Genomic DNA, 72,089 nt, shown 5'->3' on the forward strand with positions numbered 1-72,089 from the left:
AAAAGTAGTGAATAAACAGTGCTACCAGTGCTGTTGAGTGATCAGGGCGCGGACAGGAACCAAAGCAAATAAACAAATATAAGACAAAAGATCGCTTTCCTAAACACTGAAATGACCCCCAACTCTGACTTCCTAACTTAGTAATAAACAAGTATAAAAGAAAACCTAACTATCTGGCTACTCTACTCTTACCTAATCAAACATAAATACATAGTGAATGGAACCTGCCCTCTACCTGGTGCTAAACAGTGGAATAGAAATAAATACCTACTTATACTACCTGCCCTAGATCACATTTCACAAGATGCACTTACTTAAGTAGCAATTGACACAATGAGGTTTAGACTGGATACAATGCTCTGTATGTTAAGACTGTAGCTGAACTACTCCGTTGGGCACGCTGTCACTAGACTGTCGTACATAGAGTGTTGGCTGGACTGACAGCGGCCTAGAATGGAGACATTGAATGGCTTTTGAAGAGTGGAGGGATGATGACGCGGAGCCGTGGAGTGGTATGCGCCAATAGGGGAGCGTTGGTGTAGAGTGCAGAGCTTGAGCCTGAAGCGCTCCCCACCAATCCTGGAGAAGGAGTCGCATCCCGAATCAGCATAGGATCAAACGAAGGACGAGGACGAGGACAAGACAGGCGCGCGCACACCTATAACAAACACATAACACAGATCCCTACACTAACACTCCTAGCACTCTTATCCGTAACAGGATGTTAAAATACATTGTTGTTTATTGTGCAGGTACTGGTTCATTGGAAGTGAACCTCAGATGAAGGAGCCTAAGGACGATAAAGACAAGAACTGTGCATGGTACAGTCACTGGTCTCTCGCTGGAAAATGGGGTAATTGGGAATGTTCAGAAACAAATGCCCCAATCTCAATCTGTGAGAAATTTTTGAGTTTGTTTTTACTCATTGATGAAACTGAAGCTCAGTGGTGGTAAAATAAATCAACCATTTTATTGTACAAGTACATAGCCTACTGTTGTAGCCATAACCACTTGAATACAAACCACCAACTATGATGGTTTAGTATGTTATTCATTTTGCTTTAACAACTTGAACCCTAGTGACCCTATTCTGGGGTAAATAGTAGATCTACAAGCTAACAACACGTCACAACACAATGCATTGTGAGCTTGTAGATCAGTTATTTACAGCAAGGACATTTGGTGAAGAGGTAAATACTAGAGCAGAGGTTCTCAAAGTGGGGTCCGGGGTCATTGGGGGGTTCCAGCAAAAGTAGCTAATATATCATCAAAACAACTATTTTGTAATTTGGCTATTTATTGTAAATTTAAAAAAAATCTATACAATTATAATTGTGTAATTTTTAATTCACAACATCTTTTTAGATGGGGTTTGCGGCCAAATATATAACAATTTGGGGTTCTTGACCCGCCAAAATAAACATATTTAAACTGGGGACCCCCACCCTGACAATCAATTGAAATTGTAGGAGTTGAGGCATTACATTTAGTTTGACTCTGTTCCACAGATAAACATTGTGAAAATAGCCGATCTACAAGCTCACAACGCCTCGCAATGCTTGAGCTTGTAGATTGGCTATTTTCAAACATTTTGCCTCTTTCATGTAATATTTTACAATTTGGCCAATGTTTGATAATTCTTTATAGTATAGTGTGTTATTTGGGCAAATCTTTGAATTTATACATAAAGCTAATTTTATTTACTCAAATCTTTGCTTCTGGAGGTCCCTGCATGGAACAAAAATATTTTGAGATGGGGTGGTCCGCAGCCAAATACATATAATTGTGGGGGCCCTTGACATGAAAAGGTTTTGAGCACCACTGATATAGCAACATAGGTTTTTCAAGCAACGCACGGTGAGATTGTAGATCTGCTATTTACACAATTTTGTATAAGTTGAAAATATATTACGTACATTCTTTTAAAAAAAACGTTTGGATTTGTTTGGAAATCCCCCCCCCCACCCCCCCCCCCCCCCCAAGTATTTTGAAAACATTTTGAAATGTATCTCTTTTTAATTCTAGGAAATGCAAAATAAATGTATGAACTAATGAATTTACATCAGCAGCTCATTTGCATCAACTTAATGTACTGAACTGTGGACAGACAGACAGACAGACAGACAGACAGACAGACAGACAGACAGACAGACAGACAGACAGACAGACAGACAGACAGACAGACAGACAGACAGACAGACAGACAGATAGATAGATAGATAGATAGATAGATATGTAGATAGATTTTCATGTGTAAATGAGTGTGAATTGTGAACTCACATGCGTGTGCACAGTGTGTGTGCACAGTGTGTGCACAGTGTGTGTGTGTGTGTGTGTGTGTGTGTGTGTGTGTGTGTGTGTGTGTGTGTGTGTGTGTGTGTGTAATCAATTCTACTGATCTGTGAAAAATACTATGTATGTGTGTGTGTGTGTGTGTGTGTGTGTGTGTGTGTGCGCGCGCGCACACACACACACACACACACACACACACACACACACACACACACACACACACACACACACACAATTTGACTTTCTATTTTGCAATATATTCTATTTCAATTTAGCTATATATTCTATTTCTGCAGTTTTTTGCTTTATTGCTTTTATTATGGCTTTTTGATCTTATCATGTGTATTGTTACACTGTAGAGGAAGTGTAATACAATAATATCACTGTGTGTAATGTTGTCACAGCTGTACTTTATGTTTATGTGATAAAACACCTTGACTGTTACAGTGATTCATTCATAACTTACTGTATTGTAACCCTTCTTTGTATGACGTTGTAAACTGAGCAGTGGAAGCATTTAATAAAACTTTACTTGACAATATTTATTGTTCTAGTCTATCAATAATCAATTCTACTGATCTGTGAAAAATACTATGTATGTGTGAACCAGATAATAATAAGTAATATTTAAAGTATGTTTAAATCCTTGCTCTTTGGTCCAGACTAAACCATGTCCTATTTGAAAATAGCCCATCTGCAAGCTCAAAGTTGTGAGCTTGTAGATCTGCTATTTTCAAAAGGGAATATTGTAAAAGATTAGGAATCTTTTGAATATTTTTGCAATATTCTAACAACACATGTATGGGTGTCCGTGGCCAAACCCATATTAATTTAGGGGTACAGTATACAATTTCCAGCAGGCTGTACACACTCAGCCTGCTGAGAGAAACATTGTTTATTGTTTATTTGGATCCCCATTAGCTACTACCTTAGCCACAGCTACTCTTCCTGGGTCAACACACAAAGAGACATAACATTACATAATATAAACAAACATATATTATTACTATTCATCAGTAATATATTACCATACAACACAAGATGCTGTGTCAACAATATATGAGTATGACCAGACAAACAGACGGACAGACGGACAGACGGACAGCTGTGGTGGAAAGTAACTAAGTACATTTACTCATAGTCAGGGGATATTTCAAAAATCTGGGAATAAATTCCTTACCAAGAAATGTCTTCACCAATGTGTTTGTAAAGGTGTCTAGTAACACATCTCATAAAGACTGAAATGCAGTTTCCCTAGGGGAATTTTTGACAGCTGCTGAAAGTTGGGGTACCCACCATAACCTTATGCGGGGGGGGGGGGGGGGATTTTAATTCTGAAGTAGCATGTGAGGGGTCAAACTAGGGTGTTTTTATGATTCTGAATCCATTGCAAGCATTTGTTTTGCACCAAAACCACTCCTTGGGCTAAAAACGGCCATAGCCAACTTTTATTTATTTATTTTTAATCCCGCATAAGGTTATGGTGGGTACCCCAACTTTCAGCAGCTGTCAAAAATTCCCCTAGGGAAACTGCATTTCAGTCTTTGTGAGATGTGTTAATAGACACCTTTACAAACACATTGGTGAAGAAATTTCTTGGTAAGGAATGTATTCCTAGATATGACATTATTCTGATAATATTCCCTGACTATCAAGTACAGTTTTGAGGTGTTTATACTTTACTGGAGTATTTCCAATTTTCAATACTTTTACTTCTACTACTTTTACTTCATTACATATCAGAGGCAAATATTGTACTTTTTACTCCACTACAATTATTTGAAAACTTTAGTTAGTTACTTTGTAGATTTTAAATATTATTACAAAACATACATTTACCACTTCAGCCCTATTTAAACTGTGACTATGGTTCTTTTAACTGCATATTGATACCAATACTTTTGTACTTTTACTCAAGTGAATTTTGAATTCCGGACTTTTACTTGTATTAGAGTGTTTCTACATTGCAGTATTGATACTTTTAAGTGAGTAAAAAAATTTAGTACTTTTGCCACCCCTGGAACTAATACAGTGATAAATGTAACAGCTGTGTTCATGTTTACAACGTGTAGTTGGTCTGTGTTTATTGACTATGTCGCCCTCGTGTGGACACAATGAATAAATGCAGCGTTATCACTCGGTTAATAAAATATTAGAAACGACAAAATGACGCAACAAAATGGCACTAGTTATATAGTATATCAGCTGTTTAAATCTACAAGCTCACAATGAGGTGCTTTGTGAGCTTTGATCTGCTAGACTGGTGCTACCTTCGGCCGTAGAGACCAGCTGGGCATGAAATAAGCTTTAAAGTGATTTTATTTTGAAAAGAAAACGGAAACGCTTTCGTTGCGTTTGGCATGAGGCTTGACGCAAAACCGGAAGTTCTCGCGTGGCGTTCGATACGTAAAATGACACGCAACATTTGGGTTTTATTTTGACTTTAGCTAGGATCGTCATGCTGTGGTTCTACAATGGCGCAGAGAATAGCAGATGTGAGCATGTATATTTTAACAGCTTATATGATAGAAACTAGCGCCATATTGCGTCATCTCGTTATTAATATTTGGGTTAACTCGTTGAAAACTGGATTTATTGACGACTTCCACTTGTAGTTATTCATTTTGTCCACATGAGGACGACAAAGACCGCTGAATAAAAGCAGATCAACTGAGTCAGATCTTTGCAACAAGCAGTGCTGTAAAAAGTACCACATTTCTTTTTTTACTCAAGTAAAAGTATCAATACTAGGCGCTCGGATGGTACAGTGGTAAAGTGTCTTCCCACCCACCACCACCACCACAGAGGTTGTGGGTTCGAATCCACCGTGGTGCATCCGGCTTTGTCGAGCGTAAATACGAATACAATTGGCCCGTGTTCAGGGGAGGGAAGCCGGGCGGGGAGGGTGATAATTGTAACTGTACGTCAAGGGTTCCTACATTTTTCAGGCCACGACCCCCAAATAATCATATTTGAACTTGGGACCCACACCCTGACAAGCACTTGGAATTGTAGGAGTTGAGGCATTACATTTTGTTTGACTCAGTTCCACAGATAATTGTTGTGAAAATAGTCGAACTGCAAGCTTGTAGATTGTGTACTTGTGTATTTTCACAATGTTTGCCTATTTCTTACATAATATTTGCCAATTTGTTTTTTAAAAAGGTCTTAAAAGTAATTACATTCTAACTTTATAAATGTGCAGATACCCAGTGTGTGTGTGTGTGTGTGTGTGTGTGTGTGTGTGTGTGTGTGTGTGTGTGTGTGTGTGTGTGTGTGTGTGTGTGTGCGTGCGCGTGCGCGTGTGTCTGGGTGCCTCATTAACTTTGTGATGACATAAAAATGTAAACTATTACATTTTTAATAGTATTGCATTTGGTCAGAATCTTATAACTCTGATACGAAACCATGATGCCAGTCACAAAGATGTTGTACCAACAGCATCATAATGCAAGTCGTAAGATAATTGCAAAGGAGATTGTTTACAAAACCCCCAAGCATTGTCCAAGTTAATAAAAAAAAATTCCCCAGTTTTATTAACTTAGGTTTTCTCGTTGAATTAAAATAATAATAATAATACAACGTGATTTTGTATTTCAAATGAAAAAAATAATCGATTTATTCTTAATGAAAAATGCAAGACGCGAGTGAAATGACCCAATTTTTTTTGGTTTCAAAGGTATGAAAGAACACTGACCGATAAGCACCAACTGTTTTATTTGCTAAATTGATCACCAGAGGTAAAACACAAACAGACCTATAGCCTACTCTCTTTAATTTCTCCAAATGACAGGGATATTTCACTTTCAAACATGTTTGGGGTCATTTTAACTAAATTAATTTCATCAGACACGCCCCCTTCCCATACCAAACCCATTGTAACTTCAAACTCCATTTTAACCACATGATAGATTCTATTCATTGAAAACAGCCGTCCTTGGTTCTGGTGACTGATCTCCCCCAGAGAGGTAAGCAGTGCTTTGCAACGGCACACTGACCTACTTCATTCTACTCCTCTGTGTCGCTGTGTCACAGTCATGCGTGCTGCAGGTCTCTACATGCACTCTGTGTCACTGTGTGTGTGTGTGTGTGTGTGTGTGCGTGCGTGCGTGCGTGCGTGCGTGCGTGTGTGCGTGCGTGAGTGTGAGTGTTTGTAAATCCCCCTGTACTCTAGTCTTGACTTCTTGTCAGCCAGCATTTCACTTCCCTTATGTCTCCCTATAGATCCCACGCAGTCCAATAACAACTCTCGATCGACCCCCCCACCCAACACACACACACACGCACGCACGCACGCACGCACGCACGCACGCACGCACGCACGCACGCACACACACACACACACACACACACACACACACACACACACACACACACACACACACGATATGCTAATGATTTCTGGTTATCAAACTGTGTGGTTGCACTGCGACCAACAGAGAAATAAACAACACACGCATACAGCACAGATACACACGCACGCACGCACACACATGCATACATACATACATACATACAAATTACTTAAATTAAATTGTCCTAAGGCAGAGCCGAACTGTAGACGTGAGGGCCGCATAGGGGGCCCAACCTCTAGTAATAATAAAAGCCAGATGTTGGTGGGTGTTTTTTCTTTGTCCAAAGGTGAAGTGTCTATGTTATAGATAAATACCCGTGACTCCTGCAGACTCTGCAGCAGTGCAGAGCCAACATATGGCAGAGACATACATATGACTAATTCTACAGTACATAGTTACATTGTGTACAGTATGTAGGTCTATAGGGTTTTGTTGGTATGGGAACCCTTCCCTCTAAAAGCCAGATGTTAGTGGGTGTTTAGTTTTTGTCCAATGGGGAAAATCTAATCTTTTCTGAGACATGATCACAGTACAATACAGCACAAAGAGAACATACATGTAGCGTGAACATAAACGTGACAGATCTATTAGACCACTCCCTTTCTACAGGCCTGGTCTCTCATCATTTTACTGTACACTTTTCTTGCATCCTACAATGGCACAGGAAGAATCTGTTGGTAAGTAAAGACAAAAATATGAACTGAACAAAATACCTTTTTAATAGAATACATGTCTGATCAATAATAGTAATAATCAAGGAAAAACATTGGGAATGTATTTTATTTAATCAAATTAATCTTGTATTGATATATATATTTTTTAAGTATTTGTCTCAACAGTAAAGTTATTTATCTTCTTCCTATAATTTAGAAAGACATTTGTACCTCCATTTCAGATTTTTGTCTGTTATAGCTTTCTGATACATTTGGACTTAGAATGTATTTTAAGGTTTTATGATGAAATGTATAAAATGTGTGTGATAGAGAGAAAGAGAGAGAGAGAGAGCGAAAGAGAGAGAGAGAGAGAGAGAGAGAGAGAGAGAGAGAGAGAGAGAGAGGGAGAGGGAGAGGGAGAGAGAGGGAGAGGGAGAGAGAGAGAGAGGGAGACAGAAAGAGAGAGAGTGAGGGAGACAGAGAGCCTATGTATTCATTTAAGGGCTCTCATCCAGTAGGAATGGACCTGAGCCCATTGCATCCTGTCTGTCTTTATCCGTCTCTGCTGAATGGACAGCAGTTAACAGTTGTCAATATCCATAGAGCTACGACACAAGAATGCACAGGATGCACAGACTGCATCGTCTTTGTCACGCTTTACATTTTAAACTTAATTGAGAATGGTCCCACATATTCACTTTTCCATATCAAAAGTGGTTTGTGCCTCATCTAAATACCAATGAGCCTACAGTATATTACTCAAGCTGTATTTTCCATTGCAGGGCAGAGCTCTAACACAGTGAGAAGGCCTCTCAGAGATGTTGCTGTGTTTCTGGGGATGATGGGTCTTATACTGCTGGTGGTGTTCATAGGTCTGATTGTGCACTGTAAGTATTCCATATCACAAAACAACCATACAAAGCTTGCTGAGGGATTTTGTCGCCTGACATTTCATAGCTTTGGCAATTACAGGAATATACCACAGTATGAACCTAAACCTTGATGATGTAACTTCTCTTTTTGACCTATTTCTCCTTTTTTAGATGCTTTTTTATGTGTAGTATTGCTTGCATTTGCAGATTGAGGTGAATAAAGTGTTGTTAGAAGGTTATTCACGTAAATAATAACAATATCATTGTGTTAGCAACAGCAGCAACATCAGTGTTTATAATCACGATGTTTGGTTCTTTGCAGATAAATTAGCCTATGAACACCAGACCATGGAAAATTGGAAAAGGAAATCATTTACAGGTGAGTGAGGTTACAAACCATTTTGAAGCAATATTAATGAGTGTATTTACACATTATTGATTAATCATTATTAACATTTGAATTATTGTCCGGCCCGGGATCAGAATGGGAAAATGTTGCACCTCACAACTCCTTCATACTTTCGCACGCATGTATATTCAAAAATAGCAGATCTACAAGCCATACACTCTGTGTCTCACATTCATAGACAATAGTCACATGCTACCAGTGGTGGAAAGTAGTGCATTTACTCAAGTACTGGTATTTTTGCTTTACTTGAGTACGTCCATTTTTCAATACTTTATACTTCTACTCCCCCTACACCTCAGAGGCAAATACTGTACTTTTTACTCAACAGAATTTGACATCTTTAGTTAAAAAGCTGATCCACAATGTGCTTTTAGATCTTCTATTTTTTGACAATAAAAAAAAAAGTACCTTGTACTTTTGTACCTTAAATATATATTTGACGCCAATACACACACACACACACACACACACACACACACACACACACACACACACACACACACACACACACACACACACACACACACACACACACATACACACACACACACACACACACACACACACACACACACACACACACTATAATTAATATCCAGTCAGGGTGCAGTGTTGATCATTTATTAGGAAGCAGATGCAACAGCAGTACAGATCAGTATAAACACGCCTAATGGCGTGTTTATACTGACACGCCTAATGGCCTGGCCAACAGAAGCCCTCTGAGCACCAGTCTACCAGAGATGCTGTCCTTGAATGGTCATATTCTATGTACAGGCATGTTACACTCATAGACAACATCAATGGTGTTGCTGAACCAGCTAGAAAGAGAATAGTGTGTAAATAGACAGTGGAACAGTTGTTGCTTAATGACAGAAACAGGAGCTGTGAAAAGACCCCTGCTGCGAGTTTAAACCTCTCTGGTTCAAATACAGTTTGATAGAGCAGAAATGATTTGGAACAGGTTGGCATTCTAAAATATATATTTATACTTGCTATCCCACTTCAAAGCACATGTGAATCTCAGTCTTTTCAGCTTTTCCAACACTAATTAGTCCAGCAGATTAAGTCAATATTTCACCTTCAAATCCAAGATGGCAGCCTTTTTTTTCAAGATGGCTGTCGCATCAAATGTAAAACAAGGTTTTTCGGTGTAGAACTTGAATGTATAACATATTTTAATGTTCCAGTTATCAAAATGTATGTATTTTGATAAATTCAATGGTGCCAATAGAAATTCAATATGGCTTATAGTTTTCAAGTTGTAATTCCATCAGAAATGAAGTTTCAACCGGATGTAGAGTAGTCCAAGGTCTAAGCAGTCTGTTGATCTATACATTACAATGTCAATGTCAATCAGCTGAAATTAGTTTTATAAGAGAGTGATGTCAAAGCACAACCAGGGCACACTGGTGACATCATTGCTGTGAGACTCAGCATGGGGTTCAGTGTCGGCTAAGTCTCTCTTATATCTTCACCATTTGGTCCTCTGTTTGCAGATGACCAATTGTTGGATTCATACAAAAACAAACAGGGTGAAGTAAACCACCTGACCCTGGAGAATACCCAGCTGAGGACTGACTACGATACCCTGATGCAGGAGAAGAATCTGTTACAACGTGAAGTAAACCAGCTGAAGAGACAGACAGAGGGTGAGAGATGTTGCAAACCTTGATGAAGAAATATTAAATTGTTATCAGGGATATAGAGGTAGAAAATCTGAGTAAACTCATCACTGCTGGTGTATGACAACTATCATAGAACAGTAATGTAAAACAAACAAATCATATAGGATTTAGAACAGTGGTTTAGAACAGTGGTTCTCAAAAATAGCAGATATACAAGCTCACAGCGCGTCACTTTGTGTTTTTTTGGGGGGGGGAGACGAATCTCCGGTGGAGGAGACCATCCCCCACCCCCCAGACACTCTTTGTTCTCTGACTACTATTATTATTACAACTACATGTTAGAATTGATTATCAGTACATTGAAAATCCATCAGTAAATCTCCTGTTTGATGTTTTTAGACAAGTCGTGTCCCAATGGGTGGGAGAAGTTTGGATGCAGATGTTACTACAGATCTACTGAGAAGAAAACATGGCAGCAAAGTAGAGAAGAATGTCTGAATCAAGGAGCTGATCTTGTGATCATTAACAGTACAGAAAAACAGGTCAGTGCGTGCGTGAGTGAGTGAGTGAGTGCGTGACTTTTTTTGCGTGTGCGCGTGTGCGTTGGTGCGCAATTGCGTAACTTCCTCACAGAGAGAGTGAGAGAGAGAGAGAGAGAGAGAGAGAGAGAGAGAGAGCGAGAGAGAAAGGCAGAGCGAGGGAGGGAGAGAGAAAGATGAAAGACAGAGAGAGAGAGAGAGAGAGAGAGAGAGAGAGAGAGAGAGAGAGACGTCATACAGCACTGTGTGTGTGTGTGTGTGTGTGTGTGTGTGTGTGTGTGTGTGTGTGTGTGTGTGTGTGTGTGTGTGTGTGTGTGTGTGTGTGTGTGTGTGTGTGCGCGTGTGCGTGCGTGCGTGCGTGTGTGTGTGAGAGTGTGTGTGTGTGTGAGAGAGAGAGTGTGTGTGTGTGAGAAGGAGTGACTGTATTGGATAGAATAATAATATTAATAATGATGTTTCAATCATGTGCAAATAATCAGGATTTCATCCATGGATTGAACCATCCATGGATTGATGGATCATGGATTGGTCTGAAAAGGACAGGAGGAAACTGGACATGGGTGGATACAACGCCACTGACAACACAGTGAGACATTTTACATGTTTTTATATTGTAATTCTATCAAAGTCACTGTATGTGAGTGACTGAGTGGATGTTAAAATACATTGTTGTTCATTTTTCAGGTACTGGGGCAGTGGATGGCCTATCAATAAAGACAATTGTGCAGTCTACCAGCACTTTAATCGCAAAGGCTTTTGGGCTAGTGAGTTATGTTCAGCTACAAGTTCCACAATCTGCGAGAAATTGTTGTTTTCACTTCATTGATGAAACTGAAGCTCAGTGTTCTGTTACAGTAGTAATTAGTAGTGAAAATCTGATAAAAACTCAACATTTTATTGTACAGAAGTTCAAACTGTTGTAGCCATGACCACTTTAATACAAAACACCAACTATGATGGTTTAGCATGTTATGCATTTTAATTAGTGTGGTTGCCCTAACAGGGCAACCAGACTATAGTAATCCTTACACTTTATAATTTTTCTAGATAAACAATACTTTGAACCGCATCTCCTCCCACAGTTTTTATTCCCCAATTTAGTGCCATACCTCAAAATGACCGTCTTGACCTGGAATCGTGCGCTTGTATTTTGCTAAGAGATTGGTTAAATAGTTTAATTGATATTGATTTATTAGTGCATTAAATTTCCCCATCCGCTTTAATGAAAAAGTGAAAAAACTCAAATTCAAGTATTTTTTTTCTCTGAAACCGTAAGAGCTAGAGTTACCAGATTTGGAGGGGAGGTTCATAATTTAGTCCGAAATTATTGAAAATAATTACACTAATCGGCCACATGGTGGCGCTATAACAGCCCCCTTTACGTTTTGGCCTATAACTCTTGAACCTTCGTTTCCCCTGGATTTCTTGGGTCACGACGCATCTCCCCATATAGGCCACACCCATTTGCGTCAGGATAGATTTTCCGCCATTTTGAATTTTCTTCAAAACACACTTTTAGCTCCTCCTCCCATATATTTTGTCCAAATTTAACAAAAATCGGTACACATGATCTCTGGACCCTTGTGATAATCTGGACCGAAACAGAATTTTGATAGTCCATACCGTTCGTCCGTAATCTTGGGACCCCCCAAAATCATTTGGGGACCCCCTTGGGGTACCCGACCCCAAGTTTGGGAACCACTGTTCTAGAGGATCTAGTATAGAGCCCTGGGGGACCCCAGTCAACTATTATAGGGTTTAACCCATTAAAACATCTGCCACTTTAGATTTCTTTTTAACTACTTTAACCATTATTTTATACTTTGGCTATTTAAAAAGAGCAGATATACAAGCCCATAGCGCATCACCTCTATGAGCTTGTAGATCTGTTATTTTTGACAAATCTTGAAAATGTTTGTAAATCTTTGAATAATACCATATATATTTTTTTAAGCTAACTTTTTTAACTGAAATCTTTGCTTCTGGAAATATTTTGAGATGGGGGTCCGCGGCCAAATACATATCATTTTGGGGGTCCTTGACATGAAAAGGTTTTCAGCACCACTGATATAGCAACATTAGGTTTTTCAGAAAACAGTTTTAGAAGACATTTATAGGCCTCAGGTCTTAAAGAGCTGGTGCCATGTTTTTGCACTTTTTCTGTTTTTCATGTGTCTATGAGGTTGATAGAACTTCATTAAGCCCCCCGGTGGTGTTTTTATGGTGTTTTATGTCTTCTCTGACTATTTGGAGTTTCTTCCTGGAGGCTGAAACCTTGAGGGTCAAACGTGCCAATAGAGAAACAGCGCTTTAGTGACATCACAAAGCCATACCCTCCCCCTCATTATCATAACACAACAGGTGTGGGCATGAGGAGGAGGAGGGACTATGACAGGTGGGTGGTGCTAAGGTGGTGGAGGAGGTGCTAAGGTGAGAACCAGGTATACTTAATGAACTGGAGGCGTGTCCACATAAAAACAACATTTTAACACTTACTGTACACTTTTTTTTTTTTTTTTAATCCTTACGTAATAATAATACCTTATGATCAGGTTTTAGGGTTGAAAAATATCATGGCACCCCATCTTTAATGGGATTCTGGATCAGTCAGCATGTTGAAGCAAACAGAGTTGGGCACACTTTGGATTTTTAAGATAACAACTTTATCCTTTGAAGCCCCTATAAAATAGCTGATCTACAAGCTCACAACGCGACGTGTTGTGAGCTTGTACATATATGATATTTTTGAACATTTTGATATTTCTGTAATAATATGTTTGAAATGTCTTGAAAATGCATGAATATTCATGAATATGTTTGAAGATGTTCAGCTATAACCACATGGCCATTTTGCCATTTTTATTAGAAAGAAAACCCGGACTGGATCGGCGGATCCGGATCTTCAAATAGTAAAATCATCAGGAAGTTGACATTTTTATTAAATAAATAAACAGTACTGGGTTTGGTGATGTTCTATATTGTCTGAATCGGCTTCCTTTGTGTTCGTTTACGGGCTGTTCGTTTACAGTGTACAATGTAAGTCAATGAGGAGCATATTTTGAATAATCCATTTCTAATTACTGGAGCAATTCTTTTTCATTTCTTGTCCACCTTTGGAGTTACATCATGTTTAACACATTGGGTGCCAGAGGTTTATTAAAATATTATACGTTGAGTGCCTGCATTTCTTCCATCCACTTGCGTTATAAGTTTCGTGCTGTGAGAAGCCCCGACGAGGAAGTGCATGTAAACAAAGCGTGCGTGCGAGACGGCGGAGGGTCCCGACTAACGCCTGGAACAATAATATTTCCAACGCGACCCTCCATTGCAGCGTGATCGCCGATCGAAAACGGCTCGTTTCCACCACATTAAAAAGAAATGGAGATATTAAGCTTTTAGTCAAGGAGATAACATTGAAAACGCAGACCGGAAGGATTTTTGACATGGAGCCAGATCCAGCTTCTTCTTCTCAGAAACTCCTTGGGTGATGTCAAAGTTTCGTTTTAGCGCCCCACGTGGCCCACATGTATAAAAATAGAATTGGGTCAAAAACGGTCCGGACCGTTTTCGGCACTTCTCGTTTGGACCCTCAAAAACGGTCCGGACCGTTTTTGGCATTCAATGTGTTAACAGTGAAAATAGCAGATGTACAGTACAAGCTCACAAGGCCATGCGATGCACGCCGAGATTGTAGATTTGCTATTGTCACAATTTTATAAAAGTTGAAAATGTATTAAGTACATTATTTAAAAAAAAAATTGAATTTGTCTTTATCTACCCTATTTCGAATGCTTTTTGATATGTTGCTTGATACAATAATATCACTGTGTGTGATGTTGTCACACTGTAGAGGAGGTTTAGTACAGTAATATGACTGTGTGTAATGTGACAAAACACCTCGACTGTTACAGTGATTCATTCATAACTGTATTGTACAGCTTTTTATGATCTCGTAAACTGTGCAGTGGAAGCATTTATTAAAACTTTACCTGACAATATTATTATTATTATTGGGCCGTGTGTAACTAATACAAAATCTGTTGGTAAAAAATAAATCAAAAAACAAACAAAAGAGACAGACAACCTCCTTTTTGAAATCTTAACATTGTTGCTGTTTAATACTTTCAGGCGTAGGCCTACTACTCGACACCGGCAACGTTTTTTTCCCACACCAATGATGTTTTTTTATTCCTATCGTACACTTAAACCACAGCCGTGTGAAAGGTGGTGGTTCTCAAACTTCTTAAGTTCAAGAACCACCATAACTCCTGAGAACGAACAAATGGAACCAAATGGACTTGTAAGGGTTCATTTGATTCCATTGTGTACGTTCTCAGAGTTACATACTTGTAATAGACCCTTATGGGTCCATTTGGTTCCATTTGTACGCTCTCAGAGTTACATATTGTAACGGTCCATTTATAGAACCCTCTCAAAGAACCTTTGAGGGTCCCTGGCTGGACCCCACTTTGAGAACCATTGGTTCAAGGAACTCTTGAGCCTCTCCATTCTGAGGGAGGGGTTTAATAACCCAAGTCAGCCATTGGAAGGTTTGCTCCACTTCAACACAATGGGGCGCATGTTTAGTTAAAACATCAGTTTCACAGATAATATTTTTTTTTTGCAACATTGTTTTCTCTCTCTCTCTCTCTCTCTCTCTCTCTCTCTCTCTCTCTCTCTCTCTCTCTCTCTCTCTCTCTCTCTCTCTCTCTCTCTCTCTCTCTCGTGTGTCACTCACTGGCTTTACGTCGTAGAAAGGTGACGCAGCGAATCAAACCCACGTTAACAGTGCTTAATTTTCTCCTCCGCGTCATCAGCACCCATACCCTAGGTGGGGTTGGCGAAAGGGCCTACTCTGTGTGGAGTTTGCATGTTCTCCCCATGTCTCCTAGGGTAGTTAATACCCTCACAAAAACATGTAGTAATCCTGGTCGCTATACCGCCTCCCCCATGACAGCCGGGGCGCCTGATGGAGGGGAAGGGAACTGGTTGGAATAACGTGTTCCTTCCACGCGCTACGCCCTACCAGGGAAACTCCCCCCTGTCAGGTGACAAGAAGGTCAGTTGGCTCTCATGCATTGAAGGAAGCATGAGCTCGGCCCTGGCCTCCCTAGGCTGTGGGGGACTGGTGTAGCGCTGGTGTAGGGCTGGTGTAGCGCCCAGGATCACTTAGGAAATTGGCACCGGGTGAAAAAAATTGGTTACAAAAATCGTGGGATAAAAATTTTGAAAAAAAAAAGGGCTTAATTTCTGCAAAAAGAAAAAATACCATATTTGGTTGAAATCTAAGGGGATCGTCATATCACGCGACCTGAAAATAAACGATTTCATTCAGAGTCGATTAAACATGACAGTGTTTAATTTGGGTGGTAGTGTTTATTCTTATTCATTGTTGTCCCTCTTATTATAACATGAGACTTGTGAGTATTTTTTAAGGTTGTGTTTTAGAACCATTTTAGATCGGGTTTCTTTCAGACAAAGTTTCTGTTCCATTCTTTTCTCTCTTTCTTTACAGTTGTAGCACATTCCAGTTCATAATAACTTCATTGTCCGAAGAAAAAAAGAAAGATCTTATTATATAAATAAAACCGGATATAGGCCTACCACAAGTTATACTTTTATAGGAGGTCTTTTTTAGGCACTATGCATCAAAATGTTTTTTTGTTGAAGCAATTAAAATGTGTTTTATGTTTACAGGAGTAGTTCACCCAAACAATGACTTATTTTCTATCAAATACACACAAATTATTGGCTCAGGAATGCGACATGAATTCTCCATGAATTCAAGGCAGTCGCAGATGTATAATTTTTGGTTCAGTATACTGTTATATAAACAGTGGCTAATACTGACTATAGTACTATAGTCATTTAAGTGCAGGTGTGTGTGTGACGTGTAATGAATTAATTCGTTTAAAGGTCATCCTTATGCTGATCTAAGCCATCCTAATGGCAGGGGAGCGAATAATGGAGGGGATTGAGATGAGATCCAACTGGCTGTACGTTAAACACACTCGTGCTAATAGCGGGACCTGTTTTTAGAGGTTTGGGCCAGGGTCTGTCCTCCATCAAGAAGACCCTCCAAAACAGTGTTTGTAAAAGAGCAAGAGGAGAGGTGAAAGGATGGGAGGACAGTAGCCTATACAGGATAGAGGCTTCAGCGATAGCAACTAGATAATGGCTGCATAAAACCAGTGGTGGGAAAAGTACTCAAATGTTTTACTTTAAGTAAAAATATCAATACTGCAATGTAGAAGTAGCCTCCTCTGTTACAAGTAAAAGTCAGAAAAAAAAAACTTGAGTAAAATTACAAAAGTATTGGTATCAGAATGTACTTAAAGTACCAAAAGTAAATTACTAAAATGTTTGAAAATAGCAGATTTACAAGCTTGTAGATCGGCTATTTTCAAATAGCCTAGGTATAAAATAGGGCTAAAAGTGGATAATGTAGGCCTATGTTTTATAATATAATAATGTATATCTGCAAAGTAACAAGTAACTAAAGTTTTCAAATAATTGTAGTGGAGTAAAAGTACAATATTTGCCTCTGAGATGTAGTGGAGTAGAACTAAGTAAAAGTACTGAACTTTGGAATTACCTCAAAATTGTACTTAAGTACTTTTACTTTTAAGTTTATTGTATTTCTTTTTTTTCTTCTTTTTTTCCCCCCCAAAAAAAATATAAAATGAATAAATAAAATAGGTAATTGAAAAACCTCAGCCCCTCACACATTAGAAGGCCAACATCAGTCACCAGAACCAAGGACGGGTGTTTTCAATGAATCTAACATGGTTAAAATGGAGTTTGAAGTTGGGCAGGGGCGTGTCTGATCAAATGGATATCAAATATCTAAATACTGAATCAAGGAACAAAAAAAACAAAAACTTAAACTAAAAAATAAATAAAAATAATATAAAATAAAATAATAATACCGACAGCAACTGAAGTCCTTGTCATGTCTGTCTGTCTGTCTGTCTGTCTGTCTGTCTGTCTGTCTGTCTGTCTGTCTGTCTGTCTGTCTGTCTGTCTGTCTGTCTGTCTGTCTGTCTGTCTGTCTGTCTGTCTGTCTGTCTGTCTGTCTGACCGACCACTTTCTTAACATGCTGAGGAAGGCTTGACGCCGAAACGAAAATTATACTACATGCTGATCTTCCATATAATGACCACATGAGGGGGCCATTGTAACTTGAAACTGGACAATACGTTCACTCATGTAACTGTTCCCCACTCTGGCTTAGTTGTAGCCCTGAAACATGACTGTCATATCATGACTGTCATACCATGACAAATACAAAGTGCTTACCCCTTGGCCTAAGATGTTACAATTCATTTCGGGTCTGTATAAGTACCCGTATATCTTCCGTATTGTTCAATAAAATGCATTTTAATCCGATTGGTGGCCATTTTCTCATAGAGTTATAATGTATCAGCGTGCAATACACCTCCTAACCGATAGGTTCGCGTAGTTGAACGCATGAGAAAATGCGAAGAAAATGGCCACCAATCCGCTTAAAATACTTTTTATTGAACAATACGGAAAATACGGGTACTTCTGAGGGCCCGTATTGAATATTAACAATTGTGGCCATGAAGTAATTACTTTATATTTGAAATATTAACGTTTATGTAGATGAACGGACTAAAATGGAAGAAAGTGCAAAACAAAAAACAAGTAGAAGTTCAGCCATGACGGTCGTGATGGACGAGCGTCATGTAATCCATGGCTAGCTTAGTTGAAGAAGGACTTCTTTGGGATACACAACAACAACACATTATTATAATTGTGTTATTTGTAATAAATTCGATGATACATATAGTGTATTTGTAATCAATTGGATGATACATATAGTCTATATGTAATACATTGGATGATACATAGTGTATTTGTAATAAATTAGATGATACATAGTGTATTTGTAATAAATTCGATGATACATATAGTGTATTTGTAATAAATTTGATGATATATATAGTGTATTTGTAATAAATTCGATGATACCTATAGTGTATTTGTAATAAATTAGATGATATATAGTGTATTTGTAATAAATTAGATGATACATAGCAGCAACAAAAAATAACACACTCTGAAAACCTTTTGCTGCTGCCGTCCATTAAGTTATTTTATTCTATTTTTTTTTATGTGTAAGTTTTCTTTTTACTTGGTTTATTGTGAATCAAACCAGTGTGATCCGGTCTACAGCCCGCCTACGGTATCCGGTCATTTACACGCACACATACATCCAAGAAACGTTTCCGTATCCGCTCTAGACGCAGACCGGATCAGCAACGGTCTGTCGGTAACGATGCAGAAACCCGGAGCCGCCACCAGGGCAGTGGTGGAAAAAGTACTCAAATGTTTTACTTAAGTAAAAGTATCAATACCACAATGTAGAAGTACTCCGTTACAAGTAAAAGTCCAGAATTCAAAATTTACTTGAGTAAAAGTACGAAAGTATTGGTATCAAAATGTACTCAAGGCACCAAAAGTAAAAGTACTAAAATGTTTGAAAATAGCAGATCTACAAGCTCACAACGCGCCGCATCGCGACGCGTTGTGAGCTTGTAGATCGGCTATTTTCAAATAACCTATGTATAAAATAGGGTTAAAGTGGTTAATGTATGTTTTATAATATCATCATTTATAATTGCAAAGTAACTAGTAACTTAAGTTTTCAAATAATTGTAGTGGAGTAAAAGTATAATATTTGCCTCTGAGATGTAGTGGAGTAGAAGTAAGAGTATTGGAAATTGGAAATACTCAAGTAAAGTACAAATATCTCAAAATTGTACTTAAGTACAGTACTTAAGTAAATATACTTAGTTACTTTACACCACTGGGGGGCGCTGTGAGGACTTCAGCTTCTGCTCCCAGTGGCACCGGAACAAGTATATATAACCCGGAAGTGTTCACGGTGATCTGGAAAAAAAACAAAAACAACAGCGACAACATGGAGGCGTTTGTTTGTGTTCCGTTTATCAAGTCGTTAAAGTCGAAAGCCGTTACTTTATCATCTGACGCTACAGTGTGTGAGCTGCTGCACACTGTGACCGAGACACATGTAAGAATATTTACTTTAATACAACTTATGCTAACAACACACAGTTTACACTAATACAACTTATCATGCTGTTAGCAGCGAGCTATTGGCTAAACATGCTAACAACGTAGCCTCGGGTCGAGACTCTCGTAGATGTCAGCACCAGTAAAGCCTGTATTTCTCCAAACGTGTACAAACGCAACATTTAAGGCACTCATCCGCTTGCCCCAAATGTTAACTAGCGGTCCGGCGTATTTGTTTAATGTAGTAGTCCATATTGTTCAATAAATAAGTGTTTTAATCCCGTCTGTGGCCGATTCAGTAGGAAGTTCCAAATGTAGCGGTAGTGACGGGGCGCATCTGGTGAAAGACGGAATTACACCCAATGTAAACAGGAAGTAAACGAGGAGGGGGGAAATGGCGTTCGGCCACAGACGGGATTAAAACACTTCTTTATTGAAAAATATGGACTAATACATTACACAAATACTCCAGACGCCTAGTTAACATTTGGGGCAAGCGGGTAAGCACCTTATATTTAATATTTGTACATGTTTGGAGAAATACAGGCTTTACTGGTGACATTCCAGGGCAAACTGGGGGGGGGGTCGCTAAGACTCTCGCAGAGATACAAATAATTAAATGTCAAAATTGATCCAATACATCTATGATAGTCTTGATCTAAGGCTATTAACAACACATGGTTTACATTAATACACCGTATCATGCTGTTAGCAGTGAGCTAGCAGCTAAACATGCTAACAACACATAGTTAACATTAATACACAGTATCATGCTGTTAGCAGCGAGCTAGCAGCTAAACATGCTAACAACATAGGCCCGTTTGTAACCTCTGCTCATAGATGAGGTTCCACGACGTAGGCAGTGGTGGAAAGTAACTAAGTACATTTACTCAAGTACTGTACTTAAGTACAATTTTTAGTTTTTTTTTTACTTTACTGGAGTATTTCCAATTTTCAGTATTTACTCCACTACATCTCAGAGGCAAATATTGTACTTTTACTCCACTACAATTCTATGAAAACTTAGTTACTAGTTACTTTGTAGATTTAGATTTTTTGTAAACATAAATTAAACATGCACTATACATACTATTTATATTTTGGCTATTTGAAAATAGCAGATCTACAAGCTCAAAACGTGTCGGAGGTGACTTCCTGTTCCTCTGATCATAGGTCATGGATCTGTTATTTTTGAAAAATCAAATCTTTGCTTCTGGGGGTCCCTGGAACAAAATATTATTAGACGGGGGTCCGCGGCCAAATGCATATCGATTTGGGGGTCCTTGACATGAAAAGGTTAGAGAACCACTGATCGATGGAAATAGTTAGATCCTCCGTGGGGCAGGACTTAACCTGGCATGATTATGTCATCATGGTTGTATTGATGATGTCATGGCTGTATATATGATGTCATGGTTGTATTGATGATGATGTCATAATTGTGTTTCAGGGACTTCCTCATCTCGACTTCTACGTGAAGAACAACGGCCGTCTGTCCAGCCTAGATGACATCGTCCAACATGGAGGCGTTTATCACCTGGAGCCCCGCCTATCTGGAGGGAAAGGAGGTGACTTCCTGTTCCTCTGATCATGCTGTATATTATTAGGGTTATGTTGTAGTATTATATGGTATATTATTAATGCTATATTAACTCTTTAGGGTTAGCTTATAATATTATATGGTATATTAATGGTATATTAACTCTATAATAATATATGAACTCTTAAGGTTTTGCTCCATGCTCAGAGCTCTGGGGTTATGTTATAGTATTATATGGTATATTAATAATATATTAACCCCTTAGGGTTCGGCTCCATGCTCAGAGCTCTGGGGTTATGTTATAGTATTATATGGTATATTAATAATATATTAACTCTTAAGGGTTTTGCTCCATGCTCAGAGCTCTGGGGTTATGTTATAGTATTATATGGTATATTAATAATATATTAACCCCTTAGGTTTCGGCTCCATGCTCAGAGCTCTGGGGGCTCAGATTGAGAAGACCACCAACAGGGAGGCGTGTCGAGACCTGAGTGGGCGTCGCCTGAGAGACGTCAATCATGAGAAAGAGTAAGACACGGCCACACATGAAGACACGCCCACACTAGTTCAGAACAGTGGGTTGCGCACATCATCCAGTTTGTTGCTGGTGCTGGATACAGTGTAACAGTTCAAAAGAAGTGTATAGTTTACTTTGAAACACAGAAAATATCACATGGTACAACGTTTGGGCCACAGTTGTTCTTCATCAGGTGACCCACCTCCCTTATATAGTAGTGGGTCACAACACGTGACCACGGAGCTTATAGGGCAGAAGTAGGTTATGTTGAACACCGATCTGTGAATATTTACTATTGTGGGTGTCCAACCACATGACATGCAAGTATAAAGACAATGTTTAGAATTTTCTTTTGCATTTTTTTTTCGTTTTTGTACTACATTGCTTGAAGCTTAGCAATCTGCTCGAGGAGCACAAAGAGTACATTTTACAATGATAAAGGTGATGAAGACATTAGACATTTAGGGGTTAGGTTTAGGGGTTGGAATTAGAGTTAAACATGTGATGTATACTTAGTTGCGTGCGTCACGCACCGACCAATAGCCGATCCTTAAGCTTGTAGATCTGCTATTTTTCAGCTTTAAGGTTAAAGATGGCAAAATGTATGAAACAACATTCTTAAAATCGCTGTGTGTGTGTGTGTGTGTGCGTCAGGATGGCAGAGTGGTTGCAGAAACAGGGCGAACGTGAAGCAGAGAAAGAACAACGTCGACTGGACAGAATCCAGAGGAAACTGTCTGAACCCAAACACCACTTCACTGACCCCCAGTTCCACCAGCAATGTCACCACCTTTCTGAGAGACTGGACGACTCTGTTCTGAAAGGTACTGTAGCACCTTTCTGTTCTCAAAGGTACAGAAGCAGTAATGTAAGGGAGAAGAGTCTACTAGGACGTGTGGAGCGTTGTCCGGGGTGTTTTAGAGAAGGGAGAAGAGTCTGGGACGTGTGGAGCAATGTCCAGGGTGTTTTAGAGAAGGTTCTTACGGCTTGCCTGTGTTAGCTGATCTAAGTGAGTGGGAGGGGTTGTAGGATTGGAGCGCACACACACACACACACACACATTTCTTTGAGGCACTACGTTGTTCTCTCTGCATTCTATTTATTTGACTGTTTACCATGTTTCTTATTGACTAGAGTTGATGTTTACTCTGCTTATTGTGATCTCACACTACTAAGTCTCCCTGGATAAGAGGTGTGCTGAATGTCTATTATAAATAGTAATTGTCCTTGTTTCAGGGATGCAGACATATATATCATATTATGTATTTTTATTAGGGCTGGTACTTTAACTGATTAATTTAATTTACTTAATTACGGAAAATTAACGTGATTAAAACATTAACGCATTTTAATCGCGCTTAGTTTTTGCACCACAGAACCCTTCTCACTGGATGAGTTTCAGACGTTCCGATCATGCCGGTGCACCAAGACCGGTGGTCTGTTTATTATTTTGGCCAAGGATATTGAGGGAGAGTTGGACTGAAGGGGTCTATTTTATTTTTAAATCAATATGGACTAACTAAATTGTTGGTAGTGTTATGGCCTTTGAAGCAACAGAGTTTTGTTTTTGTTAGTCTGGTTTGTTCATACAGGATATTGGACAATAAGGTCAATCAAGACATCTTTATTTTTATTTCTCCTAATGGTCAGGGTTTCCACTGTTCTGGAATGTACTTGAAAGTGTTTTACTTGTGCTTGAGTTTACAGAATGTCCTTGAATTTATATATATATATATATATATATTTTGATTAATTAATTACAAAGCCTCTAGTTAATTAGATACATTTTTTAATCGAGTCACAGCCCTAATTTTTATATATATATATCTAACAGGGATGCAGGCATATATATATTTAATATTATTCATTATATGATATATATCTAACAGGGATGCAGGCATCGTCCAGTGCTCTGGTGTCAGTGGAGGAGGGGCAGGAAGGACGCAGAGGAAAGAGAATCAACCAATCACGTCAAGAGGACCAGCAGCACATCAAGAAGACACGCATGTGGTCAGTCACACTGATACTGGCTTCTGATTGGTCACCTCAATACACCTGTTTTCACATCCGTGTTAAAGTTTTAGTTACGTTTTGCACCCTGTCCGTCCGGCCGGCTGTAAACAGCTAATCTCCGGCCGGCTGTAAACAGCTAATCTCCGTCACGGTGAACCTCTGGCCCAAATGTTTGTTATAGCGCCACCAGTAGGCCGATTTTTGCAAAACAATTTTTTTGACAGTACTCCTACAGATTTTATCCATGTTACACACATAATGCGAACCCTGGTTACATGTGGTTCAGGCTGTTACACACACAGCGCGAACCCTGGTTAAATGCGTTTCGGCTGTTACACACACACACACACACAATGTGAACCCTGGTTAAATGTGTTTCAGGACGGGGGTTGATGACCTGGACAGCTCTGAGGATGAGGAGGAGGATGATGATGATGATGAAGGCTTGCCCTCCATCGGTCCTGTGAGCGTTGAACCCCAGCTGTCTAACAGGTAATGGATCCTCTATGTCTCCTCCCCCAAGGACCACTCCCACTATTTATTCAATATCCTCATCTATTAACTATGTATTCAATATCTTCATCTATTAACTATGTATTCAATATCTTCATCTATTAACTATGTATTCACCATCTTCATCTATTAACTCTTTATTCATTATCTTCATTGGGGGCTCAGGTAACTGAAAAGGTCTTTAGATGTATTACTGGTGAAACTAGGGCTCCTCATCATATCCTTTATGACAACGTACGGTGGTCTTCCCTCTTTATTTTTAGGACCACCATACACATTCCATGTTGCATTGGAGCATTAGCACTTACCCTTAGGGGCTAATGTCTCTAACAGTGTAAATGTTTAAGTAGTGATGTGTTTATGTCAGCACCGTGTCTGGGAGGTTTGACATGTTCAGTTGAAACATTATGAGCTGCTGTTGTGAAGCGATTATGTTTGTTGGATCTGTGTTCAGTAATACTAGTTTGAAGGGGTCTTATGTTCCAGTGTGTTGACTTCTTCTGTGTTTATTATATATGATCCAGTGTGTTGCTTTCTTCTTTGTTTATTATATATGATCCAGTGTGTTGACTTATTTGTTTATTATATATGATCCAGTGTGTTGACTTCTTTGTTTATTATATATGATCCAGTGTGTTGACTTCTTCTTTGTTTATTATATATGATCCAGTGTGTTGCTTTCTTCTTTGTTTATTATATATGATCCAGTGTGTTGACTTCTTCTTTGCTTATGGGCTGCCTTAGGGCCGGTATAACTTGTGTTATCATTGATGTGTTTCAGAGAACAAAGCAGCTCCACTGGTTCCACTGCCATGGAGACAGAACCACAGTCCAGTGCAGAGAGCAGCTCCAGTGGTCCACTGTCCAGTCCAGCAGAACCTCAGCCTGGGCCCAGTGGATCCCAGTGTGATCCCAGTGGATCCCAGTGTGAACCCAGTGCTCCAGAAGCCAACTCACCACAGCACAGCGAGCAGAAGGTACATTAAGACCTGTTTGGAGACGTTTTTGCGTCAGTTAGTGGTGCTGGATAGAGAGTAACAGTTCAGAATCGTACAAATCTGCACAACAGCAGTGCATTAAAACGTCTTTACAGATGTTTTGTAAAGTACAAAAGGAAGTTTGACGGATGTGTTGAAAACTGTAAGAACGTTATCGCTTGTTCTTTTTCATTTCAATTCAATATAATGAATAGGAAACAATGTAATCTTAAGGAGAATCAAACATGTCCTGATGTTTTTATGAAGTCTGTCACAGTGCAGAGGACTGACTAGACCTGCTCTTAAATCCTGGAGGTTTACATTCTGCTTTTGTGAAACGAACATGAGGTTAGACATAAGATATATAAGACGAGATCTATCTATATATCTATCTCTCCTCAAAAAGCATCCTAAATATGTCTATGGAGACCAATCAATCCAACCAGTTACAGAGAGTCCTGAAGTTTGTCCCATTTGTGTGGAGCATAATAAATGTTCACTGTTCATACTGTACGTGGACTGATGTATCGTAACATAAGGTGTTGATGTGCCTCTGTGTTTGTTTGTTCTCAACAGCAGACGGAGGCTCCAGTTGACCCGGAGGTCACAACTTCAGGTCCAGTTGACCCGGAGGTCGTGACCTCAGGTCCAGTTGTCCCGGAGGTCGCAACCTCAGGTCCAGTTGACCCGGAGGTCGTGACCTCAGGTCCAGTTGACCCGGAGGTCGTGACCTCAGGTCCAGTTGTCCCGGAGGTCGCAACCTTGGCTCCAGTTGACCCGGAGGTTGCGACCTTAGGTCCAGTTGACCTGGAGGTCGCGACCTCCGCTCAGGAGCTGGAGGTGTTTGGTCTGGAGCTGCTGAAGGCGGAACTAATGAGCAGAGGTTTGAAATGTGGGGGAACGCTTAGCGACCGCGCCGCTCGTCTCTTCTCCGTCAAGGGACTGAAAGCAGACCAGATCAATCCGCTTCTGATGGCCAAAGCCGCCAAAGGCAAGAAGAAATGAGCTCCAATCACTGGCCAGCACGCTTCTGATTGGTTAATGCTATTGGTTCTCCAGGGACCATAATGGACCCTTACAGATCTATAACTCTCAGAGTGTACAAATGGTTCCATTTGTACACTCTCAGAGTTACAGACCCATAAGGGGTCCATTATGGTTCCATTTGTACACTCTCCGAGTTAAAGGGGTCCTTTTATTACAAAGTGGGTTAAAGTACTCTGAACAGTCATGTTTCAGTTATTATTGGTTCATGTTCTTATGGTATTTGTTGTTTTTTCATATTTCGATATATCGTTATATGTCTGTTTTTAAACTTTTTTTTAATTTCTTTAATAAAGCAGTGCTATTGAACACCCTTTATGTCTTTGTGTGGATTTGACGAATATTGAACCAATGAATAGTATTAAAAAGCACTTCTGACTAAACCTCCTAACTCCATTGGATCCTCAAACTGTCAGTCAAACCTCCTAACTCCAACTTCTCATTCTAAACAATGATGACAAAACAACTATCTCCACATTAATGGTGAAAAACCTAACTCCACTTGAGCTGTATTTGGTATAGTGATGATTATATAAGGACACATTCAAGTAACTGACAATGTATTAAGTCACCGTACCAACTTTAAGGCAGTGTTGTGCTTTAAAAACATCTTAAAATGTTCTTTCATTTACTGAAGAGTAAATATTTTATACATGGAAATGATTACTATCACAATATAGAGCTATTTAACACTGTTACTGAACAAACACTATAGCAATGATTATCACAATATAGAGATATTTAACACTTATTGTAACCAGAGAAGATCACTAACCCTACCTTTAATTCATGATGTATTTTTTTAAGTTTGGATCTAGGGGAGATGCCAGGTTTGATAAGCCCTGATTTACTGTATATAATATACAGACATGCAAAAGTGTCACTTTTCAGCTACAGTCACCTTTTGGAACCCAAATAGGGCAATTGTGTGACACCTGACCTGAAAGAAAACAACATGTTGTCACCTTTTTCACCTCAGGGCTGTTTGCATGCCTGAATATAATACTGTATATGATAAACATATATCAGCACTGATTTACTGTATATCATATATATTACATATCAGCCCTGAGATATCAGGGCTGATATGTAATATATATGATATACAGTAAATCATATATCTCAGGGCTGATATGTAATATATATACAGTAAATCATATATCTCAAGGCTGATATGTAATATATATTATATACAGTAAATCAGGGCTGATATATAATGTGTATATATATATATATATATATATATATATATATATATTACATAGAAGCCCTGATTTACTGTATATTCTGCTGTACATTGTTGTTGGCGGGCAGAAACCTTATCTCCATATAATTAAATGTATGTTTTGTTCATAAATTAAGGCCCTATTTCACCATACAAGAGTGTCACACAAAAGTAGAGGAAAATAGCAGATCTGACTAGTTGTGAGCTTGTATTTATCTGCTACTTTTGATATTTTTGAATTTTAATCCTTAAAATCAAGAGTTTTGGAACGTGAGGTTTCCACCCGACAGAGAAAATATGTTATACATATTTTTAAAACACTGAGTGTAATATATTTTATATTTAGTATTATATATTGTTATTGTTATTATATGTTATAGTCATTATTATATAGTGTTATATTTTATAGTCAGTATTATATATTGTTATATTTTATAGTCAGTATTATATATTGTTATTGTTAAACCAGTGTTTGGAACATTAAGTCTGAGAGACAAATACACGAGTTTGAATCTTTGAATTAAAACCATGCTTTGTAATGTTGACCCATCTCACTTGCACTGTTGACTTTGTCCACAGGAGGGCGACACAGACCGCAGAATGAAAAGAGACAGTGAGAGACAGACACAGTACTACAAGTTGTTGTTTACAATATTTTATTACATTATAATGTAATAAAATATTGTAAACCGTTACAATATTTAACATTAACATTGTGAAATCAACAGATATAGCTGTTTACAGTTCGATAAATTATAGCTGTTGATTTTATATTGGTAAGAATGATGGAATATAATTACAATATAATGTATGTTAATTTAGGTTTTTACTGAATATCTTCATGTTGTTAGTTATAATGTTAGTTATAATAATAGTAGTTAGTTATAATAATAGGTGTTACTTATAACAATACTTAGATGTAACGGAAAGCCTGGTGACGTGAGAAAGCTGATTGTATGACATTCTGTATAGTAGTGTGTATATCTGCCTGCCTCTTATATTTCATCATGATTTGTGTGCATGGGGTCCTCATCTTAAACAAGCGTAATGCTTAATGAGGCTTTCCAGTTTAGTAGACCTTGTATTGTGAATTTGTACTTCCATGTACTGTTATGTACTGTCATGTACTATTCTCATGTCTTTCTAAATAAACTACATCAATCAATCAATCAAGCTCAGTAAACATGTTTTATGTTGAAGGTCAGTTAGACACCTTATTTTGAAACCCAGCTTAATCGGACATCCGGTGATCTGAACTAGCACTGTGTTGACGCACTTCAACGTAAACAACAGAGGCGGTGTTGCCATGTCCGCCTCTTATAAGCGACTTCGGGTTGTTGTTTTCTGTAGTTAATTGTTAATTTGTGAGGGGGGGGGGGGGCATACAAAATTGACATTAAATCTAAATCATAGTTTTAGTTAGTTGTGAGCTTGTACATCTGCTATTTTCAAATAGCCGTGGGACTTTAAACTATTAATAGTGGCTTATTTTGGGCCTTGTTTTCACAGACCGTGGCTGCTTGTTTTTCTAAGAAAACTGGCAACGCTTACGTAAGCATTAAGCAGTCACTCTGCTAGCTGTGTTGGAAACCGTGTAATAAAATAGGTGCAAACAGTCTCATAAAGGAGGCGAAAGCCGTGTCATAAGGAGGTGAAAACAATTTCATAAAGGAGGCGAAAGCCGTGCCATAAAGGAGGTGAAAGCCATGTCATAATGGAGGTCAAAACAATGGGGTCTGTACGGCTGAAGATAAATGAACACATGACGTCGGTGGGAGAGGAGATATTGTGTGTTTTGGACAAACAGCAGCGTGGTGCTGATGTTTGTTGTGTGAAGCTTGTCAGAGTGTTTGTGTTGGAGCGCCTCAGTGCGGCTGCAGAGTTCATGTGCAACCTCTTCCAGAGAGAGATAGAGACACTAGAAACTCTGCTGGAGAAAAAAAATAAACTGCTGGACATTGATTTCGATATGGACATCGATCTACACACTGCAGGTATGTCTGTTACACACACAACATCAAACTACACACTGCAGGTATGTCTGTTACACACACAACACCAAACTACACACTGCAGGTATGTCTGTTACACACACAACATCAAACTACACACTGCATGTATGTCTGTTACACACACAACATCAAACTACACACTGCAGGTATGTCTGTTACACACGCAACATCAAACTACACACTGCAGGTATGTCTGTTACAAACACAACATCAAACTACACACTGCAGGTATGTCTGTTACACACACAACATCAAACTACACACTGCAGGTATGTCTGTTACACACACACAACATCAAACTACACACTGCAGGTATTTCTGTTACATACAACATCAAACTACACACTGCAGGTATGTGTGTTACATACACAAACCAAACCACACACTGCAGACTGCAGATGTATCCCAGCCAGCACGCCCACGTGGGACCCATATGGTTTCAAAGCGGGCTGCTTGGGTACCAAGTGGACATGGGCTTGAACTGGGCAAATTATGAGGGTCCCACATGGTCTGCATATGGGCTAACTGGGCGTGGGCTTGAACTGGGCAAGCCCATGCCGGGCCCACGTGGTCTGCATATGGGCTAACTAGGCGTGGGATGGAAGTGGGCAAGCCCATGTCGTTCCCACATGGTCTACATGTGGGCTAACTGGCATGTACATATGGGATAACTGGGCATCATGGGTTGGAACGTGCTCACTCACTAACTCACTCACTCACTCACTCACTCTAAATCGAATAATGTGTTAACAGAGACATTTGTTTTAGTTATTAGTTTTACCACTGCCAAACTAAATGCTAAGGCCAAAAATAATCTACAAGCTCACAAAGATGGACAAAAGATTCAACCCCATTTAAAGTTGTACTATCTTTTACCTTCTACCCTGGATTTTAACCCAGTTTCCTGCGCAAGTGCTGACATATTTTACCATTAAGATTGAGCCTGCCTGCTCGGGGGATGATTTGAATCTTGACCATCAGGTCAGAATTTGTGTCAGAACCTGTGTCTAGGTGAGACATGACCTTTGACTCAATCTAGAAGAGCAGGGAGACAAAATGCAACCACCCCAATTATATATAATAGTATAAGTTATATCGTATGAACATACTCTACCATACAGATTAGACATTACATTGTATTCATTTTTTTTTTTAAAGTATTTGTTTTTATTTATTAGAGATGGCCATGGCAGGTTAACTGTTTAACCGTTAACCGTTTAACTGGTAACCATTAAAGGATCCCTGGCTAATAAGCCAATCTACAATTTCAAGCTTGTAGATCGGCTATTTTAGGCAAAGAGGTTTGGTGTAGAGGGGGGAAAAGAGCAGACCAAGTACAAGTTTACAAAGGGTTTAAGTGGTTAAAGGGGCAGGACACCCCAACTCACTTTTTCTTAGATTTTAACAAGTATAAATGTGTTGTTTGTGATGGGGAGCAAATACAATTTACTCATTACGCCTTGTGGATTCAGAGCTTTCTGCTGTTTCTGTAGCTATTTCTGTGTATTTCCTGGTTCCAGTGTTGTGCCTGAACGCGTTCAATGAACGATCGTTCATGAACTCGTTCATATTTTGGGCGAACGTGAACTGAACGTACTGTATATCCGCTAGATGAACGTTATTGTGAACGCGTTCATTCTGGCGTCTGTGAACGGCGTTCTCTCATAGTATAACTTCGTTCAAGAGTGTCCCAAATTTCCATGGTTACATAGGTTTGTCATGTTGCGTTTCATCCTATACTGTGTTTCCGAGGCGTCTTGCACGCACCATCAGCCAAAAAAGAGAAAAGCAAGGTGGTGTGTAACATTCATCTGCGCAGCGCGGAGTGAACGGTCTCATCTACGTACAGACTACTATGCAGCTCCGTGATTACAGATAGCCCCTTGGGTTGAAAATGCAAGAGAAGCAACACTTAGCTTTATAAAATAAATGTCCGTTTATAAGTTGTTGTGTCACTGTAGCATGCTGAGTGATAATGACCCACAGCTGTTTGTTCTTGCAGAGTCTCCGACGCAAGATCATTTTGTTATTAAAGAAAGCTTGTGCGCTGTATTAGCTACACACACACGTATGAACAACAACAATGTTGCTGGGACCGGGTGTACTGCTTGTGTTTAAAACAAAGTCTTTTTCACAACTTTTCACTATTGATGCAGTTTCTTTCTCTCTCTGCTGCTGCTGCTGTTCTCTCTGGGCTAGAGCCTAATTTATACTTCGCAGCACGACGGTGTCCCGTGACTAAAATAGCAGATATACAAGCTCACAACGCGTCGTGGATACAACTCATTGTGAGCTTGTAGGTCTGCTATTAAAACATGGCTACAAATGGCATAATCCTGGATTATATTCATATAATATAATAACACAGGCCTGGGTATTCAACGTTTTTCAGGTCAAGGACCCCTTAGCTGAGAGAGAGACCCTTATTAAGTAATTATATATATATATATATTGAAAAAAAAGAACGAAAAATGAACTAAATAGTTAATTTTTGGAACCATGAACTTTAGTTCAAAATTTTGAATTATGAACTATGTAATACATATTTGGCGCCACCCATTACATATTTGCTCAATCTGTTCAATTTCTGCGACATGACCTAGGCATATTTAATTAGTTTTATATAGATTTGTATCTATATGGGGCATGGTTTCACTGTTCTTGCATTGCTGACGAGCGACTCCGTCAGCAGACCGCTCACTTCAACTGTGTTTCCTGGTTCTCTTCGTCTCGTTTTGCACCACACAAGTTAGACAGTTCTTTAGATTTTCAAGTAGTTTCTTCAAATTTAGTGTTCAGATGCCCTACACATAAATGTATACATAGGATTGCGTAGCAGAGCAGGTTGGTACCCCGACACTAACAAACATCTGGCTTGCATTGGAACTTCTTGGAGCTCTCAGTAGCAGCATCATGCAGTCATTATAAGCCACTGTGAGTCATCTGATACTGACTTGTTTGTAGCGACACCACAGGTGGACAGTATGCAGAGGTGTACAGAAAGATTTAAAAGTTCTATGACGTTCATGTTCACATTTTTAAATTTTTTATGTTTTTTGGGGGGTTTTATGACCTTAATTACACCCCAAAAAACTGAACTTTGAACATTCAGTGGATTTTCTGTGGTCTGGTGTTTTCTGAATAATTAGGCTGAAAAGTAATCTGAGATTGGCCCTTGGATAGTGAAGTCACAGGCCATTAATCCCGCCCACTCCGCTCCTCGCCCCTCCCCTCCCCTATCCTTTCCTTTGGGGGTGGCGGAGCAGAGGTGATGATTGACAGGCAAAATCCCTCAACAGCGACACCCGCAGGCAAAGATTTCTTTTTTTCATTGCAGTTGAAAAGGCTTTAGAAATGTGAGAGAAAAACACCTGCAATGGCTCACTAGAGTGGAATTTTCAGTTACAACTTTTTATACACGTTTGAAGGACCATGACAAAGACTTTTAATGTGTTGTAAAACTGAATGTCATGAAACCTTTAAAGAGTGAAATGCTACATTTGCGACATAGCATGTTTCCTTGAGCATACAGCTTCCGACGCTGTCTGTCCTTGTCATCAAATAGGTCATTTGAAATGAAATGAAATGGCCCAAATATTTAATCTCACTGCAGACACTAAGGAAAGTGCCAGTGCCAGAGAGATAGAAATCAGGAAAGGTTAACTGGTAAACAATAGAACAGCAGGGAGACAAAATACAACCACCCCAATTGTATAAGTTATATTATATGAACATACATATAATACAGATTTGACATTACATTGTATTCATTAAAAAAATTTGTGAAATATGCCGCTTCAAGTCAAAGCATGTCTGTATTCTCCTGGTCAAATCCACACTAAATCCCCTCCCCCTGACTACCTGTTAATGGCCTTATCTGTGTGTGACCCTGTGGGTCCTTCAACAATGGGTTTTCAAATTTCTCACTTCTTCAAAGCCATGCCAGACTGGTCTAGGTTTGGATGGGTGGAGGGTGGGTGGTTTAGTTTATTTCTTTCTTTAAAGGTTAGTTTTAATTTTTTATTGTAATATGGATTAGTCAGAGAAGTTCACAAAAATAGCCAATCTACAAGTTCACAATGTGTCTTTTTCAGAAAGATTGTTTTAGTTACATTTGAAAATACACAATCCTTCCTGTTTCAGTTATATTTTTTTGTTAAGCCTTGTTTTTTGGCTTGTGGTTGTTTAGAATGACAGAGTCTTTTTTTAAAACATAATGAAAATCATTTAAGAAGTACAGTTGGAGGGGGTACAGCATTGTGTTAAACAGAGTCACACTTTACTTAAGACAAGGTTACACACTTTACTTGATTGATTGAAATTTTTATTAGGCAAAAGAATGTAAAACAACACAGTTACATTTATAATGCTTTTGTCTAAAAGGTCCGGCCAAAAAAGTCCTTGCGGACTTGTTTCCGTTGGGGTCCTTGAGTTAATTTCATAGACATATATAGTAGCAACCAAACAGTTCAAAATCAACATGAAAATACAGATAATACATTAAAAAAAATACCACTATGTACAAAAAAAGCATTTAAAAAATATTTGTACAAAAAAAAAAGGGGGGGGGGGAAGCATGGAAAAATAAAGATTATATACAAAAAAAAGCATGAGGAAATACAAAATATGTACAAAAAGAGGAGGGGGGGGGTCGTCTGTCTACAGGGAAACTGGTACTAGCTCCTCTTTCGGCCTCCAGAAAGATGGGTTTTTAGGGCTGTTTTGAATGAGCCCAGCGAACTGCATTTTTTGAGGGATGGGGTTAGACTATTCCATTCCTTAGTGGCTGTGCTATAGAAGGAGAATTTGCCCATGTTTGTTTTATGGGTGGGTGGTACCAGATTGTTGTTTACGCTCCCTCTAGTTTCGTGGCTGTGGGTGTCACTAACTTTTTCGAGGTATTTATACAGATATGCGGGTATAGGGGGCATATCGGGCAAATCTGCATTTACAATTTTGAAGACCAGACCCATTTTTAGTTGTTTAACCCTGTCTTCCACCCTGAGCCAGCCTAGGCTGGCAAAGTGAGTGGGAGAGAGGTGGGTCATGGGCCCCAGTCCGAGAAGTAGTCGGATCAGTTTGTTTTGGGAGGTTTGAAGCTTAGTCTGCAGTGACACTGAGGTGTTGGAGTACCAAGAGGAGCTAGCATAGTCAAAAAGGGGCTGTATCAGGGCCCCTGAGAGGGGCCTGAGGGTTGACAAAAGAGGAAACTCTGCCCATAAATCTGGTTCTCTGGTTTACTCCTTTGACCACCTTTGTTGCCATGCTTTCACCTGTCAGGTATTTGTCAAGAATACATCCCAAATAGGTAATCTCTTCTTTGCTAGTGATGATTGTGTCATCGACTTTGACCTTGAAGTCATTTACCTTCATTTTACTGAGGGAATGTCTGGTCCCAAATAGGATGGATTCAGTTTTCCCAAGGTGTAGAGACAGTTTGTTATCGGTCAGCCAGGTACGGATTTTTGAGAGTTCAGAGCTGAGAGCTTCCTCAACTTGCAACTTGTCCTCACCCGAGATCAGGAGTGCCGAGTCATCAGCGAACAGGAACAGTTTGCAGTTACAGGCAGCATTCATGTCGTTAATGTATACAAGGAACAGTAACGGCCCTAGAATGCTGCCTTGAGGAACCCCGCAGCTCACCGGGAGGGATGAGGACATGGTTCCGTTGATGTCAACCACTTGTTCTCTACCCTCCAGGTAAGATCTCATCCAATTTAGTGATGTGCAATCAAAACCAATCGCCCTCAGCTTATCAAGTAGAATTGCGTGGTTTACAGTGTCAAACGCCTTTTGGAGGTCCAGCATGACCATGCCACAGTATTTGCCCGAGTCTACCTCACGTTTGATGTAGTCGGTCAAATATAGTAGGCATGTGTCAGTGGAGTGGGATGTTCTGAAGCCTGATTGGAATTCAAACAACAGTTTACGCTCGCTGAGGTAGCTGTTGATTTGTTCTTGGATTGATCGCTCTATAACCTTTGAGATGGAACAAAGGATGGAAACAGGCCTATAGTTGCCAGGATCTAGTTTGCTTCCTTTTTTAAATAGAGGGATTACTCTTGCCAACTTGAATTCTTGTGGGACGTGACACTGACTGATGGATAAGTTTGTAATGTGGGCTACTATGGGAGCAATGGAGACCGCTGCGTCTCTGAGGAATCTGGTGGGGATGTTGTCAAGGCCGGTGGCCTTGTTTGGCTGTAGGGCGAGGAGTTTGTTTTGCACATCCTCAGTCAATACAGGTTTGAAAAAAAAAAGAATCTTTTTTAGCCCCTAGTTTCTCATAGTGAGCTTGAATGTGGTCGGGCCGTACAGACCTGAATGCTGAGGGAGTTTGCTTACCAACTGGGTTGCAACTGTGGTGAAGAAACTGTTAAAACAGTCCGCTACCAATTGCTTGTCGGTAGTGAGTGAGCCACTTGAAATAATGCAAATGTTTGTAGATTTAGTCTGAATTTTTCCGTTGCACTTTGTCACTTTGGATAAAAGCGTCTGCTAAATGACTGTAATGTAATGTAATGTAGTGGGCAGTGACAAGACTGGACCTCTGGAGTTCTGGTAGAATGGGGACAGTTAAGTGTAAGTATTTTAAAGATAGAATGACTACTTGATATTCATTATATCTTGGTGTTCACTTACAGCTTTTTCTTCCTGTGGCCTTTACCATACACTCAGGTTGCCATGGTTGGAGATATCGGAGGTTCTTCACTGGATGATGCTACCAATATAGTACCTCCTCTCACATGATTTGGCACTCCAGTTCAACCTTTTTGCGCGTAACGGCAAGAGGAAGTTCTGAGACCTGCTTCTTTAAGTATATGGTAAGTTTGGGTATTTAATTTTCCTTTATCTGTCTTAACTTTAAATGTAATTTGGCAACACATTTGATGTATACCAGTAGGGGGCATGCCACAGCATATACAGTAATGGAAGGTTTCATAATTCTATAATTTCTAACAGTTGGCTTCTTGTCATTTCTATTAGGAGGACTGAAGAACACAAGGATGCAGAGAAGGCTCTCTCCAAGTGGTTCACTGGGGCTCGTGTTAGAGGTGGAAACAGAGTTTGAGCTCAGAGACAGCTTCCACAACTGGATGATGCACCACCCCAGTAGACAATGGCTCTCTCTCTTTCTCTCCCCTTAGCAGCACAATGCTTGGTCTGTCACTGGGGATTTAAACAGAAAGGCTCAAGAGACACCCACTCACACAGAGGGCCCATATTCATATGCAAAATGAAACTGGATCTCAGAATCCCTCGGCCCTGTTACATGGACAATGGAAGATTTTGATGCACCTCTTATACACTATTTTTTATTTTTTGGACCATTTTTATTCTTATATTTTTTTCTGTTATTAGTCTCAGTGGAGCATTGTGGGAATATTATTTTGCATTTTTGTGATTTGTATGTATATACTGTATGCACATACATGTGTGTGATGTGTGTGCCTTCTCTTCCTGCACCTTTTACACTACTGCTATCTTTATTTCCATTTTTACTTCCATTGTATTTTTATTATCTTGAAATATTGTTTTTAATAAACTTTGTCAAAATAGATATTGTCTATTGTCTATTTTCATCCTGGTAAAGCCTAAGACATGTAAACTGTTATACCTAATTTTTATTTTAGGTGTGTTTACAAGAATTAACACGGCTCATGTCAAATACTGCTTAGTCTATTTAAATCTTATTAGGACCCACGTTGGAAATCAAAGGAACCATTGCACACCTAAGGCAAACCAAACCCAGTCAGGACCCACCTTGGTCCCATATAGACTTGCCTAATTGGGGCCCACCGAGGGCCCTGGTAGAACCCACCTAAAGCCCACATGGGCATCCCAGTTGGGACCCACCTCTGTCCCATATAGACTTGCCTAGTTGGGGCCCACCTAGGGCCCAGGTAGAACCCAACTACATTGCCAACATGGGGCCCATATGGTTTAGCCCACCTTGAAACCATATGGGACCCACCTAGGGCCCAGGTAGAAGCCCACATGGGCATAAATAATGTAAAGTTCAAACCTTTAATGTTTTCCCTCTCATTTTATCCCCCCAGACATGCTGCCCCTCCCTCTGTGTAAAGAGGAGGTTTTCCCTGAACTGCAGGAGAGGAGCCCCAGTCTGGTCAAGGAGGAACCACAACATGAAGAGAGGAGCCCCAGTCTGGTCAAGGAGGAACCACAACCTCCACAACATGAGGAGAGGAGCCCCAGTCTGGTCAAGGAGGAACCACAACCTCCGCAACATGAGGAGAGGAGCCCCAGTCTGGTCCAGGTGGAACCACATCCTCCACACATTAAAGAGGAACAGGAGGAGCTACTTCAAAGACCAGAGGAGGCTGATGGGTCAACGTTGACATTACTAGCAGTGAAAAGGGAAGCTGATGATGAAAACAGAGAGAGAGAGCCTGTAGCCAGCACCTCAACTGAACACATGAACACACAAGCTGATGTAGAAGACTGTGGAACATCACAACCAACTAGTGGTGACCAGCTCCTCTCTCCACACTGTTCTGAATCTGACATCACTGAAGACAGTGATGAGTGGGAGGAGACCAGGGAAGGTCAGTCGGTTGTAAACACACTGACTTCACCCACGACACAAAATGTGGAAGAACAAAGATTGTCTTCAAGCCACAAGCTGTCCCAGGACCTGCCATCGTCAACACAAACTCACTCCATGAAGAGTCACAGAGGGAAGAAAGGTTTTAATTGTACAGAGTGTGGCAAAATGTTTAGTCGCAAGTTAGGTCTGAAGAGGCACACAGTTGTTCATACAAGGGAAAAGCCTTTTACCTGTACAGTTTGTGGCAAAGGATGTAGTCGAAAAGATTATCTAAAAAAACACATGACGTCTCATACAGGTATAAAGCCCCTTACTTGTACAGTTTGTGGCAAAATGTTTAGTCGCAAGTTAGGTCTGAAGAGGCACACAGTTGTTCATACAAGGGAAAAGCCTTTTACCTGTACAGTTTGTGGCAAAGGATGTAGTCGAAAAGATTATCTAAAAAAACACATGACGTCTCATACAGGTATAAAGCCCCTTACTTGTACAGTTTGTGGCAAAGGATTTATTCAAAGTGATGGTCTAAAAATACACATGAGGATTCATACAGGGGAAAAACCCTTTCCTTGCAAAGTTTGTGGTGAAGACTTTAGTCAAATGAGTAATCTGACATCACACATGAGGACTCATACAGGTGTAAAGCCCTTTACGTGTACAGTTTGTGGCAATATGTTTTATTACAAGGGAAATCTGAAAACACACATGAGGACTCATACAGGGGAGTCATAGTTTTTCAACAAAGCTCAGAGTTCTCTAAATGCTTATACAATTACACATTTTCAACCATTTGTATTTAGTTTGAATTTAGAAGGACTGACATAGTTGACATGTTATGGTTGAGACATCTAATAGGAATATTATTTAATACATAATCAAAAAATAGAAAGCTTGCAATAGCTTCAGCAGCTTTCCTGCCTTTTTTAAACCAGGAAGTGAGACAGGGGACTATAGGATATAGCTAAAGCTGTGATGTTTTTGTAGAAATCTAACAAGTTGACAAAGATCTTCTTGGACACAACTTTAAAGTGCCAACAAGGATGATAATAGTACATTATTGCACTTATGTTATCAATACACATGGTTAGTCTTTTCTTCGTGTTCTTCATTTTACTTTGTTTTTTGCATTTAACAGCAACAAAACGTGTTTGAAGTTGTGAATCCTTGTCTGAGATGAGGGTGTTTTCTGCAAGTTAAGATGTAAAAGAAAAAAAGGAAACCAGATCAAAACATTGTACAAATCATTATGTAATTCATATATATATATATATATATATATATATATGTATATGTATATGTATATGTATGTATATATATATATATATATATATATATATATATATATATATATATATATATAAATACTTGTTATAAGAATATATCTTTCACCCAACATTTTGTGTTGATAAGTAATAATTTGAAATGTCTAGGTACAACATGATATTTCCCAATCCCAAAATAATGGGTGATGAACAGTTTCTCTGTTGATTATCATTATCTTGTATATGAAATGTCTTTATTATTTAAATTCTCCCCCTTTTTTATCCCTCAAGTCCATATTTGGTTGGTGCCAGAAAGACAGACGACATCATCACTTAGTTTGATTACTTTTTTAAATTCTACTTACCTGGCATGTAACATTTATTAAAAATGTTATGCTTACTGTTCCCTCAATGCAATGAGGGAACAGGGTGCTTGCGCACGCAGCGACCAGCAGCGAGAGATATGTTTAATGTATGTAATATGTTTTGCTAACTCTTGTTGTAAACCTATTTGCCCTTTGTTGGGACACTAATAAAGTTGAACCTTGAACCTTGAACCTAGAAGTAGAAGAGTTTTTGTTAAGACAAAGATTTGCTGTAATGCCTTTTTGTAATGAAGGTTTCACTGCTACATATGTTTTATTTGTTTCATATATCATTACAGAAATGTTATCGAAAGGTGTCTGGTTCATCTCCTCTAATTGTGGAAATCGTGTATTTAGGCCTACCTACCCCATAATAACTACTGTGAACAATACAGCCTACCCCATAACAACTACTGTGAACAATATAGGTCTACCCCATAATAACTACTGTGAACAATACAGGTCTACCCCATAATAAGTACTTTGAACAATACAGTCTACCCTATAATAACTACTGTGAACAGTACAGGCCTACCCCATAATAACTACTGTGAACAATACAGGCCTACCTCATAATAACTACTGAAAAATGAAGTCCACAATCAAAACACCAGAGGGAGCTCCACTAATCACGTCCAACCCAGATTTGGCTCTAACAAGGGGTTAAATTAGTTCAGTCAGACACCTCTTGGATTGGATTAGAATATATATTTATTGAGCATGCTTGAGCATAGATATAGGAAGCATATATGAAGCATAGTTTGGCGTTAGGGCTCTGAATCCATTCACTCCCTGTAAGCATAACATTTTTAATAAATGTTACATGCCAAATAGCATTTACAGGGAATGAATAAAGACCCCATGGGGATCTAGAAACCGAGCCTACAGGTGGATGCCGGGGAGGCGGTGGGATAAGACTATTCATGAGCAGCAGCATGCAGGTAAGCGAGCAGCGGTACAGCAGAGATATCAGCAGCAGAGCAGCAGCAGCGTCGACACGTCAGCTCAGCCAGACAGGGAAGCCAGACTGAGCAGGTAGCAGCGCAGTACCTGTAACCACCCGACCAGGAGAAAAGTGCATGTGACTAGTCACCTGATCGGTTGGCACAATCCCTTGGCCTGAACTAGCTCCGCAAGCTGCGCCTCATTTCTCCTGCTATGCCACACAATTGTGGAACGCCCTACCAACAGTCGTAAAGGAGTGTAAATCCCTACTCTCCTTCAAAACCGCTCTAAAAGGGCACTTACAGGTGGCTGCAGTTCAAAACTGTTCCCTGTAAAAGTCACAGCCTAGACCCCCCCCCCCCCCTCTAGACTTACGGTGCGTTTTAACAGCGGGCGATCAGCGGGCGATCAGGATAGTATTTTCCGGAAGTGCATTATATGTCTATGAGAGCCGGCGACTACTGGCGATAGGGCGAAGTGGGCGGGGGGGCGATGAAAGATGGATTTTCTTTATCTTTTGGACGATGTCGCCGGCTGTTAAAACGTACTGTAAGGGAAACCTGATGTCCCGGGAGCATAAAAATATGTATTTGGGACGCAAATTGATCTCCCCTGGGACGCAGATTTTTTTTTAGCCAACTTCCCAAACAGTGCGTCCCTGTCTCCTTTCCATGGAAAATATTGCTGCGCTACATATAAAGTAATGTCATGGATATGATTTAGATTTTGATATTAAAGATAAAGTGTTAAACGGAACGCGACGTCATCACACCAAGCACAGACATATACTTTCAAAAGTGAGCCGTTGTTTTGAATAGAGGACACATTGTTATCAGTCGTCCATGCTGGCATTCACGGAGTTCCGTGCTGTGAAGGCTTATTTACGCCAATAATGGTATTTTATTTAACTCTCAATAACAACAGGTCAGCTCGTCTCAAATAAATAACTCCATCTCTCGGCTACAGTTCCATCTGAACTAAAACAACGACTTATGCCGTGAGGCAGACTGCATGGAGAGACCGTTCAAATAAGCGGGGTTATATTTTGTCCGTACGACTGTGTTGTGCTGTGAGCATAGCCAATCTAAAAGCCTCACCCAGTGACACCGTCGTACGCTCGAAGTACAAACCAGGTATTACTGTAACTGCTCCAACAATCGCGCATGGTTCTTTACCGTATACACACTAAGAAACCCACACCCCCTCTTACACCAGCAAGCAACCCTAGCTGAAGCGATCAGATTAGCCACAAATCACAGTATAAAAATAGAAAGGATTGCCAAGCCATTTCAACAGCAATAACGCTACTACTACTACTACTACTACTACTACTACTACTACTACTACTACTACTACTACTACTACTACTAATAATACATTAATTCATTCATTAAAGAAATACATAAATGTATTAATTAAGAAAACATTGGGGATGGATTACATTCATTTTGTGACGGTTCAAAGGTCCTGGAATTTATCAAGGGTCCTGGAAAAATATTTGGCTATGCATTGTTTTTGGCTATTGATTTTTTTTAATACAAAACATTTTCATAAACATGTATAACATTACACAAAATATGTAACATAAGTAGTTTTTCGCCGAACGGGCTGTGTAACACCCCATCCGCACTGCCAGCGATGCGACGTGATGCGACGTGACGCGAAGCGAGCGGGCGATGAAATCTCATTAAAATACATGTTTTTGAATGAGACCGTCCTGACCTACCGCGAGCGACAACGAACCGTGCAACGACGTCGTCCACCCCTCCTATTTTCGCTCGCAGGGTCACTATGCCCTAATTTTGCACGAAACGTTGAATGAAATTGTACTATCTTATATTCTATGCTTTATTTTTGCTACACTGCCTATCTTTGGGCATTGTACATAGGAGTAAGAGACACATTATTGCGCTGAATGATTGTTTTATAGGCCTGGAAATTGGGCTAAATATTCTGGAAAAGTTTTGGAAAAGTTTTTGAAATTCATTGCTAAAAATGTGTGGGGACCCTGACGGTTACATTTGTATTTTGGTACGGTTCTGGGACAGGGGTGAAAAAAAGTTAGCCTGGAGCCCTGACACACACACACACACACACACACACACACACACACACACACACACACACACACACACACATACATGTAACAAAGACTCGCAAAGCATCACAGACACTAGTACTCAATAAAACATAAAACGGGTAAACATACAAACCAATTTCTTAAGTTAAGACTCACTATGTACTGTAACTTGTTTTAATGAATAACATGTAATTTTGTTGTAACATGTAAACCTGCATGGTAGACTATGTTAATACAATATAACGTATACAATTGGGGTGGTTGTATTGTATCCTACTGACTTACCTACCAGTGTGGAGCCCCCACCAGGAGGACGTAGAGCCTTCGTCCTACTCCTCCCGCCCGACACTCCCTGCTGACAGGTGCCGTCCCAGCCCATAGGAATACGTACAGTGACAGTAATCACCCTCCACATCATGATTAAACTTAATGTCGGTTTGGCACACTGACTGACTATCAAGAAAATAAAAACATGGCACTTCATGTCAAAAAGGTTGCCGACCTCTGCTCTACAGTATCTATCTTCTATACAGCATCTATTTATCTATCTATCTAAAAATAACATGAGAAATATTCCCTAGGCTACAGCAGTTTAATAACAAAATGTGATATATTAGGCCCACAGGTCAAATTTCAAAAAAAAAAAAATCAAGGCATGTAATAGCAAATTAAATAAGTTATCATTATCACAATATCCATGTGTGGCCCTCGCCCTGACACAGGCTAGTTAAAGTGCAGTGTGTTGTGTCAAGACAATCAAATGTCTAAAAAATGACTTTTCCACCTTTTTGTAGAGATACAGGTCCTCTGGTTTAAAGGAGTAGTTCACCCAAAAAAGTACTTATTTTCTATCAGTTACACACCCCACGAAGCATTGAATTCATGGAGATCTTTTTCATTTTGTCGCTTTCCTGAGCCAATAATTTGATGATAATAATAAACATGCTAATGTATCCGGTAGGAGACACAAAGGAGACTCTTTGTGTCTCCTACCGGAGAGACCGCAGGTCTTCAAATTATTGGCTTAGGAATGCGATAAAAACAAAAAAGTCTCCATGAATTCAATGCTTCATGGGGTGTGTGATTGATAGAAAATAAGTCATATTTTGGGTGAACTACTCCTTTAAATTCACAAAAAATAGGCTACACAGGTTCGTAGGACAATATGAGAGAATTTGGCAAACATTTAAGCAAGGCACAACAAAGACCCACATTTAATAATGAATAAACACTGTACAGCGTTATCTAAGCACCCAATAAACTACAATGAATTATGGAAACACAACCAAACTAAATCTTAAATACAGCTTAACAAACAATGAAAACAGCAGCGATAATGGAGATGAAGTAGCGGGATACGGCCAAGAAGAGGAACTTCTCCGACATGTGAAGTTACCCCACGTATAATCTCTGTGGATTCACACACAGCTACACAGCACACACGCCTATCATATGCGTGGCACACGCCATTTGCATACCAGTAAATTATTATTATTAATATCATTATACCAAAATAAACAAAATAACTATACCAAACTAAACGCATTTTAAACGAGGAGAATCTTTTTGGAGGTGCACTTGGTTCCGGCCGTGGGTTCCGACATAAAGTTATTTCCGCTCCAAAAAAACGAAAATGGTATTGATCCCAGGCTAATAGAAAGGTCCTTATGATGATGGTGACTGAGTGACAACACACAGCACTGCTCATGAGGGAGTGCTGACAAAGTCCCAATGATGGGTTGTGTGACACCAGTGACTGCCCTCATCAGTGGTACCACTGTGAGTGTATAGACCCCTTAACAGACGACGTCACACTGGTTGCAAGCGTCATACTGCGCAAGCGTCACCCCCATTCTGTCAGGTCTCGCTAGGGCGCGCAGTACTAGCCAACACACAAGAAGGGAAACAACAGGTTGAGAATTGATTGTATGAAACAATCACCTGCGCATCCAGTCTCCATGTTGGTAAACAAATAATTGGTCTATAAGTTGGCCTGAAGAGGTAGCCTGGAGCTCAAGGGAACAGATACACTATGGCAAAATAATTGGATCCAAACAGAATTCTTTAAGGGGGGGGGGGGGCAATATATTTTAAGGGCAATATATCGTCGGCAAAGTACCCTGATGGGTTGCAAACATAACTGCCCAATTATTCTGACCACATGAATTTGTACTGGCAATGTTTTGAGAGGTCTCCAGCTCTTTAACTAGTTGATTGTGACCTTTGGTATATGCAGGTACAATAAGTTGGGTCTGCAGCTTCATTGAGAATCCACCATCAGCCAATATCTGGTCAGCTAGATCATTGGTTCCCAAACTGGGTCCCCCAGATTATTTTGGGGGATCCCCAGATTAGCTTAATTTGCAACATTGTTTTCTCACTCAACGGTAAACAAACCATCATACGTATAAGTGTATAGGGTAACTGTACATTTCTAAAGTTACAATTTAATGACTTTTAAGACTGCTTTAATACCAAATTGGCCAAATTGTGAAATATTACATAAGAAAGAGGCAAATACAAGCTCACAACGCCTTGCACCGTGAGGCGTTGTGCACTTGTAGATCGGCTATTTTCAGAATATTTATGTGTGGAACCGGGTCAAACTAAATGTAATGCCTCAACTCCTTCAATTCCAAGTGCTTGTCAGGGTGGGGGGGTCCCCAGTTCAAATATGATTATTTTGGGGGGTCCCCAGTTCAAATAGGATTCTTTTGGGGGGTCCCTGCCTGGTTCAAATATGATTCTTTTGTGGGGTCGTGGCCTGAAACATTTGGGAACCCTTGACCTAGATGATGATCACACATTGTAAGAAAGCCGTGCACAATTTCCACGTCACTAACATAGATATATATAAAGGCTAGATGACTCACCCGCGCTGCTGGCCAATGGAGTACGACGTTGCCACATGGCGGCCATCTTGAAACAGTCATTCATAACATTATGTCTAGGTGCATATACTTTAAAATAACCATAGCGTGCTCAATTATCATCCGACTTTCAAACGGTTTGGTGTGTTGTAAACACCAAAGATGTAGTTATGATACTATATACTTATATATATAAAAAAAAACATGATTATAATTATAAGTATGCAGTATCATAACTACATATTTGGTGTTTACAACACACCAAACCGTTTGAAAATCGGATGAAAATTGAGCACGCTATGGTTATTTCAAAGTATATGCACCATAGACATAATGTTATGAATGACTGTTTCAAGATGGCCGCGGTTGAGCTACGCTTGCGCCGCCCCCTTGAGCCATCTAGCCTTTATATATATCTATGGTCACTAATATAACCCTGCCACCCCAAGCATCAGACAGGACAGGAAACAAATGCTATGAATTATTGTGTGTTTGAGTGTGATCTATCATTCAGTGACAGTTACACATCTCCTCCACCAGGGGGCGAAAGGCATTAAAGCAACAGTGCCTGGATCCATTATTGCGCATGCGTTAAACACGTTGATCCGGAACCCAGAACTTCCTGAAGTAGGGCGTGTCGTTTTTTCCACAACCAAGTTGGTTTTTCATGGTGGCGGAACATCAGTCTCATAAAGGAGGTGAAAACAGTTTCATAAAGGAGGTAAAAACCGTCTCATAAAGGAGGTGAAAAACGTCTCATAATGGAGGTGAAAACAATGGAGTCTGTACGGCTGAAGATAAATGAACACATGACGTCGGTGGGAGAGGAGATATTGTGTGTTTTGGACAAACAGCAGCGTGGTGCTGATGTTTGTTGTGTGAAGCTTGTCAGAGTGTTTGTGTTGGAGCGCCTCAGTGCGGCTGCAGAGTTCATGTGCAACCTCTTCCAGAGAGAGCTAGAGACACTACACAACACCGAACTACACACTGCAGGTATGTGTGTTACATACACAGCATCACACTACACACTGCAGTTTTGTAAACACGTTTGCAAACGTTACGTTAGGTAGCTCTTTCGGAACCCTGTATACCTTTTTTGTATTTGGGATGACTGTGTTCCAAATACAAAAAAAAGAATTCTTTGAGACACAAAAATTGGTATTTCGGGAATTGGGCGAATCCGCCATTGGAATAGAGCACCGAAGTCCTGACGTCACTGCCAGTAGAGGGCGCTGTTCCGCTGGTTCGTGCCTTTACTTTTTGTGTTGATGTCCTCATTGGGGAATATTAGATCGCTTCATACTGTATAAGCAAACATGTGTTCCAAACATAAACACACCACCCTGGCGATTTTACTCTATGGATATGAAGCATCAACTGAAGGTGTAAATGTACACATTTACAGAAAGAGTAACACAATATAAACACTAGAAACGAGTCAAACAACCCAAAAACTACATTTCCCATGAACGCGGCTGCTGTAGGGACAGTGATTTCAGACCCGGAAGTAGTAGTTCTTTAGACTTTTAAGACAGAATTAATTCAATTTTCGCCAGAAACAGGCTGTATCAAATATGAATAAATATCATAAACGATCCAGAGCCACCCCCCTGACAGAAACGCCAGGGTGGTGTGTTTATGTTTGGAACACAGTTCTTATATGACGTGATCTAAGATTCCCAAATGGGTATTTCAACACAAAAATTAAAGCCACGAACCAGTGGAACAGCGCCCTCTAGTGGCAGTGACGTCAGACTTCGGTGCTCTATTGCATTTCAGAACGTACACATTGTTACATATACGGGTTTATTTCGTCATAGCGCAACACATGGTGAAGTATTGTAGTGCAGGTACTTACAACACCCACCGATCTTGTGAAAAAAATGAAAACGGGACCGCCAAATATTCTAAACTTTCAAACAAGGGAATCACGTGACGTTGATCCCCTTCCCCTATTTGCTCATACTAGGACATGATGTATGTGTTAGGCTGAAGAATTCTGTCGGAAGTTCCTTTTATTCCTCAAGTGGCGGGCAAGGGAGGTAAATTAAGGAAGAGACGCGCTGGCACTCATGGGTGGCAAACTCGCACAGGAAGGTCGATGAAATGCATTGCAGCGAATGAGAGCTGGCTGGACAGCTTGTGAACAAACACTATTTCTGAACGATTAAGACCGTTGTCATATAATCAGAAGACATGTCACAGGTTATTTTGTGACCACTGTTTTTTTGATGTGCACAGTAGGTTGTTTTATTGAGGCAGCGGCAGGTATCATTTCAGGCTTGGTAGTATCGCAATATTTGGTTCTCAGACTGTCAATGATGGACAGGCTCGCGATACTTTGGCAAGTTCATACAACTTACTTTGTGCTCTTTGAATACCTCTATAAAAATTATACAGTACAGCACACATATGTCTTCTTTTATTTTCCTGGACAGAGTATTTTACAAAGGTCTCGTCATTCCGAAATAGTGATTATTTATAAGCTGTTCTACTTGGCCCTCATTGACTTCCATTGAACTCCCGGCTGCATTTTGCCACCCAATGCGACGAAAAGGCATGGGACGATATACAATATTATTGTTTATCGTGATAAAAAAACGTCCGCGATAACTGTACTGTAAATATCACAAAACAAACCAAAGAAAAGAGGTTAGACCAAAAATGTGGGCAAATTTGCCAGGTTGCATATCCGGCCTAGAGAGAATCAAAGGAAACGGCAACAGTGGTGAGCATGCATGTATGTTTTGTGGACTGTATCCAGTGCAGGATACAGTCATCGGAATCAAGGGAACAGCTATATCCTACCCCTAAAAAGGGTGAAATCCAATGTGTGGAAATACTATGGGTTCAGCAATAAAATAACAGAAAGATGAGGTGCTGATCTTCAGAAAGTGTGCCCCACAAGAAACCGTCTAATTGACAAACATCCAACATTGTAGCTACTCGAGGTAAAATGAACATTGTTCAGACTCATGTTTGATCTTGTCTTGTTATAGGATTTTAAAAATACATCCGCTCCTTCCTTCTACCGTTTTTGAGTGCCAGGGACATACATTATCATGTTTGCACTAAAAATAAGATTGTGAATATGCTGAGTTGAACGTCCGTGTTGTGCAGAAAAGAATAGCCGACCTACAAACTCATGATCAGACGCATTTGTGAGCTTGTAGATCGGCTTTTTTTGGTGCGTGACATGGCGCTCAACCAAGTATAAATTAGGCATTATTTTATAGCAGCGTGTACGTTCCGTTTTAACTTTACATCGTCAGGTTGATATTTATATAGCAACAGAAGTAGAGATGTCATCTTTGATTAATTCTGAATGATAAAATAAATAATACAATCACTGTTTACTAAAAGTAATAATTATTGGGTCAATTCATCCTTCTGACATTTTCCCTCTAGGCTGTGTCTATTCAGTGGCACCTTATATTGTGAATGATTACTTGGAGTTGAGATTACTTAAGATGTTTACATTCTGTCTTTCTCTACATCTGTGTGAGTCAGCATCTGTTAACTTTTACACCATTAAATATTTTTAACTTGTTTTTTATTTGAGCAAATTATATGTGACTGTCAAGAAAGGCTGTTTTATGTTTACAAATTGTCCTGAGTGATGGAGACAATAACTATTTTTATATTTGTTAAAAAATGACAGGTCAAGTGATTCCAGTCAGTTTTCTATCATTTTAAAATTGTATAAGCTTATTACATGGCGAGCTCTATAACAGACCGCTGTCTAATCAAAGACTCAGAACACCTGCTCATATCAACCTGCGCTGCTTTGTTTTATGCTGTAATCCAACATGACAGCCATATAAACAAACAAACAATGTCATTTACAACTAAACGTTGCCCTCAAGAATGTTTTTGAAAACATTTGAAGTGAGAAATAGACGATGCAATAACCGAAAAGTGATTCTATTTGATCCTCTACACTTCCTTGTTTATCACGCCGCAACAACGCAAGAATACTAAAACATACTCCCCAAAACACAGTCGCCCCGGGTTAAATCCGGCCGTATTATAGCGTAGGCAAATCCGGAGGTATATAGAATGGGGGCGAGTGTGTTTTGGGGCGAGTCTTCCGGTTACCTTATGGAATACTGTCATTTGTTTTCCGAGGTGAACTTTTCCACCCAGCCCAATACTTATGGAATACTTTCATTGCCGTAAGCAAGGAAATACTTTGTTTTGTTGTTACTTTTGGGTCAATTTATTTATTTATTTATTAAGTAGCCATGTAATAAGCGGGATAAGGTACGGGGAGGTGGTCATTATTGAAAATTAAAGCCCTTCAGGGTGATTATCCACCTCCGCTCTGTGTCGGTGGATAATCACCCTGTCGGGCTTTAATTTTCAATAATGACCACTTCCCCGTACATTATCCCTTGCTTAAAGGTATTCTAGGCAACTTTGAGCCTAAATTAAAAAAAACTATATATATATTTTTTGCATTTTTTCCCCTCTTTCAGCCATTATATAATGATGCTGGGGTGTTTTCCTGCATTGAAACACAGTCCTCTTTCTGAAATCCGTATTTTCCCTACTATTTATGTTTTGACATCCGGGTATCCGGGACGTAAATGAAATGAGGTGCATGTGCGTGTGTGTGCATCCGTGCGCGTCCGTGTCCGTGTCCGTGTGAACTGTCCTATCAGCGTCCTCGCTCAATGTTCTGTGATTGACAGCAAAGGTTGGCCAATCAGGTGGCGAGTTCGAGTGAAACCGAATGGAACCGAGTCCAGCCTGAGTGCACCCAACCAAAAACGAGCGGCAGCCATCTTTTCTGATCGCCATTTTCTCTTAAAACTTCAAAAATATCTCATACTTCTATTTTGAGGCACGGAATTTACTTATAACTTAAGATATCGTTCGGATAGAGTTTAGTCGTTTAACTTCATATATATGGTCAATTAATCATGACAGAGCTTATTTAAAAACAAAAATTCAGAGAACCGGCAGGGGCGGGCAGTGACACGCATTGTATCCGAATAAAGCAACCTATTTTCGGCATGGCCCTTTCAGAAGTCCCCCTGCGTAACTTGTCTGGTGGTCGGGGAAACAAACTGCTGATGAGGAGGGGGTGGGGGTGGAGTGGGGTGGTGGGGGGGGGGTGGGGTGGTGGGGGGGGGGGGGTGGAGTGGAGGGGCGGTGTTTGACAACAGTTTTTTTCCTTTTTTTGATCTCTGAAGTTGCCTAGAACCCCTTTAAAGTACATACATTTGCATGAATTGCGATAATATCGTGAAGCGCGATTATTTTGGCCTCAATAATTGTGATATGAAATTGTCATATCATCCCATGCATAGCGACGAATCTGCCAGCTGGAATTGCTGGATAGCGAAAATGACGTTGGTGTCATTTCCTTAATTTAGCTTCCTTGGTCGCGGGGCACATCAGGTGAAAGCCGGTATCATACTCAATGCAAACAGGAAGTAAATGAGGGGGGAAATGAATTCAGGGACAGACGGGATTAAATGTATTTAATTTAATTGCCATTTTCACCTGGTGTTTACGTCAGGATGGGGACAATTATTTTGACTGCACCTTTCAACTGAACAGAACATGGTAAACGTCTATAGTTTGATTTGATTACATGGTATAATGTAAGGTTACTGAATGATAACCAAAAGTCATTTATACTGGTGATTTCCACAGAGCACCACAGGGAGAGGTCTACAGTATCTAGAGAGATGGCCTCAACATACTCAATGTTGTCAAAGGGACAGCGAGAGACGGACCAGGGACGTGGACTGTTTGATGCAACGATGCAACCTGTTGTAAAGTTGTACAGGATAGGTACGTACCGGTTCATTTACAAAAATGTAATAATAACATTAATAATAACTAGAAAATGTGCTCCTCGGAGCACAAGTCTCCGCCAGCAGACTATAGCAATTATATTATCATAGCAATAACTAATGAGATACAGTAGAGTAAAAGATATATACTGTAGTTAAATAAAAAGGTGTATGTTAAAGAAATATTTATTTAAAAAAGAATGATTTAAAAATCATATTTTGTCTTCTAATGTTTAAAAATATGTTTAAAAAAATGTTTAAAAAAATGTTTAAAAAAATGTAGTATCTGCCACCCAAAGCAGATACTAAACGTTTTTTTGAAGTGACACACCTATTTATAGAATTGTATTTCGTCATGCATTCCTCTAGCCAATCAAAGGCATTGGTGTCAACATATTAATACGTATTAAGATTTCGGTCTTGTTGTGGGATCAATTCAACTCTAGTCCTCTTCTGTGTTACTGTTGTAGATGAGTATGCTTTCTTAGCTTTGGCCTTCTGCGCCTTTGCTTGACCAATGTCAGGTGTTCTCAAAGGGACACACACACGCACGGACGGGTGATTTGGACTAGAAGATACTGTTCCAATCAAGACTGATTGATCCTGTCTTACCTCGCTTCAAAGACGTAAACTGCTGTTTGAAGTGACACACCTTTTTATTATAGGATTGTATTTCGTCATGCGTCCCTCTAGCCAATCAGAGACATTGATGTCAACATATTGACACGTATTAAGAGTTCGGCTTTGTTGTGGGATCATTTCAACTCTAGTCCTCTTCTACGTTACAATTGTAGATGAGTATGCTTTCTTAGCTTTGGCCTTCTGCGCCTTTGCTTGACCAATGTTAGGTGTTCTCAGAGGGAAACACACACGCACAGACGGGTGACTTGGACTTACTGAAGGTACTGTTCCAATCAAGTCTGATTGATCCTGTTTTACCTCACTTTTTTGAAGTGACACACCTATTTATAGAATTTTATTTCGTCACGCGTCCCTCTAGCCAATCAGAGGCATTGGTGTCAACAAATTGACACGTGTCACGTGGAGCTTGCCCAATGTTAGCTTGGCTAACAATGTTTGCTCACACAAAGCGAAAACATATTCTCCACCTTCGGCGGAGACAATAATAGCTTGAATTTAAATAGCTCTGTTAGAAAGACTGCGCCCCCTCTTTCTCTCCTCCTCCTCCCCCCGCACCCCAACCCACCCCCCCCTGCCCGCCCGAGAGACTGCTACGCCCCTCGCGAGACTACAGCAAGCCCCGTTAGTAAGACTGTCCCTCATCTCGCGAGAGAAAAGAACAAAGAGCTAGAAGCTTGAAGCAAGAGACGCTCCGCTTGTAAAGCTAATACGTTTGCACTATTTAGACTTATTAAGTCTTGCTTGTTTATGTCTACTACACATCAGAATGCCTGTGTGCGTGTATGATAAACGTAAACTTCTTCCTGAAGTCGATTATATATAACTTGTTGTCCCGATACGGGGTCCTGTAGCCAAGCTAAATACCTGTTGCTAAAGCTAACTAGCAGCTAACTACCTCGTCACTCTGTAATAGTGACCTACGGTCAGAGAAATGCTATCGATGGTTCTTTGGTATCGTTACACTGTTACTGTATGCATTTTCACATCTCTTATGGTGATAATGAATGTAGAGTAACGTCATTGCACCTATTTCCTTAGAATGTGACCAGTGTGATAAGTTTGGTTAAGATTACTAAATGTTTATAACCTAAGCTGCATTTGTGTTTCTAAACGCAGTTGGGCAGATACAGAGTATATATACTGTATGAATGTAATTTGAGCAGCTAAGCTAAACTGTGAAGTTTAGAGCACCTCTTAAGAGAGGCCATCACTCATTTGGTCTAATATCTGTTAAACTAGACCTGTTTACAGTGAACATGTGACTGTTATGATGTACAGTTTACAAGGTCAATCATTCCCTGTTATATTCTGCTTATTACAGAAACCACACACAACCCTGCTGTGTAGTATCACCCTTTCATTAAGGAAATAAATGGACCTCGCTCTCCACCATTGTCATCTGTGTTTAATCAATGCACAAGGGCGAACACAACCCACCTAACCAGTAACCATACAGTGGTTCAAGGGGTCCTTCCCAACAAGCTCCTTTCATAAACCCAAGGACACTTTACATTAAAAAAAAAAGAACAACAGACAGACAGACAAACGAACAAACAAAATAACAGACAACTATATGCCATAAGCCTGAGAGTATATGTGTCTTTTCAAGGCAGCCTTAAAAGAAAAAAAAAGGTCTAAGTCTGTGGACCGCAGGTTCCGTGACAGAGTCGGATTATTATTATTAATGTAGTTAAGTCGTACAGGAGAGGTATGTACTGTTTTATTAACTTCTGGTTTAAATCTGTAGTAGTAAGTTGTACAGGATACTGTAGGTTTGTAGTGTTTTATTGAATACAAGAACGCAAGCCCCAAAACACGCTCGCTCCCGGTCAAATCCGGCAACCTCGAAACGGTCACCACCAGGTATTCCTGAACGTAACCTCAGTAAAACTATCTATGTCTAAACCTAACCTTATTCCTAAACTTAACCTCGGTAAAACGATGCCTAAACCTAGCCGTATTCCTAAACTTAACCTTAGTAAAAATAGGTCTAAACCTAACCTTATTCCTGAACTTAACCTCAGTAAAACTATGCCTAATCCTAACCCTTATTCTTAAACTTAACTTCAGCAAAACTATGCCTAACCTTAAACTTATTCCTAACCTTAACCTCAGTAAATTATGCCTAAACCTAAAGTTAATCCTAAACTTAACCTCAGTAAAATGAATATAAGAATACAAGAACCGCTGGGGGTACGCGGTCCGCGGGAAAAAATGGGGCGAGTGTGTTTTTTTCCAGGATTTAATCACCCTGTCGTCGGTTTATTTCTCAACAATGACCGGATCGCCATCAATTATCCCTTGCATAACATAAATCACTTTTGTTGTATAACCTCACAAAACATACAAAAAAAACATTATGAATATGCAATCCCAGCAATAGATTGAAAAAACTAAACAAAACAAAAACTAATATTTTTGCCCAGAACAAAATCTCAAAATCGGACACCTAAATCTAATATTTTTTAAGGATTAGTTTGATTACTTCCCCCTCTTCAATTTCAGGCCTCCACCTACCGCGCAAAGAGTGAAAATTGTAAACAAAATCCCTTTCATTGTCTCCTGGACACGATTCCGCACACATTGTCTCCCAGTTCTTCTCCCATAACTCCAGTTCCCAGCATACTAAACGCCCCAAACTTGTTAGGTGCTCTTAGACGGCCAATAGGGACAGGCTGTAATTACTTGTAACTCTTTGCCTGCCAACGACAAGATTTCTCGTCAAATTCTGCCAAGGCGGAGATTTTGCGTTTTCAGTGGGAGGGCGGGGGTAGCTGTTTCCACAGCCTGTAAATGATCCCAGGATCACCGAGGAAGATTACACCCAGAAACCACGCGATCACAACGAAATGAAGCTGGTTTCGTTTAGTGTTATAGGATTTATAATTCACTTCATATATTGTATTGCCAGTAGTGGGTTACAGAAGATATTACATACCATAAAATAGGAATCAACCGTTCAATAAACCACCGTAACACATATCACTTTTGTTTTATAATCTCACAAAACTTACAAAGGACCTTTCACTCAATGATTGATAAATAGTAGCAACCCACAACACAAAGAGCACACACATCCAAACTGGAATATGCTCCTATCGTTGCTCCTATCGTTGGTTAATTAGAATGTTTGCAGCAAATGGCATTGTTTATGAATGAGAATAGACTTATGGTTTGGAAATGGAAAATGTATTTACAGCTGAAGTTCTTCCAACCACCAAACCTATAGAACAGAGGAAACGCTGCATGAAATTACGTAAAGTTCAAACCTTTAATGTTTTCTCTCATTCTATATTTTTTCCCCCCCTAGACGTCCTGCCCCTCCCTCTGTGTAAAGAGGAGGTTTTCCCTGAATTGCAGCAGAGGAGCCCCAGTCTGGTCGAGGAGGAACCACAACCTCCACAACATGAGGAGAGGAGCCCCAGTATGGTCAAGGACGAACCACAACTTCCACAACATGAGGAGAGGAGCCCCAATCCGGTCCAGGAGGAACCACAACCGCCACACATTAAAGAGGAACGGAAGGAGCTTCTTCAAAGACAAGAAGGTGGCTCAACGTTGACATTACTACCAGTGAAAAGTGAAGCTGATGATGAAAACAGAGAGAGAGAGCCTGTAGCCAGCACCTCAACTGAACACATGAAAACACAAGCTGATGTAGAGGACTGTGGAACATCACAACCAACTAGAGATGACCAGCTCCTCTCTTCACACTGTTCTGAATCTGACGTCACTGAAGACAGTGATGAGTGGGAGGACACCAGGGAAGGTCAGTCGGTTGTAAACACACTGACTTCACCCAAGACACAAAATGTGGAGGAACAAAGATTTAAGTCTTTAAGCCACAAGCTGTCCCAGAACCTGCCATCGTCAAAACAAACTCACTCCATGAAGAGTCACACAGGGAAGAAATGTTTTAGTGGTACAGAGTGTGGCAAAATGTTAAGTCGCAAGGTAAGTCTGAAGAGGCACACAGTTCATACAGGGGAAAAGTCCTTTACTTGCAAAGTTTGTGGTAGAGGTTTTAGTCAAATGAGTCATCTGAAAACACACATGAGAACGCATACAGGGGAAAAGCCCTTCACTTGCGAAGTTTGTGGTAAAGGCTTTGGTCGAAGTGATGACCTAAAACGACACATGAGGACTCATACAGGCGAAAAGCCCTCTACTTGTACAGTTTGTGGTAAAGGTTATAGTACAATGAGTCATCTGAAAATACACATGAGGACTCATACTGGGGAAAAGCCCTTTACATGTACAGTTTGTGCTAAAGGCTTTAGTCAAATGAATCATCTGAAAACACACATGAGGACTCATACAGGTATAAAGCCCTTCACTTGTACAGTTTGTGGCAAAGGATGCAGTCTTAATCATGGTCTAAAAACACACATGAGGACTCATACAGGGGAAACGCCCTTTGCTTGCATGGTTTGTGCTAAAGGCTTTAGTCAAACGAGTAATCTGAAAAAACACATGAGGACTCATACAGCGCAGTCATAGTTTGTCAACATTGCTCAGAGTTCTCTAAATATTGATACAATTACACATTTTCAACCATAATTTGTATTAAGTTTAGATTTAGAAGGACTGACAGAGTTGACATGTTATGGTTGAGACACATCTGATAGCAATATTACTTAATGCATTTAGAAATGTAAAATCTTGCAACAGATTCAGCAGCTTGCCTGCCTTTTTATAAACCAGGAAGTGAGACAGGGGACATTAGGAAATAGCAATCACTTTTTTAATAATGTTTTTGTAGAAATCTAAGGAGTTGAGAAAGATCTTCTTGGACACAACTTTAAAGTGCCGACATTATCACAAAAAATATATTTTTAAACAAAGATGATAATATAGTACATTCTTACACCTATGTTATCAATACGCATGGTTAGTCTTTTATTTGGGTTCTTTATTTTATTTTTTATTTTTAATACTTTGTTTGAAGTTGTGATCCTTGTCTGAGACAAGGGTGTTTTCTGGTAGAGTGCAAGTTAAGATGAAAAAGAAAAAGAAAAACATTGTACAAATCATTATGTAATTCGTATATATATAAATGTTATAAGAATATATTTTCAACCAACATTTTGTGTTAATAAGTAATAATTTTTGATGTTTTGGTACAAAATTATATTTCCCAATTCTTAAGAATGGGTGATAAACTGTTTCTCTGTTGATTATCTTTTATTTTTTATATTTTTTTCTTTACTTTTCCCCCCTTTTTTTATCCTTCAAGTCCATATTTGGTTGGTGTGAGAAAGACAGACGACATCATCACTGTTACGGCCCCTTTAACCTTGGCTCGAACACCCAAGGGACCACAACATAATAAAGGACATAGTCAGGTTTACTATCACTACAGGATACATTATTGGAGTAGGTATTACATTTACAGCCTACATACCTTGTACCCAAAGGTAGGATAAGTGATGTTTTGGTTCAAACAAAACTTTTTTTGTTAAAAGGTTAAAGCACCATATTCTGACAAGCAGGCAGGCTCTATTAGCTCAATGGTAAAAATGTCAGCACTTGCACAGGAAACCGGGCTCAAATCTGGGGTAGAGGAGTTACAGGGTGCTGCTTTAAATGAACCAAGAATGAAAATTGGCACAGAAAGTTAATTCAGCTCCAGCTCTTTGATAAACAGAAAATACGTTTCCAGGTGGATGACAACATTTCAACCAATCAGGAGAGTACCCATATATCAGCTTAAATGTTATATTGTTCCAGTTCCAATTGTGTCTGCTCAGTTCTTTGTCATCACTTCCAATGTCACCTGTCTAATATGTATCTATGTATCTATCTATGTATGTAATATCCTGTCTGATTTATCTGTCCTGTTTGGAAAGAATTGGCATCCCGCCCTAAAAATGTATAATTATTTTAATAAAGCGCTGGAGAGACGGGGAGACTCCTGTTACTGAACAAACACTCAATGATTACTATCAGAATATAGAGCAATTTAACACTTATCTTAACGAAATAAAATCACTTACCACACCTTTAAACTATTACTACCGGGTACATTATTGGAGTAAGTATTATTTGTACACTCTGAATACTGTAGTGAACCTGCACTATGAGTGACGTTGACAATGACGCGTGTCAATCCCAGGCTGATGGCACGCACCTGATGGTGACTGACAGACGCTGATCAATCACGGCTGGACATGATTGTGTTGAGGGTGACGGGGGACTATAAAAGTGTGAACTCAGAAGAGACAAGTTGTGTCTGGAGAGCGGGGAGCTTGTTCAAGTTTAAGGGCGAAGCCAGCTGAGCTTCTGTCTTGCACTCACTGCGGGGGGTGGCTGCTGCTCGCAAGCCGGTTAGGGCTGCCGGCAGTGAAGATAGATAGGAGGGCGGGGGACAGGTTGCTGCGCTAGGCAGGGCGAGATATTAGTATAGCGGGGACGAAATAGGAGTGCTTCATCCCGCTCTCCAGTTGTGCGAGTGGTCTCCTAAAGCCAACGGAGGCTGCTCACGGCGTTGGACGGGCAGACGCAACTCACACAAAACTGTCAAAGTCTGCTGAACCAGCGCCAAAGCCTAGACCCGTTGGGGGTCTCCTATCCTTGGAAAGTTAAGTAGTAGTTTTAGAGTTTAGTACATAACTACACAGTAGTTTGTATGATTATGTCTATGTGTTCATGAATTTATGCTCGAGCTGTTTTAATTAGGACTATAGTTTATATTGGATCATTTAATGAATTGTAATGAGATTTGCCTATGGTTACCTATCGTCTTTTATTAGTGTTTCTGCTTTAGTATAGTTAAATAAAGTATCCTGTTTATGTCCATTGGAAGTTCTGCCTCCGTTATTAATGCTTACAGTAGAAATATTCTGTGGGCGGGCTCTTTACATTTCTCATACCTCATCATCATCATTTATTTAACTCACGACCATGTTCACATGGTATGGAGCACAGATATCGTACATTTACATTTCATAATATTCATACGGACATAGCAAAAGGCATAGCAAGCCTTATTTAAACAGAGGGAGAACATTCTTCAGAAAAGCACCTAATTTATAGATGACTCTTTGCTTTTCAGATTGCAGTAGTAAAATTAGTTTCAACATAGATGGGCGAGTTATAAAATACTTTGGCAGATATTTTTGTCTGAAATTCATAATGGTAGTGTTTTCACACTCAAATATAACATGAAACTCATCTCCAACTTGATTTCCATTACATAAATTACATAACCTCTGGCATCTTTCAAGTCCTCTATATCTACCAGTGATCTTTGGGATTCTTGTGTTGTTCAACCTGAAATTACAGATGGCCTGTCTATTCTTCTGGTTTTCACACAACAAATATTTTTCCAACTTAAACTCTTGTTTATACTCAACATAAATGTCACATGATGTCATATTATTAAGTTCACTTTTGCAGAAACTGATCTTTCAACCTTTGTTCGACTGTTCGTTTCAACTAGTCAATGTTATTACATTTCTGTGTCAACCAGATGTAAGACATACCACAATCGTCCAATATATTCTTCACCTGCGAAACCCATGGTGACGTATATGCACCTGTACTAAACAGGTTAAGCAGACAGTCATACATTATTCGGCTCAATTTGCTCTCTTTCCCTTCGAGCAACCGGGCCCAATAGCCGATGAGTCTCTTCTTAACTAGAATACAAATTGGGTACCTCCCCAGCTCTCCATACACCATATTACTACATGTGGTTGTTTTTACCTTTAGGATGTACTTGAGGAATTTAAGATGTAATTTTTCTAGCCTTTCAATTTTTTCAAACCCCCAGACTTCACAAGTGTACAACATAACTGGTGAAACCAACTTGTCGAAAAGATCTAGTGCAACGTTTACTGGTAAATCAAAAGTTCTGCATTTACAAAGGAGGGAATACATGGCACGTGAGGCCTGCTTATGCAGCTCTTCAATAGCAATCTTAAATGAACCATTATAGTTCATAGTAATTCCGAGATATTTGAAGCTATGGACGACCTCTAGATCGTCTCCATTACAGGAAAACTTTAGTCTACTGGTGTCAGCCTTTCTGCCTCCAAATACTGTTACCTTTTTTTTCCACAATTGATCTTCAGTTTCCACTTTTCACAGAAGCCACACATCTGGTCAATTGCCTTCTGTAAACCCTCCTTCGTATTTGACATGACGATTGTGTCGTCCGCGTACAATAATAACATGAGCTGTAAATAATTGTCAATCGTTGCATCATTAAAATGGATCGGCTGACAGCCATTGTGACTAAGGTAGTCCTCCAGATCATTAATAAATAAAGCGAACAGTAGAGGTGATACATTTTCCCCCTGCCTAACTCTTGCTAAACTTACAAAAAACTCTGACTTCATGCCGTTGACAAAGACACATGATTTAACGTTTTTGTACATATTATTTACTACATCCATAAATTTGCCCTTGATTCCTACTTCTGACAGTTTATACCAAAGAGCATCCCTCCAGACTGTATCAAATGCCTTACTGTAATCTATAAATGAACAGAATAATCTCTTCTTTTTAAAGCAAAATAGGTCAACAATGTGTTTCAGGACAAAAATATGGTCACTGGTAGAGTAATTATTTCTAAATCCTGCCTGGGTTTCCCTAAAGATAGAATTATCCTCACAGAAATTAATCAGTCTTGTATTTAGTATATTTGTAAACAATTTACCCAAACAACTCAAAAGTGTTATCCCTCTATAATTATCACAGTCAACAGTATTGCCTTTCTTAAAAATTGGTACAATCAAACCAAGCGTCCAATCTTCAGGGAAAATACCGGAGTCAAGGATCTTATTAAACAAGGATACATACAATGGCATGAATATATTTGCTGTACTTTTGATATACTCATTCAGAATTTGATCAATTCCTGCTGCCTTACCAGTTTTTAATTTTGAAACAACCTCCTTGATTTCCTGTTCTGTAAAACTAGCATTTAGAACACTATCGTCATGGGAGTGTGTTTCAAAATCAACTTCCGGTATCTGACTCATTTGCACTTCCCAGTCAGATAATCTTTTAAAATGCTCATGGAAATCTTCCGGTGAAATTGGACGATGCTCCTTATTTCTATCAGGGCCATTAAGCATCTTCCAGAAAATCTTTGGGTTTTTAAACTTCATACTCAACAGTTCCTTATTAAATTTATTTTTATGTTCCCTCTGGGCTTTGAACAGCTCTTTCTTATATTCTTTACTTTTTACCCTTACATTTTTGATAGTAGCCTCATTTCTATGTAATTTAAACATTCTTTTTGCTTTGAGGTATTTTTGCCTTTTTAATCTACATTCTTTATCAAACCACACTACGTTTTTATTTACTTTCTTGTCATTTCTGTGTCGAGCCACTGTTTTAGGAAATGTGGCTGCTGCGCTACTAATCAAAATACTACATGCTTCTTTTGTCACTTCATCTACTGATAAGTTTCCTTGGTCAAGCAACAGTTTATTCAGCTTATCAAGCTGGATGTGTTTTATATACTCATCTACCTTGTGTGCATCCCATTTACCAATTAGTTGACTTCCACTATTTACAATATGTTCCATGGGGCCCTCAGCCTGATAATGAACCCTTTCCATATTTACCTCCAGGGTCACTTCCACCATACAGTGTTTATCAGAAAACAAATAGTCGAATTCATGTACACAGAAACCTCTCACCTTACTCACAATAAAGGGGGAACCTATCATGTAATCAATTACACTATTTTCAACTGTAGTTGCTTTCCCAATATGTATGTCTTCCCCACACCTTCCATTCAGTATGCATAGCTCAAGATTTCTGCACAGATCTAACAGTGCATTGCCATAATTTCCGAAGTCTCTGTGTACATCAGCTGATTTTCTCTCTAGAGGGATATTAAACATTTCCATCATTCCCACATGACACTCGTTTTCACAAACATCTTTATCTTGATTCCATTTATCTCCCTCATATAGGACAAAGTCGTCCCTTTCCTGTGTATGGGCATTCATATCACCACAGATAAGAAAATAATTATTTTCCAATCCAATGTCGGCTATTATTCGCGTCAGTTCATCAAACATGCCAACATTTGAGTATCTAGTTTTGTATGGTGGAATATAGACCGCTAGTATCACAAGATCTTTGTCATAATTGAGTGCATGTTTATTACATTTTAAGCAAACACCTAAGTCACTGTTTATACCTTTTTGCACCCATTTATCTGCAATTTTCATGTTCACGGCTATTATCACCCCCCCAGAGCGCCAGTTTGTTAACTTGTGTCTGTTACTAGCAAACATTAAGAAGCCCATTGCTTTAAATTTGTCCAGCATCTCGGGTGTATCAGCATCATCAGTTTTCGTTTAATTGAAACAGAGTACATCATAGCTTTTGCATTTGTCAATAAAGTCAGGAGTATCCAACTTACTTCGTATACCACAGACATTCAAGGAAAGAATCCGTAGCCCCTGGGGGCCTGTCCTCCTCCCCTGGGTCAGACGCAGCCTCTTCTGTCTGTGCTCCATATCTGTCCTACACGTCTATACCAAAATCTTTATAATCCACGTCCTCGTATCCAATCAGGAACAGATCATCTGGGGTGTTAATCGTGACATATCGGCCATCAGTCTTACAGATAATTCTGCCGACCCTTAGGAATGTATGTTGACATTTGTCCCTGGCAAGCCAGAAGAGCTTACTTCTCATGCGTGTAAGATCCTCGTTGATGAAGATGTCCTTGTGCAGGTCATCTTTTTTCAACTCCGCTTTATTCTTCATCAGCTCCGATTTTTTCCTCCTGCTCACAAATCTGACTATTGCAGGTCGATGCTTGCCTTGTCTTCTTTGTCCTAAACGGTGCGCTGTGGAGATGTCACTTTCGGTGATATTTGCACCAGCCGCTGTCGCTAGTTGGCAAACCTTCTCCACCAGCTGCTCCTCCGTTTCGCCTTCTTTTTCCTCGACTCCATTGATGCGAACATTTTCTTTTCGACTGTACTGCTCCAGCTCGTCTTCCCTATATCTGCTTTCAAGAATAGTTTTGTCAAGTTTGTAACAGTCCACCGACGCACTCAGTTGTTTCTGTACCGCTTTGACTATTGCTGGCACTGCTGCTTTAATAGTGATCAGCACAATCTTTGTTAAGTCTTCAGTGCCAAAGCTAGCCAGGACTGAGTTAGACTCGACTTCAATTGCAGCCATTATGTCAGCGTGCATGGCTTCATCCCCTTCCTCTCCTCTCAAGCCTTTAATCATGGCCTCCTCTTCATCGTTTGTCTCAAACCTGTTACTGAGGAATGATCCGGTCTTTGCAGCTCTGGGACCCCGCAGTCTCAGCGGGGTTCCCTCGGTTTCTCTTCTGGCGACATTACCAGGCTTTTCACGCGTGCTGCTGTCCTTTGGCCGTGCGCCGTTGCGCTCGTCTCGGTCCAAACTTTCTTTCGGCTCGGCCTCGATGTTCTCCTGTATCTCCTCCACCGCGGCCACTTTACCAGTCATCACTTTATTTACTTTCAGTCTCTGGCTCAGTGTAGTAACTCTTGGGTTGTCGCGGAATGTTTTACCCCCGCGTACCTGCGACGCCATTCCTCAGCCACTTCCTCAAACCCGTTTGCGCTTTGTTTGGCACCTAATCAAAAGGTGTTTGTACCAAAACGCTCGCCTTTCCTTCGTACAGTTTTAGATGCAAAACCTGAGACAAGGTTTATTACAATACTATTACTATGAAAACGTTTAAACTGCAAGACAATTGTATACAACATATCTTGGGCATGAAAAACATTGAAGTCCCCTGTCCCTTGACTGATACTGCAATATAAAAATACTCTGTTACAAGTATAAAAGTCCAGAATTCAAAATTTACTTGAATAAAAGTACAAAAGTATTGGCATCAAAATGTACTTAAAGTACCAAATTACTAAATATTTGAAAATAGCAGATCTACAAGCTCACAACGCGCCGCGATGCGACGCGTTGTGACGCGTTGTGAGCTTGTAGATCGGCTATTTTCAAATAGCCTATGTATAAAATAGGGCTAAAGTGGTTACTGTGTGTTTCATTATATCATAGTTTATATCTGAAAAGTAACTAGTAACTAAAGTTTTCAAGTAAATGTAGTGGAGTAAAAGTACAATATTTGCCTCTGAGATGTAGTGGAGTAGAAGTAAAAGTATTGGAAATTGGAAATACTCAAGTAAAGTAAAAAATACCTCACAATTGTACTTAAGTACAGTACTTAAGTAAATGTACTTAGTTACTTTCCACCACTGATCTTCATACACATCAAGATCTCAGAGCAGACCTAATAATGCCATCATTCTGGTTCAGATGTTTACAGCAGAGAAGCTGTGAAACACCCATAATTCAGTTGATCATGATGATTATTGGAAAAAGTTAAATCTAATATTGTTTATCCCATTAAGACCTGAGGCCAATTCTTCAAATGCCATCAGTATAGTCTTCAAACTTTTCCGTGCCAAGGAGGACCTACAAATTGATATATATTTGGCCGTGGAGACCCCCATCTGAATATGTTTTGTGCCAGGGACACCCAGAAGAAAAGATTTGTGTTAAAAAATGATTCAACATTTTCAAGATGTAAGTTATTTTTTGTTGAAAAATAGCAGATATACAAGCTTGCAGTGCGGCACGAAGTGCCACGCTGCGAGCTTGTACATCTGCTATTTTTGAATAGCCAACGCTAAAGTTTTCCCGGTTGTAATGGATTATTCACAGAGTGAATAGCAAGAAATTAACACCACTGAGCAAATAAATATCTCATATACATTTAGGCGTTTTGTTCAGATAAGCAGACAGACATTAATCATTCATTTATAAATATTTGCATTAGCCCAGGTGTGTTTTCTATGTGTTGCAGATGGGAGACTGGTCTTGGTCATGGTGTTGTTGTGTGTGGCTCCCTCTATTCCCTCTATTGGATTAAACACATATTGATTGTGTTGATTCATTTCAGGTCAGAAGCCTATAGCAACCACCCACCATTAAGGCAGACCGTTTCCTGCCCATGTGAGCTCTTGCCTGCCCCTGAAAGACTGACCGGAATAAAATAAAATAAAAACGTCTCTGCTTAACGATGGATGGACAGTCAGCAAATCACTGTGTTCCCCCCAACACCTCCAAAGGTGTTCATACTGTCGGAGCGTCACAAACTGCACATTTATTTAGAGTTTAAGAAGAGTGATTAAGAGTGATTAAGGAGCCATTGTATAACAAAATATTAGACTACTGGGAAAATGGGCAGCAATTCATCTACAAGCTCACAAACGCCTCGCGTTGTGAGCTTGAAGATCGGCTATTTTCAAAATGTTTGCCTCTTTCTTATGCTATTTGACAATTTGGCCAATTTTTGATCAGTTAGTTTGTTGATTACTTTTTATGCTGTAATGGTCTCTTTCTTTGTTGTCTTTCTTCTTTTTATTTGGTATTAAAAAGGTCTTAAAGGTCCTTAAATTATCACTTCACTGTCATCTGGGGACAGCCCCCCAAAATCACACACATGTAACAAAGACCCTGGGGGTACCGACCCATAGGTTGAGAACCACTGTACATAGCATACCGTATGAGAGAGATGTAATTACAGGTTTGATTAAATAATTATATTGTGACGCTGTAGTATGTAGATATGTTTGAGCATTATTTGTTTTGTTAACGTTGCTGTTGTTCGCAATTTTGAAATGACTCAATAATGTGAGCAGGTCGTCATGTTCGCCTCTGAAAAATGAAAAACCATATTGATTATACTTGCATATTGTAGGCTATTTTATTCACGTTTCTTTCTACACTATTCTTTTCTACAACATTAGCAGAAGCAGATCTACAAGCTCGACACGTTGTGAGCTTCCAGATCGGCTATTTTCGTAGATGTAGGCTATTGCATGCATAGATGATATATATATATTTTAAACAACAGTAAATGTCTGTGTCTGTCTGTCTGTCTGTCTGTCTGTCTGTCTGTCTGTCTGTCTATCATTGTGACAGTTACACATCTCCCCCACCAGGTGGCGAAAGGCATTAAAGCAACAGTGCCTGGATCCATTATTGCGCATGCGTTAAACACGTTGATGCGGAACTTCCGGAAGTAGAGCGTGTCGTTTTTCACAACAAAGGAAAGTTTGGTTCTTCGTTGCGCTGGAACATCATAGCGCCTGATGAAAAACGTTCCATAAAGGAGGTGAAAACCGTCTCACAAAGGAGGTGAAAACCGTCTCATAATGGAGGTAAAAACAATGGAGTCTGTACGGCTGAAGATAAATGAACACATGACGTCGGTGGGAGAGGAGATATTGTGTGTTTTGGACAAACAGCAGCGTGGTGCTGATGTTTGTTGTGTGAAGCTTGTCAGAGTGTTTGTGTTGGAGCGCCTCAGTGCGGCTGCAGAGTTCATGTGCAACCTCTTCCAGAGAGAGATAGAGATACTACACAACACCGAACTACACACTGCAGGTATGTGTGTTACACAGTCACAGCATCACACTACACACTGCATGTATGTGTGTTACATACACAGCATCACACTACACACTGCATGTATGTGTGTTACATACACAGCATCACACTACACACTGCGTATGTGTGTTACTAGCCCTAGAATGTCTGTGATCTTACATACATTTCAAGTATTCCAAATACACAGTCATAGATCGCTCTCGGTGCCCCACTGTGTAGTGCCGATCTGCGCGGCCATAAAAGTGCTCTAAACTCCGTCTCCACTCACCCAATAATTAATTCCTAAGACGTGGAGTCATATTTTGTCCTCTAGTTTCATATCCATGTGAAAGTTCTGCCATAAAACGTGTGTTTAGTCAAATATCTCCACTTTTTCACGAGCTGCACACGGACGACTTTTTGTACGACGCGAGGGGCCAGGAATGATTGCGGGACTGAATATACGTAACTTCCTTTAGGACGCACAAATGTTTGGGACACACAATTGGCAGGTGATGTGATTCATTACCCCGCACCAATCACAAGCACCTGTCAACCAAGTATAAATTAGGCATTATATTATATAGGCAGCATGACCCGTTCCCTTTTAACTGTACATTGTCAGATTGCTATTTATATAGCAATAGAAGTAGAGATGTCATCTTTGATTACTTCTGAATGAAGTTATTGGGTCAATTAATTAATTGACATTTTCCCCTCTAGGCTGTGTCTTTGCAGTGGCACCTTATATTGTGAATGATTTCACAATATAAGGTGATTTCACACTTTATTATGTGAATGATTACTTGAAGTTGAGATTGCTTACAGGGATATTTTACTTTCAAACATGATTGGGTTCATTTTAACGTCAACTTAGGCTTTTGTGATCACCCCAGACAGTTTTTCAGTTGCTTGATTCAGTATTTACGGGGCCAGGCTGCCAGCATGGCTCCGTTTTGATATTGGCATTATTCTTCCGATTCTTCTTCTGCCACTTTTCACAGTTCTGGCTGAACCGTGCATACGCTTTTCACGAAACTCGGCCATATGATAGATGGTCATGAAAAACTATCAAGAAATAAATCTCACAATCTTTCGTCAAAAGGTGGCGCTATAGCACTCAATTGAAAATGCCAACTTTGAACAGGTACAATTCATGCCCTGTTTGACCTACAGCCACAAAACTTCAATACACACATGCGTCTACTCATGATGAACAACTTTTACCCTCTGACTTTTGACCTCTGACCTTTAGATCTCCCACCATTTTGAATGATATGAAAAACAGTTAAAACCTATCTCCTCCTGGGATTTTTGAGTAATCTGCACGAAACTTTTTACACATGAACTTTGGACCTATGCCGACAAACTGATGCAGCGGATTTTCCATAAGTGAAAAAATGAAGCTTTAATGAGCGAATGAATATTGCAGTTTTATGACAATTATTCATCTGCCCCTAACACATACATGCAGACTCACATTTCCTTGAAACTTTGCGGTAATGTTGAGGGTCATTCCAAATATCACTGAAACCAATCTTACTCCAATTGGTCAAAGGGGGGCGCTATAGGGATTTTTTTGAAAATGAAAACTTTAAACAGGCAAAAGTCATGCCTCGTTTGGCCGACAGCCATTAAACCTGCTTACACATGTGCCTTGACTCATGAGGAACACATCTATCACGTTGAACAGTAAGCTCCGCCCTTAGATTGTCCGCAATTTTGAGCAGTTTGAAAAACACTTAAACCCAGGATTTTTCAGCTATTTGCGTGAAACTGTATCATCTGTTTGATCTCCTTTTTCACAGGTTCTTGTCTGTTGGTCCAATGGCTTCTCGCTTAAACGTGTGCCTCACAACCTGAAGGTCGCCAGTTCAAGCCTCACTTGATGCGGACTTCATTAAAGTTGCATTGAACACAACATGATTGTGTCAGTTAATACATGTGCAATTGTTAAAGATAACCTGAAATGCTTATTTGAGAGGGTATGTTTTTGCAATGAATGACATACTTCATTCTGAAAATGGCCGATCTACAATCTCAAAACTTTTCAGATAGCAACGTGTTTCTGAGCTTGTAGATCGGCTGCTTTCACTGGTTCACTTTTATATTCAACAGACAACCTCAGCCTGGACAAAGCTATAGCACTATTGGTAGTGTTGCAGCCTGTCAATCCAAAGGTTGAGGGTTCGATTCCTGTTAATGGCAATAGGTTGATGTCCAATCAATCCATTCTGCTTCCATCTCTCTCTCTTCAATCTATTATGTTTCCATGTCTCTCTCTCTTCAATCTATTCCGTTTCCATGTCTCTCTCTCTCTCTCTTCAATCTATTCTGTTTCCATGGCTCTCTCGCTCTCTCTCTCTCTCTCTCTCTCTCTTCAATCTATTCCGTTTCCATGTCTCTCTCTCTCTTTCTCTTCAATCTATTCCGTTTCTCTCTCTATCTCTCTCTCTCTCTCTCTCTCTCTTCAATCTATTCCGTTTCTCTCTCTCTCTCTCTCCAATCCATTCCGTTTCTCTCTCTCTCTCTCTTCAATCTAGTCTCTCTCTCTCTCTCTCTCTTTCTCTTCAATCTAGTCTCTCTCTCTCTCTCTCTCTCTCTCTCTCTCTCTCTATTCACTGGTCCCGTATTATTGCTGCTTGCAGCTATATTTAGATATTTGATATTCATACAAACTCTATTTTAATCATGATAGATTCATCAAAAACACCCATCCTTGGTTCTGGTGACTGATATTGTCGTTCTAATGCGTGAGGGGGCCATGTCTTTTTCTTTTACTTTTTACATGTATTTTAAAAAAATGTTTGAAAATGAAAAAAGCTGCAATGGGTTTGCATTTAGATATCAAATATCTAAATACTGAATCAAGCAACTTAAAAACTGTCGTGGGTGCTCACAAAAGCCTAAATAGATGATAAAATTACCCCAAATATCTTTGAAAGTGAAATATCACTTTAACATGTTTACATTCCGTTATCTTTCTCTACATCCGTGTGAGTCAGCATCTATTGGAAATATGTGACTGTCAAGAAAGGCTGTTGGATGTTTAAAAATTGTCCTGAGTGACAGACAATAAATATATTTGTTAAAAAATTACAGGTCAAGTGAATCCAGTCCGTTTTCTATCATTTTAAAATTGTATAAGCTTAATTTGCATAAATTGCGATTAATATCGTGAATCGCTCTTATTTTGGCCACAATAACTGTGATTTTCATATCGTCACATGCGTAGCGACGAATCTGACGGCTGGAATGTCTGGATAGAGAAAATGACTTTGGTGTCCTTTCCTTAATTTAGCTTCCTTGGTGTAAAGTAAACAGGGGGGGGGGAAATGGGGTTCACGCACAGATGGGATTAAAATGCATATCAATTGAAAAATACGGACTAATACAGTGCACAACGATTCCAAATGCCTAGTTAACATCGTGGACTACCGGGTTTTGCATTTGTAAATGTTCGGAGAAATACAGACTTTACGGGCCGATGTTCACTCCAGTGACAATTGGGGAGTAATGACCAAGACGAACATAGATTTGCAAATGTAAAAATCGATAAAATACATGTATGATCCAAGGCTAGCATGTTGCATACACACCACCAAACTACATGCTGCAGGTAACGTACGGTTTACGTACGTTAAGGTGACCATATTTCCAAAAACACAAACCAGGACCAATAAAGTGACTTAAATTGCCGATCCATAAGCTCACGATGATGATGTTGAGCTTGTGGATCAGGAATTTCTTGTTACTTGTATCAATTACTGGGATTTTTTTTTCATTTATTTAAATTGATTTACATTTTCACCTGGTGTTTACATCAGGATGGGGACAATTATTTTAGCACTTACTGAAGCACACCTAGTGACTGCACCTTTCAACTGAACAGAACATGGTAAAAGTCTAGTGTGATTTGATTACATGGTATAATGTAAGGTTACTGAATGATAACCAAAAGTCATTTCTACTGGTGATTTCCACAGAGCACCACAAGGAGAGGTCTACCGTATCTAGAGAGATGGCCTCCCAAAATTACTCAACGTTGTCAAAGGGACAGCGAGAGACGGACCACGGACGTGGACTGTTTGATGCAACGATGCAACCTGTATTAAAGTTGCACAGGATAGGTATGTACTGTTTAATTTACAACATTTAGTAAAGTTGTACAGGATAGGTATGATAGGTACTGTTTTATGTACTAGTGGTTTAAACCTGTAGTGTACAGGATAGGTTTGTAGTGTTTTATTGAATACAAGCCCCAAAACACGCTCGCTCCCAAATCCGGCGACCTCGGAGCGGTCGCCACTAGGTATTCCTATACGTAACCTCAGTAAAACGAGAAAAAAAAACGCTGGGGGCAAGCGGTCCGTGAAAACAAATTGGGTGATGCTGTTTACTTTCAGGATTTAATCACCCTGTCGGGTTTATTTTTCAACAATGACCGAATCGCCGTAGATTATCCTTTGGATAAAATAAATCACTTTTGTTTTATAACCTCACAAAACATATAAAAGACCATTATGAATATGACCATACAAATCCCAGCATTAGAATGAAAAAACGAAACGAAAAATTGTCTCTCTGCCCAGAACAAAATCTCAAAATCGGACACCTAGATCTAATATTTTTAAGGATTAGCTTGATTAATTCCCCCTCATCAATTTCAGGCCTCCACCTATGGCGCAAAGAGTGAAAACTGTTAACAAAATCCCTTATACTTTCATTGTCTCCTTGGACACGATTCCACACTCTGTCTCCCAGTTCCTCTGCCATAACTCCAGTTCCCATCATGCTAAATGCCCCAAACTTGGTAGGTGCTCTTTGGTGAGCCCCACGACTTCGGGGGCAGCGAAATCCAATCATAACCGAGCGGGGCCAGACCAAATCTGCCATGAGCTTATTTTTTATTTTTTCCGCACTGGCAGATTCGTCTGATTTCCAGGCTAGTAATACTGTATGGTGGAGTATTGTTATGGTGCGCGAAAGCGGCGAGAAAGTGTGCGAGTGTGGTACTCAAAACATTTTCCCAATGTTGGCAGGTCTGATTGCCAGGTGTCAACCATCTTTAGTCAATTGGTGATGGCTCGTTTAATCTGAGTCAAATGCCTCAGATTGGGCTGGACGTCACAGCCCTTATAAAGTCCTCATTGTACTTCATTGCAGACCAGTGTGCGGAGTCCAGCCTGAAGGTGAAGATGAGTTGGAGTGTTTCTATTAAACAGGAACCTGAAAACCACCTTGACATCAGTACGTTTCATTCTCTCTCTCTCTCTCTCTCTCCTTTTTTCTGTTTCATTGTAAGGCTATCCTCTTATCAACAGAGAAGTAGAAGAGCATGCACATCCAAACTGGAATATGCTCTGAGCATGTGTTGGTAAATTAGACTGTTTGCAGCAAATGGCATTTTTTAACTCTCTCAGTGCCAATAAAATAAAAAAATATGTTCATACTGTGCCAGCAATTTTTCTTTCTTTTTTTTCAAAGTAAAAAAAAAGT

The 72,089-nt window shown here is 39.8% G+C and overlaps 2 protein-coding genes across 3 annotated transcripts; both read left to right on the plus strand.

Annotated features, from left to right (window-relative positions):
* Positions 1 to 19,674: 19,674 nt before the first annotated feature.
* sde2 (SDE2 telomere maintenance homolog (S. pombe)) lies at positions 19,675 to 26,727 on the plus strand. 2 transcript variants are annotated; one of them, XM_080453441.1, is made up of 8 exons: positions 19,675 to 19,804; positions 21,257 to 21,374; positions 21,766 to 21,877; positions 22,521 to 22,690; positions 23,756 to 23,876; positions 24,261 to 24,371; positions 25,174 to 25,369; positions 25,946 to 26,727. In XM_080453441.1, exons 1-8 carry the CDS (start codon positions 19,694 to 19,696, stop codon positions 26,372 to 26,374), a joined length of 1,368 nt encoding a protein of 455 aa, XP_080309567.1. In that variant the 5' UTR covers positions 19,675 to 19,693; the 3' UTR covers positions 26,375 to 26,727. The 2 variants fall into 2 exon arrangements, with proteins under 2 accessions (XP_080309567.1, XP_080309568.1); XM_080453442.1 differs by having other exon boundaries at positions 25,183 to 25,369.
* A 2,673-nt stretch (positions 26,728 to 29,400) lies between these two features.
* On the plus strand, positions 29,401 to 42,020 carry LOC308103026 (uncharacterized protein; the record flags this gene model as incomplete). The annotated part of the gene is made up of 4 exons (XM_080452878.1): positions 29,401 to 29,632; positions 37,711 to 38,472; positions 41,868 to 41,921; positions 42,004 to 42,020. 4 exons carry the CDS (start codon positions 29,401 to 29,403, stop codon positions 42,018 to 42,020), a joined length of 1,065 nt encoding a protein of 354 aa, XP_080309004.1.
* Positions 42,021 to 72,089: the final 30,069 nt, after the last annotated feature.

Source organism: Gymnoscopelus braueri (assembly GCF_963280865.1).
Source record: "Gymnoscopelus braueri genome assembly, chromosome: 16".
NCBI classification, from domain to species: domain Eukaryota; kingdom Metazoa; phylum Chordata; class Actinopteri; order Myctophiformes; family Myctophidae; genus Gymnoscopelus; species Gymnoscopelus braueri.

Excerpts from the sequence above, each read along its gene's own strand:
- sde2 (XM_080453441.1), top strand. The coding sequence starts at position 19,694 with ATGGAGGCGTTTGTTTGTGTTCCGTTTATCAAGTCGTTAAAGTCGAAA. Across the intron at positions 21,878-22,520 it reads GACGTCAATCATGAGAAAGA|GATGGCAGAGTGGTTGCAGA; the intron begins GTAAGACACGGC and ends TGTGTGCGTCAG. Across the intron at positions 24,372-25,173 it reads GAACCCCAGCTGTCTAACAG|AGAACAAAGCAGCTCCACTG; the intron begins GTAATGGATCCT and ends GATGTGTTTCAG.